Genomic DNA, 72,089 nt, shown 5'->3' with positions numbered 1-72,089 from the left:
AGCTATGGTGGGTTGTGTGTGTGTGTTAGGTGGTAGAGCAGAGTGGGAGAGAGGCTCTGTTTTCCATTTTAAGGACTTGAGCTTTACAAGAATTCTAAAGCAAAGAAACTCCAGGGTGTTCCAAAAGTTGTCCTTGAAGTCACCATACTTAAGGATAGTAGGAAATTGTAGCTAAAGGCATCTTTATTTCAAAATACTCATCAGAAAATTTTCCCAAGAGGTGAACATGTAAAGAATATTTTGTAAAATATACAAATACAGTTTCCCATGTCTTTATGTTTGGCAGCTTTATGGGCAGCTTTGGGGACACCCTGTACTATTTTCTATTCCTTGGATTCTTTCTATTGGCTTCCATTTAGCATCCAAACTTTCTCTGAAAGTTTGGCCAAATTGTCACTTTGTTCTCTCAATTTTTGCCACATTTCCAAGGCCCTGACAATTTTGTACGAGCATTTGATGTATGATTTGGCTCAATCTTCCGATATTTATGCAGCCGTAAGCATGATGAATTGGAAAGAACACTGTAATCAAAGTCAGAAGAACTTGAGTTAATCCTTAACTCAGCTCTCCCTATGACCTTGGGCTGTAATAGCCATGCTGAAATTTGGCTCAGTTAGACCCTTAGTTCTAAATCAGACCCTGATGAGTGTTTGGACTTTGAAGTACTTCTCCAAAGAGCCATATACTCATCTGTGCAACTTTGCCAACAATTTCATGGAGTTTCCTGATATATCTCCATGGAACTTTTGGACTTTTCAGAGTATGGTTTGAAAACAACTGCCATAAAACCATGGCATTGACTTAAAAAAACACATTGGAGTTAAGTGACATCTCATTGTGGTTTTTATTTACACTTCTCTAATGATTAGAGATGTTAAGCAATTTTTGTATGTTTATTGGCCATTAGTATATCTTCTTTTGAAAAGTTTCTGTTCATTTATTTTTGCCCACTTTTTATGGGAATGTTTGATTTTTTCTTTTTTTGCTGATTTACTTATGTAATTTATAGATTCTGGTTACCAGAATGTATAGAATGTAAACATTTTATCTGCTTCTATAGGTTGTCTGTTCACTTTATTGATTGTCTCCTTGGCTGTGCCGAAGCATTATAATTTAATCAGGTCAAATTAGTTAAATTTTGTTGTTGCTGTGATTGCCTTTTGGGTCTTATTCACAAATCCTTTGCATAGGATACTGTCTATAAGAGTTTTCTGTATATTCCTATATTTTCTTCTAGAATTCTTATAGTTTCATGCCTTAGGTTTAAGTGTATAATTCACTGTGAATTAATTTTTCTGAGTGCTGAAAGGTTCAATTCCTGTTTCAATTTTCTGCCATGTGTCTAATTTTCCCAGCATCATTTACTAAATAAGAATTCTTTTCCCCAGTGTATGTTATTGCCTGCTTTGTCAAACATCAGATGGCAAAGTGGGGATTGTTTTAAGTCTGGGTTTTCTGTTCTGATCTGTTGGTGTATGCCTCTAATCTTGTGCCAGTTTCATACAGTTTTGGTTATTATAGCCTTGTAGTATAGCTTGAGGTCTGGTAAAGTGATGTCTCCTGATTTGTCCTTTTTGATTAATGTTGTTTTGGCTATCCAGGATGCTTTCTGGTTCCACATTAAATGCAGAATTGTCTCTTTCTAGATATTAAAAAACAAAACAAAACACTATTTTAATGAACCTGTAGTTCACTTTGGGTAGTACAGACATTTTAACAATGTTGATTCTGCTGATTCTCAAGTTGGACATATTTTTTCATTTGTTTGCATCCTCTGGTTTTTTCTTCCTCAATTGGTTGCTTACTATAGAAACTTCCTGAAATCCTCAAATCTTTAACAAAAACCATCAACACTTTATGTCTCCAAATTTCTTGACTCCTTTATCCAAAATACTCACTTTGCAGTTTCAATCAATCGTGGAGTTTTGTGTCATAATCTTTCCTCAATTTTAATGAAACTTAACTTTGAAAAATCTGTGTGAAATCAGTAAATTTTGACCTTATTGTCTCTCCTTAAGACACTTCCAGCTCTTGCAAAGTGGTATATTCTCCCTTAAAATTATAAGCAATCAGTTCATGTTTATCTTGTCAGAGGCTGTGTTGGTAATATTTAAGAAGGCAGTTTTTGACAAAAAACTAACTTTGAAAAGCATTCAAGTACCAAAAATCATCTCTCATTCTGACCACTTTAATAAAGAGAGAAGTGAGAAGGGCTGACCTACACACCAACAACCAGAGCTACAAAAGACTCCACTACACTGCCTGAAGTTGAGAAGAAATGCTGAATGGTTTCTTCCCTACCTTTTCCCCCTAAATAAAATAGCTCCTCCTTTAGCCAAAGTCAAAACCAGTTTTGCTGAGGAGGAAGAGTAATGTCAGGTCACCTGGAGGAGCCAGAGACAAGGGACAGAAGAGGATGTCAGAGGACCCCTTGTGCTGGAATTGGGAAGGTAAGAGAGCCTAACCATGTTACCAGGCTTGGTGTGCTGCTCACTTAGACTTAGAATGGCAAGGTAGTAAAGTGGGAGAGAAAGACACAAATGTCACTAGCTAAGCAAAAGGGCAAGAACACAGTGGGACACTTTTTCCACCCAATTCTTTCTCACTTTTAAATTCTATCCCAAATGTATCTGTAAAGGTCAAGTTCCATCCTGAGGCACTGTTGTTGTCTATCATTAGAGACAGCGGTAAGATATAGACAATAGTCTAGAAATGTAAGGACATGGGGTTGAGTTCTGTGTGATGCATGGGTTTGTCTTTTCAGGAGGCCACCAATATGCATACCATCACTACCCCTCATATCACATTCAGAACTTTTCAGCTCAGATGAAATCACACAATTTACATTACCTACATCACCTGATAGTTCTGGAACTAAACTTCAAATGGAATTACAGGTCAGAGTGCCAAAACTCCTTTCATATTAATTTGCTTATTAGAATTATTTTAATCAATTCAGTATGATGCCTAGCACGTAGAGGTATTTTAAAAAACCAGCCAGGTGATCAAATCATTCAAATTAGGTGAAGCTCTAAAGGCAGCAGAGTGTTGTGTGAGAATGGTTGGTTGATCCTGATTCATTGAATAACTACTTGAAAAAAGTTACCATAGACAAAAAACTGCTATAGAGATGCCAAAATGTAGAAATGACGAATCAGAAATTGGGTAAAACATGTATGCATGCCCACTTCATGCAGCTGAAACTATGTGAAGGAGAAAAACTTCCATTTCCAGACTTCTCTGAATCTGACACATTTTGAGTCTTTTTGTCCTTAAATCTTTGTATGTGAGGGAGACAAGATGGCAGACTGAAGCCAGCTTTCAACAGAGGCTCCCGTCCAGAAAGAGAGTTAAGGGACAGGAATTTAGTAAGTATCCTGATGGACTTTAGCCTCACCAAGAGAGAAGGTTGAAGAACGCACATCAACACCGCTGAGGCAAGTTGTGATCACAAGGACGCAAACAAAAGTACAAAATCCACCACCAAGCGGAAGGGAGTTCCCTCCCCCATGAGACCGGCTCAAGAGCCCCACAGTTAAACAAGTGGGCAGAAATTAAAGACCCTCCCACTACACTCCACGGGAGAGACCTTCTAAAAACTGGACCTACCTCCCCTACTGGGGTGCCATGGCGTTCTCCTGCCAGGCATAAAACTGAATAAAACTTGGGAATCCTCCCAGTGCTCCACTCCCACCCACTGAGGTCTGGAGGCCTGTCCCCTAGGAGTTCGGATCCTTAAGTGATTTCTCAAGGGGAGTGGACAGTCCCCGAGTTGCGACTGGTCAGCATTGACTCTGAGGCATGCGAGTGAGGAGAGGGCACTGGGCTGAGGGGGAGTCACGTCTCGCGGCACTTCCCTGCAGTGCAGTGAAGCAACCCTCCCTGGGCAACATTACGGGGCAGGCACAAGACTGAATAAGACTCTAGCTTCCCCGCTGAGAACTGAGAGCCCCTACTCTCACTCTGGGTCTGAGGGCCTATCCCCCAGGAGTTTGGATACTTGGGTGATTTCTCGAGGGGAATGCATGGTGCCTGAGCTGCGCCAGGTCAGCGCTGACTCTGGGACACGTGAGTTAGGAGAGGGCACTCTGCTGAGGGGAAATCAAGCCTTGGTGGCACTTCCCTGCGGTGCAGTGCAGGAGCCCTCCCTGGGCCGTAGTGTTGCGTAAAACTGAATGAAACTCTAGCTTCCCCCCCGCCACTCTCAAAAAGGGTCTGGGGGCCCATGCTCCAAGAGTTCTGATTCTTGGGGGATCTCTTAAGGGGTGTGGACCCAGCACAAACTGTGGCCACTCAGTGCTGACTCTGGGGCACGGGACAGAGGAGAAAAGGGTCGCCTGAGTGCCCACACCAGAGCAGCAGTTCCCTGGAGGTAGATCAACAGCCGTTTTTTCTTTAACGGCAGAACGCTCACTTCTGGATATTCTGAGGCCACACCCCCTGTCTCCCTGGGCAACCAGAGGAGGCCACCGGTGAGTGGGGGATTTCCTGACATGGCTCACAAACCCGGGAAGCTTCCAGGGCGGGGCCGACCCAGAGAGGTGTTCGGACGCAAATCTCCAGCAGCAAAGACGTTTGAACTCAAAACGGCCCATCTTCTGTAGGCGATTTCGACAAGAACAGAGACAGAACCCCGCAAAGTGGTTTGTACTGTTCTGTTCTGTTAGCAGCATCCATCAGGGATGGGGCTAAGCCTGAGTGAACACCTCCTTCCCATCACCTGCATCAAACACTCAAAGATGTCAGGCCCCATCTCCTCCTGCTAGATAGCGGCAGTCTGCGGGGGCTTGGCAGACTTCCTTGCTATTCAGGCAGGTGCAAACCTCTGGAGTGTCTATTCACTGCAGGCAACTGGGTTAGCCATCTGCAGAGATACCAGTGACTGGGTCTGACGGAGGGGCAAAGTGGGGAAGGAGACGTCAACCTTCCTAGACTGCTCTGTTCGCTGGGTGGCTTCTCCTGACTCCATGCTGCACTGGGGTGAGCTGTGTCAGAGGAGTCACCAGGCCCCTGTGATCCAGTTCCCAGAGACCTCTTGAACTCTCCCACCCGAGACAAGTGCAGATTGAGACAGTTGATTTGGACCTTTTGAACTGGGCTAATAGACTGAGGACTTTTCAGGCGGTGCCCTGGGTGTGCGATTGTAGGAAGGTTTGATTCTCCTTTTCCAACTGCGGCCAGAGGTGGGCGGGCGGGGTCACATAATTGCTGATTTTTCCACACAGCTGAGACTTCAAGCCAGAGTAGAAGTTGCAATAGGATCGAACAGAAACCAGATGAAAACAAGACAGAACCACTTTGCTCCACCACACCAGACAGGGCCCCAGTTTCTCAGGCCACAACACTGTACGGGCCCTGGATAAAACCCCAGGGGAGAAACCAAAGGGAGTAAAATAACCATGGGGCGGAATCAGCGGAAAAACTCTGGTAACATGAATAACCAGAATAGATCAACTCCCCCAAGAAAGATACAGCAGATGTGATTGAAGATCCCATTCATAAACAACTGCCTGAGATGTCAGAAATCGAATTCAGAATTTGGATGGCAGACAAGATTAATAAAATGGAATTAGGAATTCGAGGAGAAATTCAAAAATTGTCTGAAGAATTTAATGAATTTAAAGACAAAACCACCAAAGACTTAGACACACTGAAGCAAGAATTTACAGACCTCAAAGATATGAAAAATACAGTAGAATCCCTCAGTAACAGAATGGAGCAAGCAGAAGAAAGGATTTCTGACATTGAAGATAAAGTCTTCGAACGCTCCCAATCTCTCAAAGAGGAAGAGAAATGGAGAGCAAAAACGGATCACTCACTCAGAGAACTCTCAAATAATTCGAAAAAAAGCAACATAAGGATTATAGGGATTTCTGAGAACGATGAAGTGGCTTCCGTGGGCACAGAGGCCCTTCTGCATGAAATTATGAAAGAAAATTTTCCAGACATGCCTAAAGACTCTGAAATTCAGATAGGAGACAGCTTCAGAACCCCAGCACGATTCAACCCCAATAAGTCATCCCGCAGACATATCATAATTAGCTTCACTAAAGTTAACATGAAAGAGAAGATTCTCAAAGCAGCCCGGCGAAAGAAAACTATAGCATACAAAGGTAAGAATATTAGAATAACTGCAGATCTCTCTGCTGAAACTTTTCAAGCCAGAAGAGGCTGGTCATCAACTTATAATCTCCTAAAGCAAAAAAACTTTCAACCCACGATCTTGTATCCAGCTAAACTGAGTTTCATCTATGATGGAGAAATTAAATACTTCAATGACATTCATATGTTGAAAAAATTTGCCATAAGTAAACCTGCTCTTCAGGATGTTCTCAGACCTATCCTCCACAATGACCAACCCAATCCTATACCACAAAAGTAAACTCACTCAGAAACTTCGGATCAAATTCCAACTTCCACACTGGTGAAAGGATTAAAAATGTCCACTGCACCTTTGAAAAACTCGATACCCAAAATTCCACCAGACTTATCAATACTCTCCATCAATGTGAATAGCTTAAACTGTCCTCTAAAGAGGCATAGGTTAGCTGACTGGATACAAAAACTCAAGCCAGATATTTGTTGCATACAAGAGTCACATCTCAACTTAAAAGACAAATACAGACTCAGGGTGAAAGGATGGTCATCCATATTTCAGGCAAATGGTAATCAGAAAAAAGCAGGTGTTGCAATTTTATTTGCAGATACAGTAGGCTTTAAACCATCAAAAGTAAGGAAGGACAAGAATGGTCACTTCATATTTGTTAAGGGTAACACTCAATATGATGAGATCTCAATTATTAATATCTATGCACCCAACCAGAATGCACCTCAATTTATAAGAGAAACTCTAACAGACATGAGTAACCTGATTTCCTCCAGCTCCATAATCGTCGGAGATTTCAACACTCCTTTGGCAGTGTTGGATCGATCCTCCAGAAAGAAGCTGAGCAAAGAAATCTTAGATTTAAACCTAACCATCCAATATTTAGATTTAGCAGACATCTACAGAAGATTTCATCCCAACAAAACTGAATACACATACTTCTCATCAGCCCACGGAACTTACGCCAAAATTGACCACATTTTAGGTCACAAGTCTAACCTCAGTAAATTTAAAGTAATAGAAATTATTCCATGCATCTTCTCGGACCATCATGGAATAAAACTTGAATTGAGCAACAACAGGAATCTGCATACCCATACAAAAACATGGAAGTTAAATAACCTTATGCTGAATGATAGCTGGGTCAGAGATGAGATTAAGAAAGAAATCGCCAATTTTTTGGAACAAAACGACAATGAAGACACAAACTATCAGAACCTGTGGGACACTGCAAAGGCAGTTCTAAGAGGGAAATTTATAGCACTGCAAGCCTTCCTCAAGAGAACGGAAAGAGAGGAAGTTAACAACTTAATGGGACATCTCACGCAACTAGAAAAGGAAGAACATTCCAAACCCAAACTCTGTAGAAGAAAAGAAATAACCAAAATTAGAGCAGAATCAAATGAAATTGAAAACAAAAGAATAATACAACAGATCAATAAATCAAAAAGCTGTTTTTCTGAAAAGGTCAATAAAATATATAAACCTCTGGCCAACCCAATCAGGAAAAAAAAAGTAAAATCTCTAATCTCATCAATCATAAATAACAAAGAAAAAATAACCACAGACTCATCAGAAATCAAAAAAATCCTTAATGAATATTACAAGAAACTTTATTCTCAGAAACATGAAAATCTGAAGGAAATAGACTGATACTTGGAAGCACGCCACCTTCCAAGACTTAAGCAGAATCAAGTGGAAATGTTGAACAGACTCATATCAAGTTCAGAAATAACATCAACTATACAAAACTTCCCTAAAAAGAAAAGCCCGGGACCAGATGGTTTCACATCAGAATTCTACCAAACCTTTAAAGAGGAATTAGTACCTATATTACTCAACCTGTTCCAAAATGTAGAAAAAGAAGGAAGACTACCCAACACGTTCTATGAAGCAAACATCACCCTGATCCCCAAACCAGGGAAAGACCCAACAAGAAAAGAAAATCATAGACCGATATCACTAATGAATATAGATGCAAAAATATTCAACAAGATCCTAACAAACAGAATCCAGCAACACATCAGACAAATTATACATCATGACCAAGTTGGTTTTATCCCAGTGTCTCAAGGCTGGTTCAATATACATAAATCTATAAATGTAATTCAGCACATAAACAAATTAAAAAACAAAGACCATATGATTCTCTCAATTGATGCAGAAAAAGCTTTTGATAATATCTAGCAACCCTTCATGATCAGAACACTCAAGAAAATTGGTCTAGAAGGGACTTTTCTTAAACTGATAGAAGCTATCTACAGCAAACCCACAGCCAATATCATATTGAATGGAGTTAAATTGGAATCATTTCCACTCAGATCAGGAACCAGACAAGGCTGCCCATTGTCTCCATTGCTTTTCAACATTGTAATGGAAGTTTGAGCCACTGCAATTAGGGAAGAGAAGGTGATCAAGGGTATCCATATAGGGTCAGAAGAGATCAAACTCTCGCTCTTCTCAGATGATATGATTGTGTATCTGGAAAACACTAGGGACTCTACTACAAAACTCCTAGAAGTGACCAAGGAATACAGCAGCATCTCAGGTTACAAAATCAACATTCATAAATCGGTAGCCTTTATATACACCAACAACAGTCAAATTGAAAAAGCAGTTAAGGACTCTATCCCATTCACAGTAGTGCCAAAGAGGATGAAATAATTGGGAATGTACCTAACAAAAGACGTGAAAGATCTCTATAAAGAGAACTATGAAACTCTAAGAAAAGAAATAGCTGAAAATGTTAACAAATGGAAAAACATACCATGCTCATGGCTGGGAAGAATCAACATTATCAAAATGTCTATACTACCCAAAGCAATATATAATTTCAACACACTCCCTATTAAAGCTCCACTGTCATATTTTAAAGATCTTGAAAAAACATTACTTCGTTTTATATGGAATCAGAAAAAACCTCGAATAGCCAAGGGATTACTCAGAAATAAAAACAAAACAGGAGGAATCACACTACCAGACCTCAGACTTTACTACAAATCGATAGTGATCAAAACAGCATGGTATTGGCACAAAAACAGAGAAGTAGATATCTGGAACAGAATAGAGAACCAAGAGATGAATCCAGCTACTTACCGCTATTTGATTTTTGACAAGCCAATTAAAAACATTCAGTGGGGAAAAGATTCCCTATTCAACAAATGGTGCTGGGTGAACTGGCTGGCAACCTGCAGATGACTGAAATTGGACCCACACCTTTCACCATTAACTAAGATAGACTCTCATTGGATTAAAGATTTAAACTTAAGACATGAAACTATAAAAATACTAGAGGAGAATGCAGGGAAAACCCTTGAAGAAATTGGTCTGGGTGAGTATTTCATGAGGAGAACCCCCCAGGCAATTGAAGTAGCTTCAAAAATACACTACTGGAACTTGATCAAACTAAAAAGCTTCTGCACAGCTAAGAACACAGTAAGCAGAGCAAGCAGACAGCCCTCAGAATGGGAGAAGATATTTGCAGGGTATATCTCTGACAAAGGTTTAATAACCAGAATCCACAGAGAACTCAAACGCATCAGCAAGAAAAAAACAAGGGATCCCATCGCAGGCTGGGCAAGGGATTTGAAGAGAAACTTCTCTGAAGAAGACAGGCGCACGGCCTTCAGACATATGAAAAAATGCTCATCATCTTTAATCATCAGAGAAATGCAAATCAAAACTACTTTGAGATATCATCTAACTCCAATGAGACTAGCCTATATCACAAAATCTCAAGACCAGAGATGTTGGCGTGGATGCGGAGAAAAGGGAACACTTCTGCACTGCTGGTGGGAATGCAAATTAATACATTCCTTTTGGAAAGATATATGGAGAACACTCAGAGATCTAAAAATAGATCTGCCATTCAATCCTGTAATTCCTCTGCTGGGCATATACCCAGAAGACCAAAAATCACAACATAACAAAGATATTTGTACCAGAATGTTTATTGCAGCCCAATTCATAATAGCTAAGTCATGGAAAAAGCCCAAGTGCCCATCGATCCACGAATGGATTAATAAATTGTGGTATATGTATACCATGGAATATTATGCAGCCTTAAAGAAAGATGGAGACTTTACCTCTTTCATGTTTACATGGATGGAGCTGGAACATATTCTTTTTAGTAAAGTATCCCAAGAATGGAAGAAAAAGTACCCAATGTACACAGCCCTACTATGAAACTAATTTGGGACTCTCACATGAAAGCTATAACCCACCTAGAACTTAACAATAGGGGGAAGTGGGAAAGGGGGGGGTGGGTAGAGGGAGGGGGATTGGTGGGATCACACCTGTGGTGCATATTACAGGGGTATTTGCAAAACTTGGTAAATGTAGAATGTAAATGTTTTGGCACAGTTACTGAGATAACGCCGGAAAGGCTATGTTAACCAGTGTGATAAAAATGTGTCAAATGGTTTATGAAGCGAGTGTGTGATGCCCCATAATCATATGAATGTATACAGTTATGATTTAATAAAAAATATATATATATAAGGAAAAAAAAATCTTTTTATGTGCTCTCTGTTCTATAGTATTTCTTACATCTTCTCTGTCTCCTTTTCAGCTTCTAGAAATGTACAGATGATTCTTTATTATTATTATTAAATCATAGCTGTGTACATTAATGCGATCATAGGGCACCATACAATGTTTTTATAGACCGTTTGACACATTTTCATCACACTGGTTCACATAGCCTTTATGGTGATTTTCTTAGTTATTGTGTTAAGACATTTACATTCTACATTTACTAGGCTTCACATATACCCTTGTAAGATGCACTGGAGATGTAATCCCACCAATCACCCTCCCTCCGCCCACCTCTCCTTTCCCTCCCCTTCCTTTCCCTCTTTCCCCTATTCTTAGGTTGTAACTGGGTTATAGCTTTAATGTGAAAGCCATAAATTAGTTTCATAGTAGGGCTGAGTACATTGGATACTTTTTTCCCCATTCTTGAGATACTTTACTTAGAAGAATATGTTCCAGCTCCATCCATGTAAACATGAAAGAGGTAAAGTCTCCATCTTTCTTTAAGGCTGCATAATAATCCATGGTGTACTATACCACAATTTATTAATCCATTCGTGGATTGATGGTCACTTGGGCTTTTTCTATGAATTAGCAATTATGAATTGGGCTGCAATAAAAATTCTGGTGCAAATATCTTTGTTATAATGTGATTTTTGGTCTTCTGGGTATATACTTAGTAGAGGAATTATGGGATTGAATGACACATCTATTTTTAGATCTCTAAGTGTTCTCCAAACATCGTTCCAAAAGGAATGTATTAATTTGCATTCCCACCAGCAGTGTAGAAGTGTGCCCTTTTCTCCACATCCATGCCAACATGTCTGGGCTTGGGATTTTGTTATATAGGTTAATCATACTGGAGTTAGATGATATCTCAAAGTAGTTTTGAATTACATTTCTCTGATGATTAAAGATGATGAGCATTTTTTCATATGTCTGTGGGCAATGTGCCTGTCTTCTTCAGAGAAGTTTCTCTCCAAGTCCGTTGCCCAGCCTGCAATGGGATCACTTGTTCATTTTTTTCTTATATGTTTGAGTTCTCTGTGGATTCTGGTTATTAAACCTTTGTCAGAGACATAACCTGCAAATATCTTCTCCCATTCTGGGGGCAGTTTACTTGTTTTACTTACTGTGTTCTTGGTTGTGCAGAAGCTTTTGAGTTTGATCAGGTTAAAGTAGTGTATTTTTGAAGCTGCTTCAATTGCCCCGCCCCACTGGATGTTACTAATTGGTTTGTCAAAGATCAAATAATTGTAAGTAGCTGGATTCGTCTCTTGGTTCTCTATTCTGTTCCAGACATCTACTTCTCTGTTTTTGTGCCAGTACCATGCTGTTTTGATCACTATTGATTTCTAGTACAGTCTGAGGTCTGGTAGTGTGATTCCTCCTGCTTTGTTTTTATTTCTGAGTAATGTCTTGGCTTTTTGAGTTTTTTTCTGATTCCATATAAAACTAAGTATTATTTTTTCAAGATCTTTAAAGTATGATAGTGGATCTTTAATAAGGATCACATTAAAATTGTATATTTCTTTGGGTAGTATGGAAATTTTAACAATGTTGAATCTTCCCACCATAAGCATGGTATGTTTTTCCATTTGTTAACATTTTCAGCTACTTCTTTTCTTAGTGTTTCATAGTTCACTTATAGAGATCTTTCACGTCCTGTGTTAGATAAACTCCCAAATATTTCATCTTCTTTGGTGTTACTGTGAATGGAATAGAGTCCTTAACTGTTTTTTCAGCTTAGCTATTGTTTGTATATATAAAGACTACCAATTTATGAATGTTGATTTTGTAACCTGAGATGCTGCTGTATTCCTTGATATCTTCTAAGAGTTTTGTAGTAGAATCCCTGGTGTTTTCCAGATGTACAATCATATCCTCTCCCAAGAGCAAATGTTTGATCTCTTCTGACACTATATGGATACCCTTGATCGCCCTTTCTTCCCTAATTGCAGTGGATAAAACTTTCATTACAATGTTAAAGAGCAGTGGAGACAATAGGCAGCCTTGTCTGGTTCCTGATCTGAGTGGAAATGATTCAATTTAACTCCATACATTACGATATTGGCTTTGGGTTTGTTGTAGATGGCCTCTATCAGTTTAAGAAATGTCCCATCTATACCAATTTTCTTAAGTGTTCTGATCATGAAGGGATGCTGGATATTATTAGAAGGTTTTTCAGCATCAATTGAGAGAATCATATGGTCTTTGTTTTTTAATTTGTTTATGTGCTGAATTATACTTATAGATTTATGTATATTGAACCAGCTTTGAGACCCTGGGATAAAACCGATTTGGTTATGATATACAATTTGTTTGATGTATTCCTGGATTCCATTTGTTAGAATCTTGTTGAATATTTTTGCATCTATATTCATTAGTGATATCGGTCTATGATTTTCTTTTCTTGTTGGGTCTTTTCCTGGTTTGGGGATCAGGGTGATGATTGCTTTATAGAACGTGTTGGGTAGTCTTCCTTCTTTTTCTACATTTTGGAACAGGTTGAGTAATATAGGTACTAATTCCTCTTTAAATGTTTGGTAGAATTCTGACGTGAAGCCATCTGGTCCCGGGCTTTTCTTTTTAGGGAGGTTTTGTATGTTTGATGCTATTTCAGAACTTGATATGGGCCTGTTCAACATTTCCACTTGATTCTGGCTAAGTCTTGGAAGATGACGTGCTTCCAAGTATTGGTCAATTTCCTTCAGTTTTTCATATTTCTGAGAATAAAGTTTCTTGTAATATTTATTAAGGATTTTTTGAATTTCTGAGTCTGCTGTTATTTCATCTTTGTCATTTTGGACTGATGTGATTAGGGATTTTACTCTTTTTTTTCCTGGTTAGGTTGGCCAAAGGTTTATTTGTTTTATTGACCTTTTCAAAAAACCAACTTTTTGAGAGGAGGATTAAAGATGGCGGCCGAGTAACAGCTTCCCTGCAACTGGGAACAGCGAGTCTGGGGAGACAAGACTCCAGGCATCTCTGGCCAGTGGGATCTGCCTATAATCATCTGTTTGAGGATACAGGGAGCCAGCTAGGGACTTCTGGACTCCAAGAGGAGGACAACAACAGTGGAAAACTGGCAAGTGGTTGAATGTGTTCGATCGACCTAATCATGCCGGCAACCGTAAGTACAAGCAGCAGTGAGACTGCAAAATGGAAAGGCCTTACCTGTGAACTGTTTCAGTGTTCTTGGACTTGGCACTCAGTTATACTGCCTTGAGGAGAGCTTGAGCAGGAGTGTGGAGAACTTTGGGCATTGTCTGGGGCCCCAGACTGAGCCACTGAGCTGGGCGCAGGAAGCCATTGTGAAAGAACTGCCCTGGCCAGCTCTGCACTCAGGGTCTCAGAGCAAGGATTGGGCAGGTCAAAGTAACCTACTGACTGAGCAGCCTAAAGGTGGGGAATGAGCTGCCTTACAGCCTTAATCCTTAGGGGCAGAGTGGGACGGTTTTGGCACTCTGGAGTCTGGGCTGTTGCCTGGGGTAGAGTGCTGTGACGTCACAGCTCATAGCAACCTCAAACTCCTGGGTTTGGCACCGCCCAGACCTCCATAAGAGCTGCGCAGCGACCCCAGACCGGTGACCCACACCCACTAGGCCTCCACATTCCCTAACCAGGAACTGCAGGAGCCACACAACCCTGCACCCTCCCTCCTGTGTCCTCTCAGCTTTCACACTAGCCTGTTCATCTGGACAGGGACTCTGGTAGCTGCATGCCCTTTGGAGCCCTCCCTGCCTCTGCACAGAGCTATTCTCCTGACCAGACTGCTGGAGCCTTGGGTTCTCTGTGCCAAAGTGACTGGGTGCGTAGAACACCCAGAACCGTGTGCACCACCCCCAGCCATGTTGCTGGATCTGGGTGTGTCACAAACCGTAGCTGCTTCCACAAACAGAACTCCCTAGCTAGAGCAGCCCCAGAGGAACTACACAGGGTCACTCCCTACAAAGATCCAGCAACAATAGAGTGATTCCGCTGAGGTCTAACCTTGGAGAGACACCTCCCCAACTCTGAGGACAGCCAGAGGCAACGGTGAAAAACAATCATGAGGGGAAATCAACAGAAAAACTCTGGCAATATGAATAATCAGAGTAGATCAACTCCCCCAAGGATCAATGGGGCAGACACAGCACAAGACCCCATGCACAAACAAATAGCTGAGATGTCAGAAATTGAATTCAGGATATGGATAGCAAATAAAATTGAATTAGAATTCCAAAAGTTATCTCAAGAATTGAATGCATTCAAAGACGAAATGACCAAAGATTTCAACACATTGAAACAAGAAGTTGCATCCCTCAAAGATCTGAGAAACACAGTAGAATCCCTCATTAACAGAATGGAGCAAACAGAAGAAAGGATTTCTGACATTCAAGTCAAAGCTTTCGAATGCTCCCAAACCCCCAAAGAAGAAGAGAAATGGAGAGCAAAAACAGACCACTCTCTCAGAGAGCTCTCATAATTTGAAGAAAACGAATATTCGTCTTATAGGGATCCCCGAAAGTGACGAAGTGGCTTCACAAGACACAGAGTCTCTCCTCCATGAGATTATGAAGGAGAACTTTCCAGACATGCCAAGAGATTCCGAAATACAGATAGCACAGTTTCAGAACTCCAGCATGACTCAACCCAAAGAAGACATCCCCCAGACACATCATAATCAATTTCACTAAAGTTAATATGAAGGACAAAATTCTGAAAGGTGCCAGACGAAAGAAAACCATTACCTACAAGGGGAAGAATATCAAAATAACTGCAGATCTCTCTGCTGAAACGTCTCAAGCTAGAAAAGGATGGTCACCGACTTTTAATCTCCTAAAACAAAATAACTTTCAACACAGGATCTTGTACACAGCTAAACTGAGCTTCATTTATGACAGAGAAATTAAATACTTCAATGACATTCACATGTTGAAGAAATTTGCCAGAACTAAATCAGCTCTCCGGGACATTCTTAGACCTATCCTCCATGAAGACCAGCATAATTCTCCACCACAAAAGTAAACCCACCCAAAAAATTTTTGATCAAATTTCAACTTCCACAGTCGCAAAAGGATTAAAAATTTCCACCAGTCTCTCAAAAGGCTTATCAATACTCTCAATTACAGTGAATGGTTTAAATTGTCTTCTAAAGAGGCATAGGTTGGCGGACTGGATACAAAAACTCAAGCCATATATCTGCTGCATCCAAGAATCTCATCTTACATTAAAAGACAGATATAGACTCAGGTGAAGGGACGGTCATCTATATTCCACGCAAATGGAAAGCAGAAAAAAGCAGGCGTTGCAATCCTGTTTGCAGACACAATAGGCTTTAAACCAACCAAAATAATTAAGGATAAGGATGGACACTTAATATTTGTTAAAGGTAATACTCAATATGATGATATCTCAATTATTGGTTATGCATCCAAGCACAACAAACCTCAATTTATAAGAGAAACTCTAACAGACATGAGCAACTCGATTTCCTCCACTTCCATAGTAGTTGGACATTTTAACACCCCTTTAGCAGTCCTGAATAGATCCTCCAATAAGAAGCTAAGCAAAGAAATTTTAGATTTAAACTCAACCATTCAACATCTGGACTTAACAGACATCTACAGAACATTTCATCCCCCAAAAATGGAATACACATTCTTCTCATCAGCCCACAGAACATACGGCAAAATCGACCACATCCTAGGCCACAAATCTAACATCAGCAAATTTAAAAAAATAGAAATTATTCCTTGCATCTTCTCAGACCATCATGGAGTAAAAGTTGAACTAAATAACAGGAACCTGCACACCCATACAAAAACATGGAAGCTAAACAACCTTATGCTGAAGCATATATGGGTTATAGACGAGATTAAGAAGGAAATCACCATATTTTTGGAACAAAACAACAATCAAGACAAGAATTACCAGAACCTCTGGGATACTGCAAAGGCAGTCCTAAGAGGGAAATTTATAGCACTGCAAGCCTTCCTCAAGTAAATGAAAAGAGAGGAAGTCAATGGAACATCTCAAGCAACTGGAGAAAGAAGAACACTTCAACCCCAAATGCAACAGAAGAAAAGAAATAACCAAAATCAGAGCAGAATTAAATGAAATTGAAAACAAAAGAACAATACAACAGATCAGTAAATCCAAAAGCTGGTTTTTTGAAAAGATCAATAAAATAGATAAACCTTTGGCCAAACTAACCAGGAAAAACAGAGTAAAATCTCTAATTTCATCAATCAGAAATAGTAATGATGAAATAACAACAGACCCCTCAGAAATTCAAAAAATGCTTAACGAATACTACAAGGAACTCTACTCTCACAAATATGAAAATCTGAAAGAAATTGAGCAATACCTGGAAGCACGCCACCTACCAAGACTTAGCCAGACCGAAGTGGAAATGTTGAACAGGCCTATATCAAGTTCTGAAATAGCATCAACTATACAAAATCTCCCTAAAAAGAAAAGCCCAGGACCAGATGGCTTTACATAAGAATTCTACCAAACATTTAAAGAAGAACTAGTACCTACTATACCTCTACTACTACTACTAAACCTCTTCCAAAATATAGAAAAAGAAGGAATATTACCCAGCACATTCTACAAAGCAAACATCACCTTGATCCCCAAACCAGGGAAAGACCCAACAAGATAAAATCATAGACCAATATCACTAATGAATATAGATGCTAAAATACTCAGTAAGATCCTAACAAACAGAATCCAACAGCACATCAAAAAAATTATACACCATGACCAAGTTGGATTTATCCCAGGGTCTAAAGGCTGGTTCAATATACGTAAATCTATAAATGTAATTCAACACATAAACAAACTTAAAAATAAAGACCATATGATTCTTTCAATTGATGCAGAAAAAGCTTTTGATAATATCCAGCATCCCTTCATGATCAGAGCAATTAAGAAAATTAGTATAGAAGGGACATTTCTTAAACTAATAGAGGCCATCTACAGCAAACCCACAGCCAATATCGTATTGAATGGAGTTAAATTGAAATCATTTCCACTTAGATCAGGAACCAGGCAAGGTTGCCCATTGTCTCCATAGCTCTTTAACATTGTTACGGAAGTTTTAGCCATTGCAATTAGGGAAGAAGAGTTGATCAAGGGTCAAACTTTCACTCTTCTCAGATGATATGATCGTATATCTGGAAAACACTAGGGATTCTACTACAAAACTTTTAGAAGTGATCAAGGAATATAGCAATGTCTCAGGCTACAAAATCAACACCCATAAATCTGTAGCCTTTATATATACCAACAATAACCAAGCCGAACAAACAGTCACGGACTCTATTCATTTCACAGTAGTGCCAAGGAAGATGAAATATTTGGGAGTATACCTAACAAAGGACGCCAAAGATCTCTACAAAGAGAACTATGAAACTCTAAGAAAAGAAATAGCTGAAGATGTTAACAGATGAAAAAACATACCATGCTCATGGCTGGGAAGAATCAACATTGTTAAAATGACCATACTGCCCAAAGCAATATATAATTTTAATGCAATTCCTATTAAAGCTCCATTGTCATACTTTAAAGATCTTGAAAAAATAATACTTCGTTTTATATGGAATCAGAAAAAACCTCGAATAGCCAAAATATTACTGAGCAATAAAAACTAAGCTGGAGGAATCACGCTACCAGACCTGAGACTGTACTATAAATCCATAGTGATCAAAACAGCATGATACTGGCACAAAAGCAGAGAAGTAGATGTCTGGAACAGAATAGAGAACCAAGAGATGGATCCAGCTGCTTACCGTTATTTGATCTTTGACAAGCCAATTAAAAAAATTCAGTGGGGAAAAGATTCCCTATTTAACAAATGGTGCTGGGTAGACTGGCTGGCAACCTGTAGAAGATTGAAACTGGTCCCATACCTTTCACCATTAACTAAGATAGACTCTCATTGGATAAAAGATTTAAACTTAAGACATGAAACTATAAAAATACTTGGAGAAAGTGCAGGGAAAACTACTGATGGAATCGGCCTGGGTGAATATTTTATGAGGAGGACTGCCCAGGCAATTGAAGCAGTAGCAAAAGTACACTACTGGGACCTGATCAGACTAAAAAGCTTATGCACAGCCAGGAACATAGTAAGTAAAGCAAACAGACAGCCCTCAGAATGGGAGAACATATTTGCAGGTTATTCCCCTGATAAAGGTCTAATAACCAGAATCCACAGAGAACTCAAACATATTAACAAGAAAAGAACACGTGATCCCATCTCAGGGTGGGAAAGGGACTTGAAGAGAAACTTCTCTAAAGAAGACCGATGAAAGATCTACAAACACATGAAAAAAACTCATCATCTTTAATCATCAGAGAAATGCAAATCAAAACTACTTTGAGATATCTCCTAACCCCAGCAAGTGTAGCCCACATAACAAAATCCCAAAACCAGAAATGTTGGCCTGGATGTGGAGGAAAGGGTACACTTCTACACTGCTGGTGGGAATGCCCACTAATATGTTCCTTCTGGAAGGATGTTTGGAGAATACTTAGAGACCTAAAAATAGACCTGCCATTCAATCCTATAATTCCTTTACTAGGTTTATACCCAGAAGACCAAAAGTCACAATATAACGAAGACATCTGTACCAGAGTGTTTATTGCAGCCCAATTCATAATTGCTAAGTCATGGAAGAAGCCCAAGTGCCCATCGACCCACGAATGGAGTAGCAAATTGTGGTACATGTATACCATGGACTACTATGCAGCCTTAAAGAAAGATGGAGACTTTACCTGTTTCATGTTTACATGGATGGAGCTGGAATATATTCTTCTTAGCAAAGTATCTCAGGAATGGAAGAAAAAGTATCCAATGTACTCAGCCTTACTATGAAGCTAAATTATAGCTTTCATATGAAGACTATAACCCAACTATAGCACAAGAATATGGGGAAAGGGCCAAGGAAGGGGAAGGGAGTGGGGAGGTTTTTCGTGGATGGAGGGTAATAGTTGGGGCCACACCTATGGTACATCTTAGAATGGGTACAGGCGATTGCACTAATGTACACAGCTATGATTTAAAAATAAAAAAATTGTAATAAAAAAGGTGAAAAAAACAACTTTTTGGGATTTATTGATCTGTTGTATAATTCTTTTGTTTTCAATTTCATTTAATTCTGCTCTAATTTTGGTTATTTGTTTTCTTCTACTGGGTTTGGGTTTGGAATGTTCTTCTTTTTTCCAGTTGCTTGTGATAGCTCATTAAGTTGTTAACTTCTCTTTTCGTTCTCTTGAGGAAGGCTTATAGTGCCATAAATTTCCCTCTTAGGACTGCCTTTGTGTTATCCCAGAGGTTCTGGTAATTCATGTCTTCATTGTCCTTTTGTTTCAGAAATTTGGTAATTTCCTTTTTAATCTCATCTCTGACCCAGCTATCATTCAGCATAAGATTGTTTAGCTCCCATGTTTTTGTATGAGTATGCAGATTCCTGTTCTGAGTTCAACTTTTTTTCCATGGTGGTCCAAAACAATGAAAGGAATAATTTCTATTTCTTTAAATTTACTGAGGTTAGACTTGTGACTTAAGATGTGATTGATTTTGGAGTATGTTCCGTGAGCTCACGAGAAGTATGTGTATTCAATTTTGTTGTGGTGAAATGTTATGTAGATGCCTGCTAAATCTAAATGTTGGATGGTTAGGTTTAAATCTTAAATTTCTTTTCTCAGCTTCTTATTGGAGGATCGATCCAACACTGCCAAAGGAGTGTTGAAATCTCCGACTATTATGGAGCAGGAGGAAATCACGTTGCTCATGTCTGTTAGAGTTTCTCTTATAAATTGAGGTGCATTCTGGTTGGGTGTATAGATATTAATAATTGAAATCTCATCATATTGAGTATTACCTTTAACAAATATGAAGTGACCATTCTTATCCTTCCTTACTTTTGTTTGTTTAAAGCCTATTGTATCTGCAAATAAAATTGCAACACCTGCTTTTTTCTTATTACCATTTGCCTGAAATATGGATGACCATCCTTTCACCTTGAGTCTATATTTATGTTTTAATATAAGATGTGACTCTTGTATGCAGCAAATATCTGGCCTGAGTTGTATCCAGTCAGCCAACCTGTGCGTCTTTAGAGGAGAGTTTAAGCCATTCACATTAATGGAGAATATTGAAAAGTTTGGTAAAATTTTGGGTATCGAGTTTTTTGAAAGTCTAGTCGACATTTTTAATCCTTTTGCCACTGTGAAAGTTGGAGTTTGATGAAAAGTTTCTGATTGAGTTTACTTTTGTGGTAGAGGAAACCACATTTGGTTATTTCTTTTCTTTTTCTTTTCTTGTCCACATTCTGGTCATTATGGAGGATAGGTCTGAGAATATCCTGAAGAGCTGGTTTGGTTATGGCAAATTTCTTCAACATATGAATGTTATTAAAGTATTTAATTTCTCTATCATAAATGAAACTCAGTTTAGCTGGATACAGGATCCAGGGTTGTAAGTTCTTTTGCTTTAGGAGATTAAAAGTCGATGACCACCGTTTTCTGGCTTGAAAATTTTCAGCAGAGAGATCTGCAGTCATTCTAATATTCTTCCCTTTGCTGTAATGGATTTCTTCAGTCTGGCTGCTTGGAGAATTTTCTCCTTCATATTAACTTTAGTGAAGTTAATTATGATATGCCTTGGGGATGTCTTATTCGGATTGAGTTGTTCTGGGGTTCTGAAACTGTCTGCTATGTGAATTTCAGAATCTCTTCGCATGTCTGGAAAATTCTCTTTCATAATTTCACAGAGAAGGGCCTCTGTGCCTAGCGAGGCCACTTCATCAGTTTCATGGATTCCAATGAGAAAGATATTAGCCTTCTTCAAATTATCCCAGAGCACTCTGAGTGAATGATCCGTTTTTGCTCTCCATTTCTCTTCCTTTTTGAGAGGTTGGAGTGTTCAAAGACTCTGTCTTTGATGTCAGAAATACTTTCTTCTGCTTGCTCCACTCTGTTACTGAGGGATTCTAAAGTATTTTTCAGATGTTTGAGGGCTACAAATTCTTGCTTCAGTGCATCAAAATCATTGGTGGTTTTGTCTTTAAATTCGTTAAATTCTTGAGACAACTTTCAAATTTCTCCTTGAATTTCTAATTCTGACTTTTGATTTGCTGCTTGAATTCCTAATTCCAAATTTTCCTCCATTTTATTAGTCTTGTTTTCAATCCACATTCTGAATTTGATTTCTGGCATCTCGGCCAGCTGTTTATGAATGGGATCTTCAGTTCCATCTGCCATATCTTTCCTTGGGGGTTTGATCTATTCTGGTTATTCATGGTACCAGAGTTTTTCTGCTGATTCCACCCCATGATTGTTTTACACCATTTGATTTTTCCCCTGGAGCTTTGTCAAAAACCCATACAGTGCTATGGCCTGAGAAACTGGGGACCTGTTTGGTGTTGTGAGGCTAGGGGTTCTTTCTTGTTTCCAGCTGGTTTCTGTTCGACCATTGTGAAACAGTTACTCTGGGTTGAAGTCTCTGCTGTGTAGAAATACCAGCAATTAAGTCACCCTGCCCCTCATAGGCAACAATTGGAAAAGGAAAATCAAGCCTTCCTACAACCACACACCCAGGGCACACACCTGAATAGTGCTTGGACAATTGGCTCAGTTCTAAAGGTCCAAATCAATTATCTCAGTCACCACCTGTCTCAGGTTGGAGAGTCTAAAAGATCTCTGGAAACTGGATCATAGGGGTCGGGTGACTATTCTGATATGGCTTGTTCCAGTGCTGCATGAGTCACGGGGAGCCACCCAGAAAATAGATCCGTCTGGGAATGTTGATGCCTCCTTCCCCATCTTGCACCTCTGTTACGACCATTCACTGATAGCCCGGCAGTTGGCTGACCCCGTTGCCTGCAGTGAACAGATACTCCAGGGGTTTCCACCTACCTGAATCACAAGGAAATCTATTTCTGCTCAGCCCGGCCGCTACACTCTGCCTCTATCTAGCAGGAGGAGGTGAGGCCTGACAACCTCAGGTGCTTGATGGAGGCTGGGGGTTGTTCATTCAGTTCCAGCCCCACCCCTGATTGATGTTACTGACAGAACAGAACAGAACAACTTTGTGGGACTTTGTTTCTGTCCCTGCTATATACCACTGCAGAAGAGAAGCTGTTTTGAGTTCCCAGAGCCTGCGCCTCAGGCCCTGTCTTCGCTCTTGCAGGTTTGGTTTCCTCCAAGTTCATTTGGTTACCTGTGAGTTCTAGCTTGCTGCCTTCCTTTGTCTATAGGCTGATGATCCCCTGAGGCTGGGTGCGTCTTAGGCTCAGTAAAGCAGTCCTCTGGGTCAGCCCTGCCCTGGGAACTTCCCCGGCATGCAAGTGCATTTCTAGTCTCTACACTCCACCCATGTCAGTACCGCCTCAGGCAAACCCTTCACTCACGGGGCTTGCATTTCCGTCTCAGATCTGTTCCCATGGTGGTTGCCACCTTAGTAGATGCCCGGCCTCCTCTGGTTGCCCAGGGAGACAGGGGGTGTGGCTTCAGAATATCTAGGAATGAGCCATATTATTGCAAAAGATGGCTGCTGGTCTGTGCCTCAGGGCACTGTTGCTTTGGTGTGGTTCCCTCTCAGCTGACCATCCATTCCTCACTCCCATGCTCCAGAGTCAGCACTGAACAACTGCAGTTTAGGCACTGTCCACACCCTTCGAGAAATCACCCATGAATCTGGTCTCCTGGGGGACAGTCCTCCAAACCTAAGAGTGATAGCAGAGTGGAGTGCTGGGAGCTCAGAGTCGCAGTTAGAGAATACATACAGTTTTATCGGTTTTATGCCTGGCAGGAGAATGCTGTGGCACCCTAGTAGGGGAGGTAGCTCCAGTTTTTAGAGGGTCTCTCCCATGGAGTGTAGTGAGAGGACCTTTGAACTCTGCTCATTTGTTTGTGGGGCACTCTGAGCCATTCTCATGGAGGAGGGGATTCCTGTCCACTTGGTGATGGATTTTGTACCTTTTGTTTGTATTCTTAGGGTCGTTGCTTGCTTCAGTGGGGTTGATGTGCATTCTTCAACCTTGTCTGTTGGTGCAGCTCAAATCCACCAGGTTACTTGCTAAATTTCCGTCCTTTAACTCTCCTTCTGGATGGGAGCCTCTGTGGAAAGCTGGCTTTAGTCAGCCATGTTGTCTCCCAATCTCAGATGATTCTTTATAACCGATGATGCCACTTACATATTTGTTTTTAGTTACATTTTGTATTGCTTTTTTAAAAGTTTGCTTTTTACTGGAATCTTGAGGAGAAGATATGAACAAAAGGGGTAAAGCATGAATATTGATCTATGTCCTCCACCTGGAAGACATTCCCTGTCTGGGACCTAGAATACAGTAATAGCATCCTAACTAGATTCCACATCCCTGTCTTGGCAATTCTAATGACCCTCTGTAGGTCTGTTTCTAAACTGAAGATCTGTTTACATTATGCTTATTTGAAAAACCTTTCAAAATGTTGAAATAGTTATGAAATAGAGTCAAAACTTCTTACCATGAACTCCACCAAATAAAAAACAACCCTGGGTACAATGCACACTTGTCCATAACTTTTATTTCCATTGACTCTTGACTTGAATCTAATCCTACACTCTTCTTGTATATTTTGTAGCTTATCACAGTTTTCATGCCAGTACCAGTGTCACATTTTATTGTCCCTACACCCTCTCCCTAAAATGCTCCCATATCCCCATTTCTTTCAGGTTCCCTGGCCACTCAGGTCATCTTTTTAGACTCTGCAACAATATCCCTCCCTCTCTGAGGGCTTTGATGAATTCTCCAAATAGATATGAGTCCTTACTGTATGACCCCTCTGTACCTTGTGCCTGTAATAACCATTGCAGCATGTTTAATAATTCTTTAATTAAAAAGGAAAACAAGTTAACAAACAAACCTGCTGTTTCCTTCTACTAGAGTCTATGCTCCTGGAAGGTTGACACTTTATCTCATTTGTTTCTTGACTCTACTGCTCACCACAAAATATGGCATATGATAAAAATTCATTAAATATTTATAGTTCTATTTTGCTTTACCATCTAATATTGGTATGCTTTAAGGATTAGTTGACCTGCAGAGATCACGCTCCTCTCTTTCCTCCCTAATGCACATTCTTTCTTCTGTCCCTGATCATATTAATTACAACTTGGCATATGAGTCCTCACCACTCACTTGGGTTTGGAGTATTAGTTCCAAATTCTTTACAGTATCTGGGATTTATACCAGATTGAGCTCTCAGTGTCTTGCTCTTTTTTTCCCAAACAGCTGCTCTCCTTGCAGCTCCTGGTTACTGATATAAAGTATTTAGATTAATGGACAAGACATAAACTGGAGCCAGTAAAATCTCATTTGAGTCATGTCTCTCCCAATTAACAACAGTTGGGAAGTTGGGCAAGACATTTAACCTTTTCCATCTGCAAAACAAAGACAATACCACCTGAATTGCTGCTTAAAGAATAAATTAGACAATAGATGCTAAATTTTTAAAATTGCTTATATATCCTAAGTGCTAACACATGCTTGCCTTTTCCTATTAGTGAAGGACTGAGTTTTACTGAGTAAAAGACTGTGCTAATTGTTAAGAGAAAGGAAAACTTGGTTTATAGGAGGTTTCATTCACTGTTGAGTTTTTGTAAAAAGGAAAAAAAAAATTTCCAGGACTTACATAAAATCTTTAAAAATAAAAAAATAAAAATAACACTACTTATAGAAGTATAGTATTTTAAATCAATTTGTTCCAGCTTTCACTTACTATATGTGAAAAGCTGTAGACGTTTCAAGTTCAACACTGGTGTCTTATACCCAACAAATATTTATTAAACTATTATCATTTCTATATTTTGATACAGAATAGTTCCCATCCTAAAGAAGCTCTTTTTAAAAATATATTTTCAATTTTTATATAGTAAATATTCATGTTTTGTGCATAGTTTCAAGTTTTGACAAAAGAATATTCACAAAACCACCAACACAATCATGGTAGAGAATAGTTTCATCATTTCCTCCCCTGAAAAAAATTCCCTCAAGCGACCTCTTTGTTTTGTTTTTTTTTTTTGAGGGATGTAGACAAGTTTATTTATAAACAAACTTGTGGCTGCTGCATCTTTAAGTAAGAGTTAGACTTTGTAACAGGCAGCAGGCCTTGCATTTCTCTCTATTTTCCTCAGTCTCTCTCTCTGCTTGGATAACTAACTCGTCCTATATTTCTTTTTTGTTGTTGTTGTTAAATCATAACTGTATACATTGATATGATCATGGGGCATCATACACTCACTTCATAGACCATTTGACACATTTTCATCACAATGGTTAAAATAGCCTTCCTGGTATTATCTCAGTTACTGTGCCAAAACATTTACATTCTACATTTACCAAGTTTCGCAAATACCCCTGTAAGATGCACCACAGGTATGATCCCAACGATCCCCTCCCTCTACCCAAAACCCCCTCCCTCCCCTCCCTTTCCCACTTTCCCCTATTGTTAGGTTGTAACTGGGTTAGCTTTCATGTGAGAGCCCCAAAGTAGTTTCATAGTAGAGCTGAGTACATTGGGTACATTTTCTTCCATTCTTGACATACTTTACTAAGAAGAAGATGTTCCAGCTCCATCCATGTAAACATGAAAGAGGTAAAGTCTCCATCTTTCTTGGAGGCTGCATAATATTCCATGGTGTACATATACCACAATTTATTAATCCATTCGTGGATCGATGGGCACTTGGGCTTTTTCCATGACTCAGCAATTATGAATAGGGCTGCAATAAACATTCTGGTACAAATATCTTTGTTATGTTGTGATTTTTGGTCTTCTGGGTATATGCCCAGCAGAGGAATTACAGGATTGAATGACAGACCTATTTTTAGATCTCTGAGTGTTCTCCATATATCTTTCCAAAAGGAATGTATTAATTTGCATTCCCACCAGCAGTGCAGAAGTGTTCCCTTTTCTCCACATCCACGCCAACATCTATGGTCTTGAGATTTTGTGATATAGGCTAGTCTCATTGGAGTTAGATGATATCTCAAAGTAGTTTTGATTTGCATTTCTCTGATGATTAAAGATGATGAGCATTTTTTCATATGTCTGAAGGCTGTGGGCCTGTCTTCTTCAGAGAAGTTTCTCTTCAAATCCCATGCCCAGCCTGCAATGGGATCCTTTGTTTTTTTCTTGCTGATGCGTTTCACTTCTCTGTGGATTCTGGTTATTAAACCTTTGTCAGAGATATACCCTGCAAATATCTTCTCCCATTCTGAGGGCTGTCTGCTTGCTTTGCTTACTGTGTTCTTGGCTGTGCAGAATCTTTTTAGTTTGATCAAGTCCCAGTAGAGTATTTTTGAAGCTGCTTCAATTGCCCGGGGGATTCTCTTCATAAAATACTCGAACAGACCAATTTCTTCAAGGGTTTTCCTGCACTCTCCTCTAGTATTTTTCTAATTTCATGTCTTAAGTTTAAATCTTTAATCCAATGAGAGTCTATCTTAGTTAATGGTGAAAGCTGTGGGTCCAATTTCAGTCTTCTGCAGGTTGCCAGCCAGTTCACACAGCATAATTTGTTAAATAGGGAATCTTCTCTCCACTGAATGTTTTTAATTGGTTTGTCAAAGATCAAATAGCGGTAAGTAGCTGGATTCATCTCTTGGTTCTCTATTCTATTCCAGATATCTAATTCTCTGTTTTTGTGCCAATACCATGCTGTTTTGATCACTATCGATTTGTAGTAAAGTCTGAGGTCTGGTAGTTTGATTCCTCCTGTTTTGTTTTTATTTCTGAGTAATGTCTTGGCTATTCGAGGTTTTTTCTGATTCCATATAAAATGAAGTATTGGTTTTTCAAGATCTTTAAAATATGACAGTGGAGCTCTAATAGGGAGTGCATTGAAATTATATATTGCTAGCGGTGGAGCAAGATGGAAGCCAAGTAACAGCTTCCTTGCAGCTGGGCACCGTGAGTCTGGGGAGATAGGACTCCAGGCATCTCTGGCTGGTGGGATCTGCCTATCATCAGCCCTGAGAGGATACAGAGGGAGTCAGCGAGAGACTTCTGGACCCCAAGAGGAGGACTAAAACAGTGGAAAACCGGCAAGTGGTCGCGTGTGTACAATCCGTCTAAACCCGCCCACAACTGTAAGTTCAGTAGCAGCGAGACTGCAAACCAGAAAGGCATTACCTGTGAACTGTTTTGGTGTCTTTGGACTTGGCACTCAGCTGAACTGCCTTGGGGAGAGCCTGAGTGGGAGTGCGGGGAACTTTGGCCTTTGTCTAGGGCCCTAGTTTGAGCCGCTGAGCGAGACGGAGCTAATAGTGTTTGGCTCTGGGTCACAGGCAGCCATTGTGAGTGATCTGCCCCAGCAAGCTCCGCCCTCAGGGTCGCAGAGGTAGAATTGGGTGGGACCTGGTAACCCAGTGACCAAGTAGCCTAAGGGCAGGGTCTGAGCTGCCTTGCAGGCCTAACCCTCGGGGGCAGAGGGAGACCAGTTTTGGCACACAGGGTAAGTGGATAGCCACTTCAGCAGTGATTCCAGCGACAAACACTTCCCTGAGAAAGCTTCTGCTCAGCAAGTGAACAAGTTCAAAGTGCCTTTTAAGTGGGCTAAAGAGTGATTTAGGGTGTCCACCTGCTGGGGTTTGAGAAACTAGCAGCCTCCAGTCATATCAGAACTGTAATTAAGATCTCATATCCCAGAAGACCACGAGTTGCCCAGACAATATTCAATAACATACACATACTGCTTTGTTTTTGGTTGTGTTTTTTTTTTTTTTTTTTGGTTTGGTTGGTTTTTTTGTTTATTTTGATGTTGTTGATGTTGTTTTGTTTTTTAACTTCAATCTTTTCCATACAGATCCTTTTTCTTTCTCAATTTTCCTAGTTTAATTATAATTTCCCATTGCTGCCTATTTTAATAATTAGAACTTCATTTTTGTTAGTGTTTCTACTGCTATTATTTGGTTTTCCAGCCAATTTTATCCAGTAATGTTTTCTGTTTGCTTGTTTTGGTTAGATTTATAGCATTTTTGTCTTTGCTCTCGACTTTGTGGAGGTGGAGTACTGTGTCTGATCAGGTTAGCAAAGAGCTGGTGACCTCAAGGGAACCACCCAATTGGGCACCCCCAGAAGGTGGTTTTTTTTTTTAAAGGTTGTATCAAAGTACCCTACTGTACACCTATATTGCTCTGTCTCCCTCTTTCTATGCCTCTCTTCTTTTTGTCAATATTCCATTTACCCACCCCCTCTCCTTTCTCTATTTTTCTTTTTTGTTCTTATCACTCGGTCCTCCATTTTTTCATCCCTTTTTCGGTCTTCAACCTTCTCACACTTCTGGTCCTGTAACAGTTAGTCCACAGGCACGAGAACTTAAAGAGCAAGAGGAAGTGAAAGGAAAATTAGGGCAAGGAAACAGATAAAAGAAATCACTCATGAGGAAGAATCAGCAGAAAACACAAGGCAACGTGAAGAACCAGTCCAGAAAACCCCGCCAAGGGACCATGAAGTAGCTACTGCAGAGAATAACACCTATAAAGAAATGTTAGGAATGACAGAAAGGGAATTTAGAATACACATGTTGAAAACAATGAAAGAAATGATGGAAACAATGAAGGAAACTGCTAATAAAGTGGAAAATATCCAAAAGGAAATCCAAAAACAGAATCAAATAAGAGATGAACGATATGAAGAATATAAAAAGGATATAGCAGAGCTGAAGGAACTGAAGCAGTCAATTAGGGAACTTAAAGATGCAATGGAAAGTATCAGAAACAGGTTAGACCATGCAGAAGAAAGAATTTCAGAGGTAGAAGACAAAGTTTTTGAGATAACTCAGATAGTAAAAGAGGCAGAAAAGGAGAGAGAAAACAGAACATTCACTGTCAGAATTATGTGACTTTATGAAGCGTTCCAACATACGAGTTATAGGAATTCCAGAAGGGGAAGAAGAATGCCCCAGAGGAATGGAAGCCATACTAGAGAATATTATAAAAGAAAATTTCCCAAATATCACCAAAGATTCTGACACACTGCTTTCAAAGGGATATTGGATCCCAGGTCACTTCAATTCTAACCGAGCTTCTCCGAGACACATTGTGATGAACCTGTCCAAAGTCAAGACAAAAGAAAACATTCTGCAAGCTGCCAGGAGTAAGAGCCAGCTGACCTACAGGGGCAAATCCATCAGAGTCACCGCAGACTTCTCTAATGAAACTTTTCCAAGCAAGAAGACAATGGTCATCTACCTTTAATCTACTTAAACAGAACAATTTCCAGCCCAGAATTCTGAACCCTGCTAAGCTAAGCTTCAAAATTAACGGAGACATCAAATCATTTACGGATATACACACATTGAGGAAATTCGCCACAACAAGACCAGCTCTACAGGAAATACTTCAACCTGTTCTGCACACTGACCACCACAATGGATCAGCAGCAAAGTAAGAACTCAAAAATTAAAGGACAGAAACTAACCTCCACACTGATGCAAAAGATAAAACTAAGCAATGGACTCTCACAAAATAAGATGAATAGAATACTACCACACTTATCAATTATCTCAATAAATGTTAATGGCTTGAATTCCCCACTGAAGAGACATAGATTGGTTGACTGGATTAAAAAACACAAGCCATCGATTTGCTGTCTGCAAGAAACACACCTGGCTTCAAAAGACAAATTAAAGCTCCGAGTCAAGGGTTGGAAGACAATTAGAATTCGTACGAAAAGAGGAGTTTCAATCTTATTTTCAGATACATGTGGATTTAAAGCAACTAAAGTCAAAAAAGACAAAGATGGTCACTTTATATTGGTCAAGGGAAAAATACAACAAGAAGACATTTCAATTCTAAATATTTATGCACCCAATTTAAACGCTCCCAGATTCTTGAAACAGACCTTACTCAGTCTGAACAATATGATATCTGATAATACCATAATAACAGGGGACCTTAACACTCTTCTTACAGAGCTGGACAGATCCTCTAAACAGAAATTAAACAAGGATAGAAGAGATTTAAATGAGACCCTAGAACAACTGTGCTTGATAGACGCATATAGAACACTCCATCAAAAAGATAAAGAATACACATTCTTCTCATCACCCCATGGAACATTCTCTAAAATTGATCACATCCTGGGACACAAAACAAATAGCAACAGAATCAAAATTATTGAAATTTTACCTTGTATCTTCTCAGACCATAAGGCCCTAAAGGTGGAACTCAACTCTAAAAAAAATGCTCGACCCCACCCAAAGGCATGGAAATTAAACAATCTTCTGTTGAATAACAGATGGGTGCAGGAAGAAATAAAACAGGAAATCATTAACTTCCTTGAGCATAACAACAATGAAGACACAAGCTACCAAAACCTGTGGGATACTACAAAAGCAGTTTTGAGAGGAAAATTCATCGCTTTAGATGCCTACATTCGAAAAACTGAAAGAGAGCACATCAACAATCTCACAAGAGATCTTATGGAATTGGAAAAAGAAGAACAATCTAAGCCTAAACTCAGTAGAAGAAAAGAAATATCCAAAATCAAATCAGAGATCAATGAAATTGAAAACAAAAGAATCATTCAGAAAATTAATGAAACAAGGAGTTGGTTTTTTGAAAAAATAAATAAAATAGATAAACCATTGGCGAGTCTAACGAGGAATAGAAAAGTAAAATCTCTAGTAACCTCAATCAGAAATGATAAAGGGGAAATAACAACTGATCCCACAGAGATACAAGAGATCATGTCTGAATACTACCAGAAACTCTATGCCCAGAAATTTGACAATGTGAAAGAAATGGATCAATATTTGGGATCACACCCTCTCGCTAGACTCAGCCAGGAAGAAATAGAGCCCCTGAACAGACCAATTTCAAGCACTGAGATCAAAGAAACAATAAAAACGTTTCCAACAAAAAAATGCCCTGGTCCAGATGGCTTCACACCAGAATTCTATCAAACCTTCAAGGAAGAGCTTATTCCTGTACTGCAGAAATTATTCCAAAAAATTTAGGAAGAATGAATCTTCCCCAACACATACAATGAAGCAAACATCAGCCTGATACCAAAACCAGGAAAAGACCCAACCAAAAAGGAGAATTTCAGACCAATCTCACTCATGAATATAGATGCAAAAATTCTCAACAAAATCCTAGCCAATAGATTACAGCTTATCATCAAAAAGTCATTCATCATGATCAAGTAGGCTTCATCCCAGGGATGAAAGGTTGGTTTAACATACACAAGTCTATAAACGTTGTCCACCATATTAACAGAGGCAAAAATAAAGATCACATGATCTTCTCAATAGATGCAGAAAAAGCATTTGATAAGATCCAGCATCCTTTTCTAATTAGAACCCTGAAGAGTATAGGCATAGGTGGCACATTTCTGAAACGGATTGAAGCTATCTATGACAAACCCACAGCCAATATTTTACTGAATGGACTAAAACTGAAAGCTTTTCCTCTTAGAACTGGAGCCAGACAAGGTTGTCCTCTGTCACCTTTACTATTCAACGTAGTGCTGGAAGTTCTAGCCAATACAATTAGGCAAGACAAGGAAATAAAGGGAATCCAAATGGGAGCAGAGGAGGTCAAACTCTCCCTCTTTGCTGACGACATGATCTTATACTTAGAGAACCCCAAATACTCAACCACAAGACTCCTAGAAGTCATCAAAAAATACAGTAATGTTTCAGGATATAAAATCTATGTCCACAAGCCTTTGTGTACACCAACAACAGTCAAGATGAGAAGCTAATTAAGGACACAACTCCCTTCACCATAGTTTCAAAGAAAATGAAATACCTAGGAATATACCTAATGAAGGAGGTGAAGGACCTCTATAAAGAAAACTATGAAATCCTCAGAAAGGAAATAGCAGAGGATATTAACAAATCGAAGAACATACCATCCTCATGGATGGGAAGAATCAACATTGTTAAAATGTCTATACTTCCCAAAGCAATCTACCTATTCAATGCCATTCCTATCAAAATGCCAACATCGTACTTTCAAGATTTGGAAAAACTGATTCTGGGTTTTGTATGGAACCAGAAAAAACCCCGTATAGCTACGGCAGTTCTCTGTAACAAAAATAAAACTGGGGGCATCAGCATACAAGATTTTAGTCTGCACTGCAAAGCCACAGTGCTCAAGACAGCATGGTGCTGGCAAAAAACAGAGACATAGACACTTGGAATCGAATTGAAAACCAAGAAATAAAACTTACATTATATAACCACCTAATCTTTGATAAACCAAACAAGAACATACCTTGGGGGAAAGACTCCCTATTCAATAAATGGTGTTGGGAGAACTGGATGTCTACATGTAAAAACTGAAACTGGACCCACAACTTTCCCCACTCACAAAAATTGATTCAAGATGGATAAAGGACTTAAATTTAAGGCATGAAACAATAAAAATCCTCCAAGAAAGCATAGCGAAAACACGGGAAGATATTGGCCCGGGGAAAGACTTCATGAAGAAGACTGCCATGGCAATTGCAACAACAACAAAAATAAACAAATGGGACTTCATGAAACTGAAAAGCTTCTGTACAGCTAAGGAGACAATAACCAAAGCAAAGAGATAACCTACACAATGGGAAAGGATATTTGCATATTTTCAATCAGACTAGAGCTTGATAACTAGGATCTGTAGAGAACTCAAATTAATCCACATGAAAAAAGCCAACAATCCCATATATCAATGGGCAAGAGACATGAATAGAACTTTCTCTAAAGACGACAGACGAATGGCTAACAAACACATGAAAAAATGTTCATCATCTCTATATATTAGAGAAATGCAAATCAAAACAACCCTGAGATATCATCTAACCCCAGTGAGAATGGCCCACATCACAAAATCTCAAAACTGCAGATGCTGGCGTGGATGTGAAGAGAAGGGAACACTTTTACACTGCTGGAGGGACTGCAAACTAGTACAACCTTTCTGGAAGGAAGTATGGAGAAACCTCAAAGCACTCAACCTAGACCTCCCATTCGATCCTGCAATCCCATTACTGGGCATCTACCCAGAAGGAAAGAAATCCTTTTATCATAAGGACACTTGTACTAGACTGTTTATTGCAGCTCAATTTACAATCGCCAAAATGTGGAAACAGCCTAAATGCCCACCAACCCAGGAATGGATTAACAAGCTGTGGTATATGTATACCATGGAATACTATTCAGCCATTAAAAAAAATGGAGCTTTACATCCTTCGTATTAACCTGGATGGACGTGGAAGACATTGTTCTTAGTAAAGCATCACAAGAATGGAGAAGCATGAATCCTATGTACTCAATTTTGATATAAGGACAATTAATGACAATTATGGTTATGGGGGGGAAGCAGAATGAGGGAAGGAGGGAGGGGGTGGGGCCTTGGTGTGTGTTACACTTTATGGGGGCAAGAGATGATTGCAAGAGGGACTTTACCTAATAATTGCAATCAGTGTAACCTGGCTTATTGTACCCTCAATGAATCCCCAACAATAAAAAAAAAAAAAAAGAAAAAAAAAAAAAGAAATTATATATTGCTTGGGGTAGTATGAACATTTTGATAATGTTGATTCTTCCCAGCCCTGAGCACGGTATGTTTTTCCGTTTGTTAACATTTTCAGCTATTTCTTTTCTTAGAGTTTCATATTTCTCTTTATAGAGATCTTTCACGTCTTTTGTTAGGTAAATTCCCAAATATTTCATCTTCTTTGGCACTACTGTGAATGGGATAGAGTCCTTAACTGCTTTTTCAACTTGACTGTTGTTGGTGTATATAAAGGCTACCGATATATGAATTTTGATTTTGTAACCTGAGACGCTGCTGTATTCCTTGATCACTTCTAGGAGTTTTGTAGTAGATTCCCTAGTGTTTTCCAGATACACAATCATATCATCTGCGAAGACCAAAAGTTTGATCTCTTCTCACCCTGTATGGATACCCTTGATCGCCTTTTCTTCCCTAATTGGGGTGGCTAAAGCTTCCATTACAATGTTGAAAAGCAGTGGAGACAACGGGCAGCCTTGTCTGGTTCCTGATCTGAGTGGAAATGATTCCAATTTAACTCCATTCAATATGATATTGGCTGTGTGTTTGCTGTAGATGGCCTCTATCAGTTTAAGAAAAGTCCCTTCTAGACCAATTTTCTTGAGTGTTCTGATCATGAAGGGATGCTGGATATTATCAAAAGCTTTTTCTGCATCAAGTGTGATAATCATATGGTCTTTGGTTTTTAATTTGTTTATATGCTGATTTACATTTATAGATTTACGTATATTGAATAAGCCTTGAGACCCTGGGATAAAACCAACTTGGTCAGGATGTATAATTTGTTTGATGTGTTGCTGGATTCTGTTTGTTAGGATCTTGTTGAATATTTTTGCATCTATATTCATTAGTGATTTTGTCTATAATTTTTTTTTCTTGTAGGGTCTTTTCCTGGTTTTGGGGATCTGGGTGATGTTTGTTTCATAGAACATTTTGGGCAGTCTTCCTTCTTTTTCTACCTTTTGGAACAGGTTGAGTAACATAGGTACTAATTCCTCTTTAAAGGTTTGGTAGAATTCTGACGTGAAACCATCTGGCCCCGGCTTTTCTTTTTAGGGAAGTTTTGTATAGTTGATTCTATATCTGAACTTTATATGGGTCTGTACAACATTTCCACTTGATTCTGGCTAAGTCTTGGAAGGTGGCGTGCTTCCAAGTATCGGTCAATTTCCTTCCAATTTTCATATTTCTAAGAATAAATTTTCTTGTAATATTCATTAAGGATTTTTGGGATTTCTGACGAATCTGTTGTTATTTAGTCTTTGTTGTTTTTGATTGATGATATTAGAGATTTGACTTTTTTTTTCTGATTAGTTTGGCCAGAGGTTTATCTATTTTATTGACCTTTAGAAAACCAGCTTTTTGATTTATTGATCTGTTGTATTATTCTTTTGTTTTCAATTTCAGTTCATTCTGCTCTAATTTTGGTTATTTCTTTTCTTCTACTGGGTTTGGGGTTGGAATGTTCTTCCTTTTCCAGTTGCTCGAGATGTCCCATTAAGTTGTTAACTTCCTCTGTCTCCGTTCTCTTGAGGAAGGATTGCAGTGCTATAAATTTCCCTCTTAGAAATGCCTTTGCGGTTTCCCAGAGGTTCTGATAGTTTGTGTCTTCATTGTCATTTTGTTCCAAAAAATTGGCAATTCCTTTTCTAATCTCATCTCTAACCCAGCTATCATTCAGCATAAGGTTATTTAACTTCCATGTTTTTGTATTAGTATGCAGATTCCTGTTGTTACTCAATTCAAGCTTATTCCATGATGGTGCGAGAAAATGCAAGGAATAATTTCTATTCCTTTAAATTTACTGAGGTTAGACTTGTGACCTAAAATGTGGTCAATTTTTGTTTAAGTTCCATGGGCTGATAGGTATGTGTATTCAGTTTCTTTGGGATGAAATGTTCTGTAGATTTCTGCTAAATCTAAATACTGGATGGTTAGGTTTAAATCTAAGATTTCTTTGCTCAGCTTCTTGCTGGAGGATCAATCCAACACTGCCAAAGGAGTGTTGAAATCTCCGACGATTATGGAGCTGAAGGAAATCAAATTACTCATGTCTGTTAGAGTTTCTCTTATAAATTGAGGTGCATTCTGGTTGGGTGCATAGATATTAATAATTGAAATCTCATCATATTGAGTATTACCCTTAACAAATATGAAGTGACCATTCTTGTCCTTCCTTACCTTTGTTGTTTTAAAGCCTACTGTATCTGCAAATAAAATTGCAACACCAGCTTTTTTCTGATTACAATTTGCCTGAAATATGGATGACCATCCTTTCACCCTGAGTCTGTTTTTGTCTTTTGAGTTAAGATGTGACTCTTGTATGCAACAAATATCTGGCTTGAGTTTTTGTATCCAGTCTGCTAACCTCTGCCTCTTTAGAGGACAGTTTAAGCCATTCACATTAATGGAGAGTATTGTTAAGTCTGGTGCAATTTTGGATATCGAGTTTTTCTTTTGTCTTTTTTTTTTTGTAGAGACAGAGTCTCACTTTCTGGCCCTCGGTAGAGTGCGATGGCCTCACACAGCTTACAGCATCCTCCAACTCCTGGGCTTAATTGATTCTCTTGCCTCCCTAGTAGCTGGGACTACAGGCACCCAGCACAATGCCAGGCTATTATTTGGTTGCTGTTTGGCCAGGGCCGGGTTTGAACCTGCCACCCTTGGTATATGGGGTCTGCTCCTTAACGACTGAGCCACAGGTGTCGCCCAGGTATCGCGTTTTTCAAAGGTCCAGTGGACATTTTTAATCCTTTCGCCAGTGTGGAAGTTGGAATTTGATCTGAAGTTTCTGAGTGAGTTTACTTTTGTTGTATAGGATTGGGTTGGTCATTGTGGAGGATAGGTCTGAGAATATCCTGAAGAGCTCGTTTACTTATGGCAAATTTTTTCAACATATGAATGTCATTGAAGTATTTAATTTCTCCATCATAAATGAAACTCAGTTTAGCTGGATACAAGATCCTGGGTTGAAAGTTATTTTGCTTTAGGTGATTAAAAGTTGATGACTACCCTCGTCTGGCTTGAAAATTTCAGCAGAGAGATCTGCAGTTATTCTAATATTCTTTCCTTTGTATGTAATAGTTTTCTTTCACCGGGCTGCTTTGAGAATCTTCTCTTTCATGTTAACTTTAGTGAAGCTAATTATGATATGCCTGGGGGATGACTTATTGGGGTTGAATCGTCCTGGGGTTCTGAAGCTGTCTGCTATCTGAATTTCTGATTCTCTAGACATGCCTAGAGAATCTCAAAATTTTATTTCATAATTTCGTGCAAAATTTTCTTTCATAATTTCATGCAGAAGGGGCTCTGTGCCCTTCGAGGCCACTTCATCATTCTCCGAAATCCCAATTATTTGTATATTGCTTTTCTTCGAATTATCTGAGAGTTCTCTGAGTGAGTGGTCCGTTTTTGTTCTCCATTTCTCTTCCTCTTTGAGAGATTGGGAGCGTTCGAAGACTTTATCTTCAATGTCAGAAATCCTTTCTTCTGCTTGCTCCATTCTGTTGCTGAGGAATTCTACTGTATTTTTCATATCTTTGAGGGCTGTAAATTCTTGCTTGAGTGTCTCTAAGTCTTTGGTGGTTTTGTCTGTAAATTCGTTAAATTCTTGAGACAACTTTTGAATTTCTCCTCAAATTCCTAATACCATTTTATTAATCTTGTCTGCAATCCAAATTCTGAATTTGATTTCTGGCATCTCAGCCAGTTGTTTATGAATGGGATCTTCAATCACATCTGCTGTATCTTTTCTTGGGGTGGGAGGGTTGATCTAGTCTGGTTATTTATGTTACCAGAGTTTTTTTGCTGATTCCACCCCATGGTTATTTTACTCCGTTTGATTTTTCCCTTGGGCTTTATTGAGGGTCAGTACAGTGTTGTGGTCTGAGAAACTGGGGTCCTGTCTTGTGTGGTGGTGCAAAGTGGGTCTGTCTTGTTTTCAGCTGGTTTCTGTTTGATCGTATTGTAACGTTTACTCTGGCTTAAAGTCTCAGCTGTGTGGAAAAACCAGCAATTAAGTCACCTTGCCCGCCCACCTCTGGCACCATTTGAAAAAGGAAAATCAAACCTTCCTACAACCACATACCCAGGGCACTGCCTGAAGTGTCCTCAGTCTATTAGTTCAGTTCACAAGGTCCAAATCGATTGTCTCAATTGGCACCTCTCTTGGGTGGGAGAGTTCAAGAGGTCTCTGGGAATTGGATCAAAGGGGTGAGGTGACTCCTCTGATATGGCTTACTCCAGTGCTGCGTGGAGTCAGGAGGAGCCACCTTGCAAATAGATCAGTCTTGGAAGGTTGATGTCTCCTTACCCACTTTGCCCCTCCATTGGAGCCAGTCACTGGTATCTCTGCAGACGGCTAACCCAGTTGCCTGTAGTGAACAGATACTCCAGGTGTTTTCACCTGCCTGAATTGCAAGGAAGTCTGCCAGGCCCCTCCAGTCTGCCTCAATCTAGCAGGAGGAGATGGGGCCTGACATCTTTGAGTGCTTGATGCCAGTGGTGGAGGGAGGTGTTCACTCAGGCTTAGCCCCATCCCTGATTGATGTTGCTAACAGAACAGAACAGAACAGACAACTTTGCAGGGTTCTTTCTCTGTTTCTGCTAAAATCACCTACAGAAGACTGGCTGTTCTGAGTTCAAACGTCTTTGCTGCTGGAGGTTTGTGTCCGATTACCTCTGTGTGTCGGCCCTGCCCAGGAAGCTTCTCGGGTTTGTGAGCAGCATCAGGCAAATCCTTTGCTCACTGGTGGCCTCCTCTGGTTGCCCAGGGAGACAGGGGGTGTGGCTTCAGAATGTCCAGAAGTTAGCCATTTTGCTGTTACAGAAAAAACGGCTGTTGATTTGCCTCCAGGAACTGCCGCTCTGCTGTGGGCACCCAGCCGACCCTTTTCTCCTCTGTCTCGTGCCCCAGAGTCAGCACTGAGCAGCCGCAGTTTATGCTCTGTCCACACCCCTCGAGAGATCTCCCAAGAATCCGGACTCCTGGGGGGCAAGCCCCCAGACCCCCGAGTGAGCATGAGGGGAAGCTAGAGTTTCATTCAGTTTTATGCCTGGCCGTATTGTTGCACGGGAAGGGCTGCTGCACCGCACCGCAGGGAAGTGCCACCAAGGTGTGACTCTCCCTCAGCCGAGTGACCTCTCCTCGAGTGCCCTATCCTCACTCGCATGTCTCAGAGTCAGCCCTGAGCAGCCGTGGCTCAGGCACTGTGCACTCCCTTCGAGAAATTACCCAAGGAACTGAACTCCTGAGGGACAGGCCCCCAGACTCCGAGGGAGAGTGGGGGGGAGTGCTGAGAGCTCAGCGGGGAAGCTAGAGCTTCATTCAGTTTTATGCCTGGCCATATTGATGCATGGGGAGGGCTGCTGCTCTGCACAGCAGGGAAGTGCTGCCGAGGCGTGACTCCCCCTCAGCCCAGTGCCCTCTCCACACTCATGTGCCTCAGTGTCAGCGCTGACCAATTGCAGCTCGGAACTGTCCACTCCCCTTGAGAAATCACCCAAGAATCCGAACTCCTGGGGGACAGGCCTCCAGACCTCAGTGAGCGGGAGGGGAGTGTTGGGGATTCAGGGTTGTCGGCAAAGGATTTTTAAAGTTTTATACAGTTTTATGCCTGGCAGGAGAATTCCCTGGCACCCTAGTAGGGGAGTTAAGTCCAGTTTTTAGAAGGTGTCTCCAGTGGAGTGTAGTGGGAGGTCCTTTAATTTCTGCCCTTTTGTTTAATTGTGGGGCTCTTGAGCCGGTCTCATGGGGGAGGGGGACTGCCGTCCACTTGGTGGTGGATTTTGTACCTTTTGTTTGCATCCTTGTGATCACAGCTTGCTTCAGCGGTGTTGATGTGTGTTCTTCAACCTTCTCTCTTGATGCTGCTCAAATCCACCAGGATACTTACTAAATTCCTGTCCCTTAACTCTCGTTCTGGATGAGAGCCTCTGTTGAAAGCTGGCTTCAGTCCGCCATCTTGTCTCTCCCCAATCTATTCATTTTAAAAAATATTTCTTTGTGATTTAGTTTTGGTACAAGTTTTGTTAGAAATCTGTCCATTTTGGGGGTGGAGACAAGATGGCTGACTGAAGCCAGCCTTCTACAAAGGCTCCCATCCAGAAGGAGTTAAAGGACAGAAATTTAGCAAGTAACCTGGTGGGTTTGAGCTGCACCAACAGAGAAGGTTGAAGAACACACATCAACCCCCCTGAGGTGAGCTGCGACCCCAAGGATACAAACAAAAGGTACAAAATCCATCACCAAGTGGACAGGAGTCCCCTCCTACTTGAGAATGGCTCAGAGTGCCCCACAAACATACAAGCAGAGTTCAATGGTCCTCCCACTACACTCCACGGGTGAGACCCTCTAAAAACTGGACCTACCTCCCCTACTAGGGTGCCACAGCGTTCTCCTGCCAGGCATAAATCTGTATAAAACTGTATATATTCTCTACCTACAACTCTGAGCTCCCAGCACTCCACTCTGCTATCACTCTTAGGTCTGGAGGCCTGTCCCCCAGGTGTCTGGGTTCATGGGTGATTTCTCAAGGGGTGTGGACAGTGCCTAAACTGCAGTTGTTCAGTGCTGACCCTGGGGCATGGGAGTGAGGAGTGGACGGTCAGCTGAAAGGAACCACACCAAAGCAACAGTGCCCTGAGGCACAGAGCAGCAGCTGTCTTTTGCAATAATATGGCTCATTCCCAGATATTCTGAAGCCACACCCCCTGTCTCCTGGGCAACCAGAGGAGGCCGGGCATCTACTAAGGTGGCAACCACCATGGGAACAGATCTGAGACGGAAATGCAAGCCCCGTGAGTAAAGGGTTTGCCTGAGGGGGTACCGACCTGGGTGGAGAGTAGGGACTAGAAATGCACTCACATGCCGGGGAAGTTCCCAGGGCAGGGCTGACCCAGAGGACAGCTTTACTGAGCCTAAGATGCACCCAGCCCTCAGAAGATCATCAGCCTATAGACAAAGGAAGGCAGCAAGCTAGAACTCACAGGTAACCAAATACAAACCTGCAGGAGTGAAGAGGTGCAGGCTCTGGGAATTCAAAACAGCTTCTCTTCTGCAGTGGTATATAGCAGGAACAGAAACAAAGTCCCACAAAGTTGTTCTGTTCTGTTCTGTCAGTAACATCAATCAGGGGTGGGGCTGGAACTGAATGAATAACCCCCAGCCTCCATCAAGCACCTGAGGTTGTCAGGCCTTACCTCCTTGAGCTAGACAGATGCAGAGCGTGGCGGCCCGGCTGAGCAGAAATAGATTTCCTTGTGATTCAGGCAGGTGGAAACCCCTGGAGTATCTGTTCACTGCAGACAACGGGGTCAGCCAACTGCTGGGCTATCAGTGAATGGTTGTGACAGAGGTGCAAGGTGGGGAAGGAGGCATCAACGTTCCCAGATGGACCTATTTGCTGTGTGGCTCCCTGTGACTCCATGCAGCACTGGAACAAGCCATATCAGAATAGTCACCAGACACCTATGATCCAGTTTCCAGAGACCTTTTAAACTCTCCCACCTGAGACAGGTGCTGACTAAGACAATTGATTTGGACCTTTAGAACTGAGCCAATTGCCCAAGGACTATTCAGGTGTGTGCCCTGGGTGTGTGGTTGTAGGAAGGTTTGATTTACCTTTTCCAATTGTTGCCTGTGGTGGGCAGGGTGACTTAATTGCTGGTATTTCTCCATAGTAGAGACTTCAATCCAAGGTAACTCACTATGGTGGAACAGAAACCAGCTAGATAGAAGACAGAACCACTTAGCCCCACAACACCAAACAGGTCCCCAGTTTCTCAGGCCAAAGCACTGTATGGGTCTTTGACAAAGCTCCAGTGGAAAAGTCAAATGGTGTAAAACAATCATGGGGTGGAATCAGTGGAAAAACTCTGGTAACATGAATAACCAGAAGAGATCAACCACCCCCTACCAAAGAAAGACATGGCAATTGTAACTGAAGATCCCGTTCATAAACAGCTGGCTGAGATGTCAGAAATCAAATTCAAAATTTGATTCGAAAACAAGATTAATAAAATGGCGGAAAATTTGGAATTAGTAATTCGAGCAACAATTCAAAATCGGAATTAGAAATTTGAGGAGAAATTCGAAAGTTGTCTCAAGAATTTAATGAATTTAAAGACAAAACCACCAAAGATTTTGACACACTGAAGCAAGAATTTGCAGTCTTAAAGATCTGAAAAATACAGTAGAATCCTTCAGTAACAGAGTGGAGCAAGCAGAAGAAAGGATTTCTGACATCAAAGACAAAGCCTTTGAATGCTCCCAAACTTTCAAAGAGGAAGAGAAATGGAGAGGAAAAACAGACCATTCTCTCAGAGACCTCTGGGATAATTCGAAAAAGGCTAATGTCTGTCCCATTGGAATCCGTGAAACTATTGAAGTGGCCTCACTAGGCACAGAGGCCCTTCTCCATGAAATTATGAAAGAGAATTTTCCAGACATGCCAAGAGATTCTGAAATACAGATAGCAGTTTCAGAACCCCAGCACGACTCAATCCGAATAAGACATCCCCCAGGCATATCATAATTAACTTCACTAAAGTTAATATGAAAGAGAAAATTCTGAAAGCAGCCAGATGTAAGAAATTCATTACCAGCAAAGGGAAGAATATTAGAATAACTGCAGATCTCTCTGCTGAAACTTTTCAAGCCAGAAGATGGTGGTCATCGACTTTTAATCTCCTAAAGCAAAATAGCATTCAATCCCGGATCCTGTATCCATCTCCACTGAGTTTCATTTATGATGGAGAAATTAAACACTTTATTGACATTCACATGTTGAAGAAATTTGCCATAACCAAACCAGCTCTTCTGGATATACTAAGAACTATTCTCCATAATGACAGCCCAATCCTTTACCACAAAAGTAAACTCACTCAGAAACTTTTGATCAAACTACAACTTCCACAGTGGTGAAAGAATTAAAAATGTCTACTGGACTTTTGAAAAACTCAATACCCAAAATTTTACCAGACTTATCAATATTCTCCATTAATGTGAATGGCTTAAACTGTCCTCTGAAGAGGCACAGGTTAGCTGACTGGATAGAAAAATTCAGGATATTTGTTTCATACAAGAGTCACATCTTGCATTGAAAGACAAATCTACACTTAGGGTGAAAAATGGTCATCCATATTTCAGGCAAATAATAATCAGAAAAAAGCAGGTGTTGCAATTATATTTGCAGATACAATAGGCTTGAAACCAACAAAAGTAAGGAAGGATAAGAATGGTCACTTCATATTTGTTAAGGGTAATACTCAATATGATGAGATTTCAATACTTAGTTTCTATGCACCAAACCAGAATGCACCTCAGTTTATAAGAGAAACTTGATTTCCTCCAGTTTCATAATAGTTGGATATTTCAACACTCCTTTGGCAGTGTTGGATCAATACTCCAATAAGAAGTTGAGCCAAAATATTTTAGATTTAAACCTAACCATCCAACATTTGGATTTAACAGACATCTACAGAACATTTCATCACAACAAAACTGAAAACACATACTTCTCATAAGTCCACAGAACATACTCAAAAATCAATCACATCTTAGGTCACAAGTCTAACCTCAGTAAATTTAAAGGAATAGAAATTATTCCTTACATCTTCTTGGACTACCATGGAAAAAAGTTGAGCTCAGTAACAACAGGAATCTGCATACTCATACAAAAACATGGAAGTTAAATGACCTTATGCTGAATGATAGCTGTGTAATAGATGAGATTAAGAAGGAAATTGCCAGATTTTTGTAAAAAAAAACAAAAATGAAGACAGAAATTTTCAGAACCTCCGGGATACCACAAAGGCAGTTCTAAGAGGGAAATTTATAGAACTGCAAGCCTTCCTCAAGAGAACGAAAAGAGAAAAGAGAAGAAGTTAACAACTTAATGGGACATCTCAAGCAACTGCAAAAGGAAGAACATTCCAAACCAAAACCCAGTAGAAGAAAAGAAATAACCAAAATCAGAGGAGAATTAAATGAAACTGAAAATAAAAGAATTATACAACAGATCAATAAATCAAAAAGTCGTTTTCTTGAAAAGGTCAATAAAATAGATATACCTTTGGCAAATCTAACCAGGAAAAAAAGAGTAAAATCTCTAATCTGTTCAATCAGAAATGACAAAGATGAAATAACAACAAACTCCTCAGAAATTAAAAAAATCCTTAACGAATATTAAAAGAAACTTTATTTTCAGAAATATGAAAACCTGAAGGAAATTGACCAATACTTGTAAGCACGTCACCTTCCAAGACTTAGCCAGAATCAAGTGGAAATGTTGAACAGGCCAATATCAAGTTCTGAACTAGCATTAACCATAAAAAAACTTTTAAAAAGAAAAGCCCGGGACCAGATGGTTTCGCGTCAGAATTCTACCAAACCTTCAAAGAGGAATTAGTTCCTATATTACTCAACCTATTTCAAAATATAGAAAAAGAAAGAAGACTACCCAACCACGTTCTATGAAGCAAACATCACCCTGATCCCCAAACAAGGAAAAGATCCAACAAGAAAAGAAAATTATAGACAAAATTCACTAATGAAAATCGATGCAAAAATATTCAACAAGATCCTAATAAGCAGAATCCAGAAACACATCAAACAAATTATACATCATGACCAAGTTGGTTTTATCCCAGTGTCTCAAGGCTGATTTAATATCCATAAATCTATAAGTATAATTCAGCACATAAACAAATTAAAAAACAAAGACCATATGTTTCCCTCAATTGATGCAGAAAAAGCTTTTGATAATATACAGCATCCCTTCATGATCAGAACACTTAAGAAAATTGGTATAGAAGGGACATTTCTTCAACTGATAGAGGCCATACAGCAAACCCACAGTCAATACGGTACTGAATGGAGTTAAATTGAAATCATTTCCACTCAGATCTGGAACCAGACAAGGCTTCCCATTGTGTGCACTGCTCTGTTACATTGTAATGGAAGTTTTACCCATGGCAATTAGGGAAGAAAAGGCGATCAAGGGTATCCATATAGGGTCAGAAGAGATCAAACATTTGCTCTTCACAGATGATATGATGGTGTATCTGGAAAACACCACAAATTCTACTACAAAACTCTTAGACGAGATCAAGGAATACAGCAGCGTCTCAGGTTACAAAATCAAAATTCATAAATCAGTAGCTTTTATACATACCAACAATAGTAAAGCTGAAAAAACAGTTAAGGATTCTATTCCATTCACAGTAGTGCCAAAGAAGACAAAATATTTGGGAGTTTATCTAACAAAGGACATTAAAGGTCTCTATAAAGAGAACTATGAAACTCAAAGAAAAGAAGTAGCTGAAAATGTTAACAAATGGAAAAACATACCATGCTCATGCCTGGGAAGAATGAACTTTGTTAAAATATCCATACTACCCAAAGCAATATATAATTTTAAAGCAATCCCTATTAAAGCTCCACTGTCATACTTTAAAGATCTTGAAAAAACAATACTTCACTTTATATGGAATCAGAAAAAACCTCGAATAGCCAAGACATTACTCAGAAATAAAAACAAAGCTGGAGGAATCACGCTACCAGACCTAAGACTATACTACAAATCAACAGTGATCAAAACACCATGGTACTGGCACAAAAAACAGAGAAGTAGATGTCTGGAACAGAATAGAGAACCAAGAGATGAATCCAGCTACTTACCGTTATCTGATCTTTGACAAGCCAATTAAAAACATTCAATGGAGAAAAGATTCTCTAAAAAATGCTGCTGGGTGAACTGGCTGGCAACCTGTAGCAGACAGAAACTGGATCCACACCTTTCATCATTAACTAAGATAGACTGTCACTGGATTAAAGATTTAAACTTAAGACATGAAACTATAAAAATACTAGACGAGAGTGCAGGGAACACCCTTGAAAAAATCGGTCTGGGTGAGTATTTTATGAGGAGGATCCCCCAGGCAATTGAAGCAACTTCAAAAATACACTCTGGGACCTGATCAAACTAAAAAGCTTCTGCACAGCCAAGAACACAGTAAGTAAAGTAAGCAAACAGCCCTCAGAATGGGAGAAGATATTTGCAGGTTATGTCTCCAACAAAGGTTTAATAAACAGAATCCACAGAGAACTCAAATGTATAAGCAAGAAAAGAACAAGTGATCCCATCACAGGCTGGGCAAGGGACTTGAAGAGAAACTTCTCTGAAGAAGACAGGGGCGTGGCCTACAGACATATGAAAAAATGCTCACCATCTTTAATCATCAGAGAAATGCAAATCAAAACTACTTTGAGGTATCATCTAACTCCATCTAAACTACTTAGTGATATCTAACTCTGAGATATCACACTTATCTTGTGATAAGATTAGCCTATATCACAAAATCCCAAAACCAGAGATGTTGGCATGGATGCGGAATAAAGGGAACACTTCTACACTGCTGGTGGGAATGCAAATTAATACATTTCTTTTGGAAAGATGTTTGGAGAACACTGAGAGTTCTAAAAATAGACCTGCCATTCAATCCTATAATTCCTCTACTAGGCATATACCCAGAAGACCAAAAATCACATCATAAAAAAGATATTTGTACCAGAATGTTTATTGCAGCCCAATTTATAATTGCTAAGTCATGGAAAAAGCCCAAGTGCCCATCGATCCATGAATGGATTAATAAATTGTGGTATACGTACACCTTGGAATATTATGCAGCCTTAAAGAAAGATGGAGACTATCTCTTTCATGTCTACATGGATGGAGCTGCAACATACTCTTCTTAGTAAAGTATCTCAAGAATGGAAGAAAAATTATCCCATGTACTTAGCCCTACTATGAAACTAATTTATGGCTTTCACATGAAAACTATAAACCAGTTATAACCCAAGAATAAGGGGAAGGAGAAAAGGGAGGGGAGGTAAGTGGGAGGTGGGCAGAGAGAGGGCGATTGGTGGGATTACACCAGCGGTGCATCTTACAAGGGTATATGTGAAACTTAGTAAATGTAGAATGTAAATGTCTTAGCACAATAACTAGGACAATGCCAGCAAGGCCATGTTAACCAGTGTGATGAAAATGTTTCAAACATCTATAAAACCAGTGTATGGTGCCCCATGATCGCATTAATGTACACAGCTATGATTTAATTAAAAAAATAAAAAGAAAGAAATCTGTCCATTTCATCCAAGTCATTCTGTTCAATTATCTGGTCTGTAATTATTCATAATATTCTCTTATAATTTTTGAAAAATTTTCTAGAATTGATAATAATATTTCTAATTTTATTTCTGATTATAGTAATTCGAGTCTTCTCTTTTTTTAGTTTATCTAGCTAAAGTTTTGATCTTTTCAAGTAATCCACTTTTGGTTTCATTGATCTTCTCTATTATTTTTCTATTTTCTATTTTGTTTTTATCTAGTATTTTTTATTTTCTTGTTTTTTCCTTCTAACTTTAGTTCTTCTTTTTCTAACTCCTAAAATTGCAAAGTTATGTTGTTAACTTGAAAATTTGGTAGAAAACAGTTGACCAGGCACAATGCTCACTGTAAGGCTGTTACCTAGCACTTTGAACCATCCTTGCCAAGGAAAAATAATTTATCAGCAGCCTAAAGATGAATTCCTGAATTTCCTCTGAAAGAACATTATGTTAATTGAAATCCAGTGTTCATTCATTCATCAAATATTTATTGAGATTCTATTCCATGTCAGCCAATCTTTTATGAGCAAAATATGTTAGATGGCGGAAATCAAATTTTATAATGACTAATGGTGGAAGAAGGACAAAGTGAGAGAAAGACAGAGTATATGTTATGCCAGTACTATTCTGGCAGAAGAAATTTCGTATGGCCTGAAATGGGACAGTGTATGATACATTCTCGGAATGATGAGGGTAGCAAAGTTTTAGACTATTGGAACAAAGGGTACAGCATAGGAGATGAAGGAAGAAAGTAACAGTAGGCCAGTTTATTTAGGAACCTAGAAGTCACAGTCACAGAAATTCATAGGAAGCCTTTATTCAGAGGGAAATGAGTAGACATTAGAGAGTTTTGCATGACTCTTGCCCCTTATATGAACACTCCAGCTTTCTTTGTCCAGTAGTCATACAGGACCATATGTTGAATCAACAAGAACACTTATTGGTAGTACTGATTGATATCTGGAGATTGGATCCAGGAAGAAACGTGTAGAAGTCTTGGAATCAATGTTTCAGTTACATAATCTCACTCTTCTCTACTTAGCATTTCCTTCTGACAACATGCTCAGTTTGGAAAATTTCAACTTTATAATAAACTTTGTTGTAGATAGTAATTGAAATTATTAGGGGTTGATATCATCTAATATAGTCTGTATTGAAAAAGAAATCAATACCAGAAAGAGTGTTACAACTACTTTTCCTATACCCTTTCAGAGAAAGGTAGTATAAATAGGCTTAGGAGCAACAGACAACTTCTGAATCTGCACTGCTCGCTCACAATGCAGGGTGATCTGGTTCAGAATTAACCACCCTGAACATCACTGTCCTCATCAAAATATAGCATTAATGATGCCTACTTTGTAAGACTTCTGGGAGGATGACATAAAAGCTAGAAAGCATATAAATGACATATGACACAAGATGTATCTTTTATTATTTTTTCTAATTTTCATCAAACTGTTTAATATAGCCTTCATGGCATTTTCTTAGTTATTGTATGTAGACATTTGTATTCTGCATTTAGTAAGTTTCACCTATACCCATTCTTTTTTTTGTTATTAAATCATAGCTGTGTACATTAATGCGATCATGGGGCACCATACACTGGTTTTATAGACGGTTTGACACATTTTCATCACACTAGTTAACATAGCCTTCCTGACATTTTCTTAGTTATTGTGTTAAGACATTTATATTCTACATTAACTAAGTTTCACATGTACCCTTGTAAGATGCACCGCAGGTGTAATCCCACCAATATCCCATTCTAAGATGCACTGTAGGTATGACCCCATCAATTACCTTCCCTCCACCCCAATCTTCCTCCTCGCCTCCCCTCCCTTGGACTTTTCCCCATATTCTTGTGCTATAGTTGGGTTATAGCCTTCATATGAAAGCTATAAATTCGCTTTATAGTAGGGCTGAGTACATTGAATACTTTTTCTTCCATTCTTGAGATACTTTGCTAAGAAGAATATGTTCCAGCTCCATCCATGTAAACATGAAAGAGGTAAAGTCTCCATCTTTCTTTAAGGCTGCATAATATTCCATGGTATACATGTACCACATTTGCTAGTCCATTCATGGGTTGACGGGTACTCGGGCTTCTTTCATGACTTAGCAATTAATAATTGGGCAGCAATACACATTCTGGTACAGATGTCTTTGTTATATTGTGATTTTTGGTCTTTGGGGTATATAACTAGTAAAGGAATTATAGGATCAAATGGCATATCTATTTTTAGATTTCTAGGTATTCCTCAAACATCCTTCCAAAAGGAATGAATTAGTGTGCATTCTCACCAGCAGTGTAGAAGTGTGCCCTTTTCTCCACATCCACGCCAACATCTCCAGTTTGGGTATTTTGTTATGTGGGCTAATGTTACTGGAGTTAGGTGATATTTCAAAGTAGTTTTGATTTGCATTTCTCTGAAGATTAAGGATGGTGAGCATTTTTCATCTGTCTGTAGGCCATGCACCTATCTTCTTTAGAGAAGTTTCTCTTCAAGTCTTTTGCCCACCCTAAAACGGGATCACTTGTTCGTTTCTTGCTAATACGTTTGAGTTCTCTGTGGATTCTGGTTATTAAACCTTTGTCAGAGATATAACCTGCAAATATTTTCTCCCATTCTGAGGGCTGTCCGCTTGCTATGCTTACTATGTTCTTGGCTGTACAGAAGCTTTTTGTTTGATTAGATCCCTGTAGTGTATTTTTGATACTACTTCAATTGCCTGGAGAGTCCTCCTCGTAAAATATTCACCCAGGCTTCAAGAGTTTTCCCTGCACTTTCTTCTGGTATTTTTATAGTTTCATGTCTTAAGTTTAAAACTTTTATCCAGTGAGAGTCTATCTTAGTTAATGGTGAAAGGTATGCGTCCAGTTTCAGTCTTCTACAAGTCGCCAGCCAGTTCACCCAGCACCATTTGTTAAATAGGGAATCTTTTCCCCACTGAATGTTTTTATTGGCTTGTCAAAGATCAGATAACAGTAAGTAGCTGGATTCATCTTTTAGTTCTCTATTCTGTTCCAGACATCTACCTCTCTGTTTTTGTGCCAGTACCATGCTGTTTTGATCACTATTGATTTATAGTTCAGTCTCAGTTCTGGTAGCGTGATTCTTCCTGCTTTGTTTTTATTTCTGAGTAATGTCTTGGGTATTCGAGGTTTTTTTCTGATTCCATATAAAACAAAGTATTGTTTTTTTGAGATCTTTAAAATATGACAATGGAGCTTTAATAAGAATTGCATTAAAATTATATATTGCTTTGTGTCGTATAGACATTTTAACAATGTTAATTATTCCCACACATGAGCATGGTATGTTTTTCCATTTGTCAACATCTTCAGCTGTTTCTTTTCTTAAAGTTTCATAGTTCTCTTTATAGAGATCGTTCATGTTCTTTTAAGGTAAACTTCCAAATATTTCATCTTCTTTGGCACTACTGTGAAAGAAATAGAGTCTTTGACTGTTTTTTTGGCTCAGCTATTGTTGGTATATATAAAGGCTACAGATTTATGGGTGTTGATCTTGTAGCCTGAGACATTGCTATATTTCTTGATCCCACTTCTAAAAGTTTTGTAGTAAAATCCCTGGTGTTTTCCAGATATACAATCATATCATCTGTGAAGAGTGAAAGTTTGATCTCTTCTGACCCTATGTGGATACCCTTGATTGCATATTCTTCCCTAATTGCAATGGCTAAAACTTCCATTACAATGTTAAAGAGCAATGGAGACAGACAATGGGCAACCTTACCTGGTTCCTGATCTAAGTGGAAATGATTTCAATTTAACTCTGTTCAATACGATATTGGCTATGGGTTTGCTGTAGATTGCCTTCATTAGTTTAAGAAATGTCCCTTCTAGACCAATTTTCTTAAGTGTTGTGATCAGGATGGGATGCTGGATATTATCAAAAGTTTTTTCTGCATCAAGTGAGAGAATCGTATGGTCTTTGTTTTTTAATTTGGTTATGTGATGAATTATATTTATAGATTTATGTATAGTGAACCAGCCTTGAGACACTGGGATAAATCCCACTTGGTCATGGTGTATAATTTTTTTGATGTGTTGTTGGATTCTGTTTGTTAGTATCTTATTGAGTATTTTAGCATCAATATTCATTAGTGACATTGGTCTATAATTTTCTTTTCTTGTTTGGCCTTTCCCTGGTTTAGGGATCAAGGTGATGTTTGCTTCATAGAACGTGTTGTCTAGTCTTCCTTCTTTTTCTATATTTTGGAAGAGGTTTAGTAATATAGGCACTAGTTCCTCTTTAAAGGTTTGGTAGAATACTAATGTGAAGCCATCTGGTCCAGGGCTTTTCTTTTTAGGGAGATTTTGTATGGTTGATGCTATTTTGGAACTTGATATACACCTGTTCAACATTTCCACTTCATTCTGACTAAGTCTTTGTAGGTGGCATGCTTTCACATATTGGTCAATTTCCTTCAGATTTTCATATTTCTGAGAGTAAAGTTTCTTGTAATATTCATTAAGAATTTTTTGAATTTCTGATGGGTCTTTTGTTGTTTCATCTTTACCATTTCTGATTGATGAAATTAGAGATTTTACTCTTTTTTTCGTGATTAGGTTAGCCAAAGGTTTATCTATTTTATTGACCTTTTCAAAAAACCAACTTTTTGATTTATTGATTTGTTGTATAATTATTTTGTTTTCAATTTTATTTAATTCTGCACTAATTTTTGTTATTTCTTTTCTTCTACCGGGTTTGGGTTGGAATATTCTTTCTTTTCCAGTAGCTTGAGATGTCCCATGCAGTTGTTAACTTCCTCTCTTTCTGTTTTTCTTAAGAAGGCTTGCCATAAATTTCCCTCTTAGGACTGCCTTTGTATCCCATAGGTTCTGATAATTCATATCTTCATTGTCTTTTTGTACCAAAAATTTGGTAATTTCATTTTTAATCTCGTCTATGACCCATCTATCCTTCAGCATAAGGTTATTTAGCTTCCATGTTTTTGTATGAGTATGCAGGTTTCTGTTGTTAATTGAGTCCAACTTTTATTCTATGATGTTCTGAGAAGATTCAAGGATTAATTTCTATTTTTTAAAATTTGCTGAGGATAGACTTGTGACCTAGGATGTGATCGATTTTGGAGTATGTTCTGTGGGCTGATGAGAAGAATGTTTATTCATTTTTGTTGGGATGAAATGTTCTGTAGATGTCTGTTAAATTCAGATGTTGAATGGTTAAGTTTAAATCTAAAATTTCTTTTCTCAGCTTCTTTTTGGAGGATCTGTGCAACACTGCTAAAGGGGTGTTAAAATCTCTGACTACTATGAAACTGGAGAAAGTCAAGTTGCTCATGTCTGTTAGAGTTTCTCTTATAAATTGAGGCACATTCTGGTTGGGTGCACAAATATTAATAATTGAAATCTCATCATTTTGAGTATTACCTTTAACAAATATGAAGTGTCCATCCTTATTGTTCCTTATTTTGGTTGGTTTAAGGTTTATTATATCTGTGAATAGGATTTCAACACCTGCTTTTTTCTGCTTTCCATTTGCCTGGAATATAGATGACTATCCCTTCACCTTGAGTCTATTTTTATCTTTTAAGGTAAGATGAGATTCTTATATGCAGCAGATATCTGGCCTGAGTTTTTGTATCCAGTCAGCCAACCTGTGCCTCTTTAGAGGACAATTTAAACCATTCACATTTATTGAGAATATAGATAAGCCTTTCATAAGTCCAGTGGACATTTTTAATCCTTTTGCGACTGTGGAAGTTGGAATTTGATCAAAAGTTTCTGGGTGAGTTTACTCTTGTGGTGGATTATTACGCTGGTCTTTATGGAGAATAGGTCTAAGAATATCCTGGAGAGCTAGTTTAGTTATGGTAAATTTCTTCAACATGTGAATGTCATTAAAGTATTTAATTTCTCCATCATAAATGAAACTCAGTTTAGCTGGATACAGGATTCTGGGTTCAAAGTTATTTTGTTTTTTGAGAATAAAATTTGATGATCATCCTCTTCTAGCTTGAAAGGTTTTAGCAGGGTGATCTGCAGTTATTCTAATATTCTTTTAGGTTATGGTTTTCTTACGTCTGGCTGCTTTCAGAATTTTCTCCTTCTTATTAACTTTAGTGAAATTGATTATGATGTGTCTGGGGGATGTTTTATTTTGGTTGAGTCATGCTGGAGTTCTGAAACTGTCTGCTATCTGAATTTCAGAATCTCTTGGCATGTCTGGAAAGTTCTCTTTCATAATCTCATGAAGAAGAGACTCTGTGCCTTGTAATGCCACTTCATCTCTTTCGGGGATCCCTATTAGGCAAATATTGGTTTTCTTTGAATTATCCCAGAGCTCTCTGAGTGATCTGTTTTTGCCCTCCATTTCTCTTCCTCTTTGAATGTTTGGGAGCATTCAAAAGCTTTGTCTTCAATGTCAGAAATCCTTTCTTCTGCTTGCTCCATTCTGTTACTGAGGGATTCTACTGTATTTGTCAGATCTTTAAGGGCTGCAACTTCTTGTCACAATGTGTCAAAATCTTTGGTCATTTTGTCTTTGAATTCATTGAATTCTTGATATATTTTTTGGATTGCTGCTTGAAATTCTAATTCAATCTTATTTGCTATCCAGATTCTGAATTCAATTTCTGATATCTCAGCCATTTGTTTATGCATGGGATCTTGTGCTGTGTCTGCCTTGTTGTTCCTTGGGGGAGTTGATCTACTCTGATTATTCATATTGCTAGAGTTTTTCCATTGATTCCACCCCATTATTGTTTTTCACCATTGCTTCTGTCTGTCTTCAGAATTGGGGAGCTGTCTCTCTGAGATTAGATCCCGGCAGGGTCACTCTATTCTTGCTGGATCTTTGTAGGGAGTGACCCTGTGTAACTCCTCTTGGAGCCCCAGCCAGGGAGTTCTGGCTGTGGGAGCAGCTCTGAAGTGTGGCACAACCAGATCCAGCAACAGGACAAGGGGTGGTGCACACAGCTCTGGGAGTGCCTGTCTCCCAGTGACTTTGGCACAGAGACCCCAAGGCCCCAGCTGTCTCTGGCCTGGAGGAGGGCTCCACACAGTGGCAGGGAGGGCTCTGGAGAGAGGTCATCGGTCACGCTGCTACCAGAGTTCCTGGCCAGATGGCTAGGACTGTGTGGAGGCAGCGAGGGTATGGGAGAGAGGACATGGGTTGCATGGCTCCCTGAGTTCCTGGCCGGGGTGGGCAGAAGTCCTGTGGGTTCAGGGCACAGGGCCACCCGGTTGCAGTGGAGTCCCTAGCCAGTGCAGGCTTACAGAGGCATGGTGGGCGAGGGGCACGGGGCTGCACAGTTGTTGGTGAAGTACCTGACCAGGGTGGGCATATGGAGGCCCAGCAGGCACGGGGCACAGGGCCACACAGTTGTTGGTGGAGTCCCTGGCTGGGGCAGGCATGGGTTGCTGGGCCGTGCGGTTGCTGGCAAGTCCCTTGCCAGGGCGGACATATGGAGTCCTGGCAGGCACGGGGTATGGGGCTGCTGGTTACCAGTGGACTCCCTGGCCATGGTGGGCACGGGACGTGCAGTTGCTGGCAGACTTCCTGGTGCCGGTGATTCTGCGCGGGTCCCCAGAGTCTCTTGCTAGTGGGGGCGCTAGTGGGGGGAGTCGGGCACTGCTCAAGAACTTCCTTCCTCAGTCTCAATAGGAGTTAGGCTTCTGGTTCATCAGATAAGGGGGGAAGGGTGTTCTGGAAGTTCAGAAGGGCAGGAAAGACTTTAGTTCAATTTTTCTGCCTACCAAGAAAGTGTTCAAAGTCACAGCAGGGTCCCTCTGAGGAAGTAGTCCCCATTTCCCACAGCACTCACCTGTGGGGTGAGACAAAATGTCCACAGTTCACCATTTGTCTGTAGAAAACCTGCAGGAGCAAACGAAGACAAAAAAGAAAGGAGACAGAAAAGCAAAAAATCCCCACAGCTTTCTTGGGGGAGGGGATGGACACTTTTCGTTTCAGATGAATTTTGTACCTGAAGCTTGGTTTCTTGGAGTTGCAGCTTGCCTTAGCAGAGGTGACCTGCAGTTATGATTTCTTTCTGGGCTGGGCTCCAAGTCTTCAGCCTAATTGGGCTGTTTCTGGATGTTATCATTCCTTTTAGACAGGATCCTCTTTCGGAAGCTGCATTTAGTTGGTCATCTTGCCCCTCCTCCCAGATGTATCTTTTAATATGTGGTGAATATCAATGTTGTAGTAAATGCTTAGATGTTAAGGAACTTGACTATGAGAAAAAGAAGAATTACCATTAAGTCTTAACTGACATAATCCACACATCATGGAGTAGAACAGAGAGAAACACTGGCTTTGTGAAATAAAGAATATGGAAATTATAATCTGAAAGAATAAAGAAATTGCAAAGAATTATTTCAGTCATAGGAGAATAGGAGGTGAACAACAATAATGACATGGGCATATGCCAGCAATACCCTGCAATACTCTGCTCAGAGGAGAGAAAACTTTAGATAAAGAGCCATGGATATCATGGTTTCTTTTTCAAGGCCATTCTGTGGAGATAAATGCTAAATAAAATATCTAGCAGAATTTACATATTCTAGTCTTAATGACAGAGCCATTCCAGTCTTAGCCTGGTATTAATTCCATCAACTCCTGTTTTATTTTAATTCAATGTTCACCAATTATCATTATTTTCTGGCTTTTCATTACTCATATGAACTTTGCACCTTTTAGTCCCTATGGGGAATGAAATTTTTTTATTCTAGTAGAAATGTATTATTTTCATTAAATGAATAAATTGATATTCTGAATTTATTCATCAGTTTCACGAGTTTGGTTGAAGTGCATATGTTTCAGAAGAATGAATGCAGTCTCAATATGCCGACAAAGTCAGGTTTCTGCAGCTTAAGGATGAAGGTCACAATCTGAGCCACTGAAAAAATTTAGCAAGAAAATAAATGCCACCCTGTGAGGTCTTTTGGAAGAGAAACTGACATCACTCTCCTAGAGGTCACATAAACATATCCTAACATTGTCTAGGACTGTCTTATTTGAATTACTGTAAGTATTAATGCCATTTGTATAGTCTCTACCATGTACTGAATATTTTGTTAATAAATAAGAATAGATGTCTTAGTTATGGTACCCAACCCCAAAGACTTTGTATTCTACTATACCACTTGTCAACAAAAACATTCTGAAGCCAGATGGCTACTGAAGATAACTACACATATTGAAAAATATAAAAACAAGTTTTGAGTGACAAAATTATGTCATATTCTCTGGAAGGCTCAATTTCCCAGGTAGAGCTGTAGTGGACTTTCTCCTTCTCTTGATGCCCACAAGTTTAGAATAACTATATGTTATAATGTATGGAGTAGTTAATATTTTTAAATTTCTGTGACATTCTTGATTCCAGATAATCAGTTTACTTATTCCAACAAACTATTAAAGTCCCCTAGAAATTATTGCTAGCACATCTGCATTAAATTGTGTTAATTTCCTAGGAAAAAATGAGACACACATATACATATATATGGATATATGTATATTTATACTATAATTTGGTTTTGTAGCTTTAAGCAAAAAAGAAAAAAAAAAGGTCACCTTATTCACAGTGCCTACCACAACACCAGGTACATCATAGGTGTCCAAAGACTGGGTTGATACTTTAAGATAAAGTCTCACTAAACACATGGAAGGATAGGGCACTCTCATTGTCCTGAAACTTGATGACACTTTTCATTGTGTGTCTGATAGATGATGCTGGGCTGTTGTCAACTGGACACCTCCTTCTAATGTCTCTTGTGCAATGCTGAGAAAAATCTGGAAACTATGTTACTCAGAACCCCCTTTTCTGAATACCTCCAGGTTTAGGTGGTGGAAGGAGGGCATTATTCTTGGAGTTTATGGAAACCAAATGGGGTGATTTCTTAGATTCCTCAGTGAGCTCCCAGTCTGATGACATAGACTGAGACAGTGATGGAATCTTTAGGTAAAGTTGAGAATTGAAGAAGTTTCTCAGCCAACCACCCAGGGTAGTACTTCAGGCCAAAGTTATCAATGACTATTTCTCCAACCAGTGACTACAGCCATCCCACCCTTCACCCTTCCTGCTCTTTTTACATGTGTGTAGACCCTAATTTATACATTAAATTATTTTATCCCCATAACTCTCAGGGATACTCTAATTCCATGGCCAAACACAGGTTAATTCATAGGAAATAGCCCATATGGAAATTTCAAATGCCTTTTTATTTACTCAAGTGAAAGCAGAGTAAGGATTTAATTCCATCCTGATAGGCAGATGTGCATGAAACAAGCAACTTCCTCTAATGAAACTGCTCTTTGAAAATATTAGGAAAAGCTAATACACAAACATCTCTCAAAAAAGCCTTTCATTAGGGTGGATAAGGCCTAAGAAATCCCAAAGAAAGCCCAGTCAGGTTGGCTGTGAAATACCCATTTCATGGAAAACTAACAATGCTTCAAATCTCCTTTTTTTGAAGCACTGTCTGAAAGAACTAAATTGCATAGGGCAGAACTTTTTCCAGAATTAAAAATTAAGTTAGATGTCAAAATGAAACATTAGAATTTAATTTATTATAAAAGCTATATTCTCAAATAGAATCTAATGGACCAAAACAGATAAAGCAATTACATGGGAAATGCTATGAATTAATCTTATTTAAAGAAGTAGTCAAGATGGAATTCATACTTTTTAAGATAAAAAAATCAGGAGAAATAGCCTTCCTAGCTCAGCAGTACCATAATTTAAAATAAGAAAGCATTCTAAGTACCTAATTTATTCATTTTTGCAGGTGCTATTTGTTAATTTCGACATTCCTCTCAGTTTTGATTGCTGATGACATTCCTCTCTTTGGGGACATTTTACATTTTGTTCTAAACTTGTTAAGTTTTGGTTGTAACTGTGTATATGCTAAGTGGAAAAATATTGAAGACTTGAAAAAAGTTCCAGCTTAAACTCAGTACCTCTAGAATATTATGTCAAGTAATATTACTCAGCTTCTCCCAAATGCCCCAGTTTCTCCTGTCAAGTGGTGAGAAACTCACACAATAATACAATGGTGAAAATAAGTTTTACAAGACCATAGCATTCCACTGTGATGCTTACTGATTGATATAGTACCTCTGTTTTAAAGTTTGGCCCTAGATATTGTTTACTGTGGCTTTTGTTGCCAGATTGCCTGGTGGGCAGCCCAGGCTCTCTCTTCCCTGATTCTATCACTTCCTATCTCTGACACTGTGTACAAATTTATTCTCTGCATCTTGGTTTCTTCACCTGAAAAGTGAGGATAATAATAGTAATTGCATCATAGAGATTTTTGTGCTAGTAAAATAATATTTTATAGAGAAAGTGCTTAGAATATTATGTGGTGCATATTAAATAGTAATAAACATTAGCTATTATATTGTTGTTATTATCATATATTTTCTTCTGACTTACTCATAAATATGTCTTAAAATTTCAAAGGGTTATTTGTACCTTTTTAAATTTACCTCATACTTATAAATAGAAAAATTGGCTGACTAAAAAAAATTAAAAAAAAAAAACTCAAAATGTTACTTAGCAGTAGATTTTAACCTTTAAAAAATTCCCCTTTGGAAAATATAATAAATCCTAATTTTTATGAAATGTCAAAGCAAATAGTATGGCTTAAAAGAAATCAAACAGTGAGATAAAATGTTTTGCCCCCTCTATCCACAAAGGTGGGAACCTGATGTGACCTTCTCTGCCTACTTCATCGCCACTTGAAAGTCATGGCGATGAGGTCACCACCTCTGTCCACTATTTGTTCTCCCTCTGCCTTTTTCTTTATTTCTTTTTTAATTTTGTTTTATGTAGCCTTCCTTTCTCTAAAATATTTTCATGCTGCCAGCATATTTGTCTTCCTAAAGTGTCACTAACAAAGTGCTACCTCCACTGTTCAAATATTCAGTTTGGGCTTTAGGCCTTCAAAGCTGGGCATAGGATGCCTGTATCTGCTAGTTGACCATATCTGAGTTGCAGTTACTCTATTCAATATCAGTTAAATTCCTCCTATTAGCTTGATGGTGCCCTGATCACCTCCAGGCCTATCAGCCACCATCTCCACTACGCTGTGTATCATCCCCCTCCTTGGACTTTATTCCCTTCTCCACATTTATCCTAGTCTATCTACCTTTGAGGATGGTGCCCAAATACCTAATAACTCAATAAAGCCTTCTTGGTACCTTGACTCTCTCAGAGCTCTTTTGAGAACTCAATAGAAAAGATAAAGGGAAACCCTCTTATTCATGTTATTTCCCTTACACTGTGTGAAGAGCCTTGTGGATAAATCCTATGTGTCATCTTTATGCCTAACAACACAAACTTGATGACTTATTTTTACTATTATTATTTGTTATAACGCACTTTTTAAATCCAAAAATTTCCCTTTCTTCTATATTCCCCCTTTCATGTTATTTTTGTGGCTGATGGTAACATGGTCTGATGTTACAACAAAACTTTTTATTTACTGCAGTGAATCCTAGCAAGTTTTTATTATCTATCTATCTATCTATCTATCTATCTATCTATCTATCAGCTTAATAGTAACTTCTTGGAGTCCTACTGAGTTAATGGAATTCCAAAATTGACCCTATATATAAATAACAGTATAGCTAAAGTCAAATTTATCATATACATGTAAACAAATAAGTAATTCCTTAGGTAATAAATTTGACTTTGTACTCAGTTTTGCTATGAGTTTTAGACTGGTAGTTAAAAATGGTAAATAACCTGAGATGCTGTTGTATCTGGAAAGGCTTGATTGCCTTTTCTTGCCTAATTGCGAAGGCTGAGACTTCCATTACAATGTTAAAGAGCAGTGGAGACAATGGTTAACCTTGCTTGGCTCCTGATCTGAGTGGAAATGATTTCAATTTAACTCCATTCAATACAATTTTGGCTGTGGGTTTGCTGTAGCTGGCCTCTATCAGTTTAAGAAATGTCCCTTCTATACCAATTTTCTTAAGTGTTGTGATCATGAATAAATGCTGGATATTATCAAACACTTCTTCTGCAACAATTGAGAGAATCAAATGGTCTTTGTTTTTTTTTTTTTTTTGTAGAGATAGAGTCTCACCTTATCGCCCTCGGTAGAGTGCCATGGCGTCACACAGCTCACAGCAACCTCCAACTCCTGGGCTTAGGCGATTCTCTTGACTCAGCCTCCCAAGTAGCTGGGACTACAGGCGCCCGCCACAATGCCCGGCTATTTTTTTGTTGCAGTTTTGGCCGGGGCTGGGTTTGAACCTGCCACCCTTGGCATATGGGGCCGGCGCCCTACCCGCTGAGCCACAGGCGCCGCCCTGGTCTTTGTTTTTTAATTTGTTTGTGTGATGAATTATATTTATAGATTTACGTATGTTGAACCAGCCTTGAGACCCTGGGATAAAACCCACTTGGTCATGGTGTATAATTTATTTGCTGGGTTGCTGGATTCTGTTTGTTAGGATCTTGTTGAATATTTTTGTATCAATATTCATTAGTGATATTGGTCTATAATTTTCTTTTCTTGTAGGGTCTTTTCCTGGTTTGGGGATCAAGGAGATGTTTGCTTCATAGAATGTGTTGGGTAGTATTCTTTCTTTTTCTATATTTTGGAAAACGTTGAGTAATATAAGTATTAGTTCCTCTTTAAAGGTTTGGTAGAATTCTGACGTGAGGCCATGTGGTACTGGACTTTTCTTTTTAGGAAATTTTGTATAGTCGATGCTATTTCAGAACTTGATATAGGCCTGTTCAACATTTCAACTTGATTCTGGCTAAGTCTTGAAAGGTAGCATGCTTCCAAGTATTGGTCAATTTCCTTCAGATTTTTGTATTTCTGAGAATAAAGTTTCTTGTAATATTCATTGAGAATTTTTTGAATTTCTGAGGAGTCTGTTGTTATTTTGTCTTTGCCAATTCTGACTGATGAAATTAGAGATTTTACTCTTTTTTCCTGGTTAGGTTAGCCAAAGGTTTATCTATTTATTGACCTTTTCAAAAAAACAACTTTTTGATGTATTGATCTGTTGTATAATTCTTTTGTTTTCAATTTCATTTAATTCTGTTCCAATCTTGATTATTTTTTTTCTTCTGCTGGGTTTGTGGTTGGAATAGTCTTCCTTTTCCAGTTGTTTGAGATGACCCAGTAAGTTGCTAACTTCCTCTCTTTCTGTTCTCTTGAGGAAGTCTTGCAGTGCTATAAATTTCCCTCTTAGGAGTGCCTTTGTGGTATTCCAGAGGTTAAATCTGTAGTTTTTATATATACCAACAATAGTCAAGCTGAAAAAACAATCAAGGACTCTATCCCATTCACAGTAGTGCCAAAGAAGATGAAATATTTGGGAGTTTATCTAACAAAGGACATGAAAGATCTCTATAAAGAGAACTATGAAACTCTAAGAAAAGAAGTAGCTGAAGATGTTAACAAATGGAAGAACATAGTATGCTCATGGCTGGGAAGAATTAACATTGACAAAATGTCCATGCTACTCAAAGCAATATACAATTTTTTAATACAATTTTAATGCAATCCCTATTAAAGCTCCACTGTCCTACTTTAAAGATCTCGAAAAAATAATACTTCATTTTATATGGAATCAGAAAAAACTTCAAATAGCCAAGACATTACTTAGAAATAAAAGCAAAGCAAGAGGAATCACACTACCAGACTTCAGACTATAGTATAAATTGATAGTGATCAGACAGCATGGTACTGGCACAAAAACAGAGAGGTAGATGTATGGAACAGAATAGAGAACCAAGAGATGAGCACAGCTACTTACTGTTATTTGATCTTTGATAAGTCAATTAAAAACATTAAGTGGGGAAAAGATTCCCTCTTTATCACATGGTGCTGGGTGAACTGGCTGGAGACCTGTAGAAGAGTGAAACTGGACCCACACCTTTCACCATTAACTAAGACAGACTCTCACTGGATTATAGATTTAAACTTAAGACATGAAACTATAAAAATACTAGAAGAAAGTACAGGGAAAACTCTTGAAGAAATCAGCTTGGATGAATATTTTATGAGGAGGACCTCCTGGGCAATTGAAGCAGCTTCAAAAATACACTACTGGGAACTGATCAAACTGAAAAGCATCTGCACATCCAAGAACACAGTAAGTAAAGCAAGCAGACAGCCCTCAGAATGGGAGAAAATATTTTCAGGTTATGTCTCTGACAAAAGTTTAATAACGAGAATCCACAGAGAACTCAAATGTTTTTGGAAGAAAAGAACAAGTGATCCCATCTCAGGCTGGGCAAGGGACTTGAAGAAAAACATCTGTGATGAAGACAGGCGCATGGTCTACAGACACATTAAAAAAATGTTCATCATCCTTAATCATCAGAGAAATGCAAATCAAAATACTTTGAGATATCATCTAACTCCAGTAAGATTAGCCCACATCACAAAATCCCAAAACCAGAGATGTTGGCATGGATGTGGAGAAAAAGGAACACTTCTACACTGCTAGTGGGAATGCAAACTAATATGTTTTTTTGGGAAAGATGTTTGGAGAACATTTAAAGATCTAAATATAGACCTGCCATTTGATTCTACAATTCCTTAACTAGGTATATATTCAGAAGACCAAAAATCACATTACAACAATATGTATCAGAAAGTTTATTGCAGCCCAATCATAATTTCTAAGTCATGGAAGAAGCCCAAGTGCCCATTGACCCATGAATGGATTAATAAATTATGGTATATGTACACCATGGAATATTATGCACCCTTAAAGAAAGATCGAGACTTTACCTCTTACATGTTTACATGGATGGAGCTGGAACATATTCTTATTAGCAAAGTATCACAAGAATGGAAGAAAAATATCCAATGTACTCAGTCTTACTATGAAAGCAATTTATAGCTTTCTTATGAAAGCTATAACCCCAATTATAGCCCAAGAAAAAGGGGAAAGAGGACAGGGAAGGGGGGAGGATGGATGGAGGGCAATTGGTGAGACCACACCTACGGTGAATCTTACAAGGGTACATTTGAAATTTACTAGGTGTAGAATATAAATGTCTTAACACAATAACTAAGAAAATGCCATGAAGGCTATGTTAACCAGTTTGATGAAAACATTTCAAATTGCGTATAAAACCAGCACATTGTACCCCATGATTTCATTAATGTACATGGCTATGATTTAATAAAAAAAGTGGTAAATAAAATAATGACATTGATTATAATAAGTAAACATTGACTTTAATATTTTTCCCCAGAAAATGGCCAAAAGTCTAGATAATTATGTGAGGGTAAAGAATAATTAGACAATCATTGAACAGACATTTCTGAAGTAACTAAGCCAAAATCATAATTATTTTAGTTCCTGGTTACAAGACAAAATACTGGAATTAACTAGAATAATGAATCTTATCTGAGAATGAGTGATGCATATTTACCTGGGAAACAAAGAAATGTATAACATGAAGTTGTCGGTTAGATTGTCAGGCAGTGTGAACTGAATAGACTTGTCTAAGTTGAATTATAGAAGACCCATTCATTAGATAATTATGAAAAACAAGGCTTGTCGGAATGAAAATAATTACCTTAAAAATAAACTCACAGAATGAATACGGCTTGGCTATCAACAGTGAGATAACATTAAGCTGAGGAAGTATAGTTAAACCTATGAAACCTTGATCAAAGTATGTGGAAACATATATTTTCTGAAGTAGCAACAGCACAGAATCTCATTTCATTTGCAATGTGGTCAGATTCCTAATAATAGCACAATTCATCTGGGTTTGCTTGGGTCTGAGGTAGCCACTGTGTTAAACTGAACATACAGAGTGCGGTTTAGGAGTAGGGAAGTATTGTAGCTGAAGTGTAGAAAAGTGAAGCAAGAGCCTGATTGAGATTGTCGCATGAGCACATTTGAGGGAGGGAGATGAGCAGCTCAAAGGGCTAAGTTCTTCGCCCTGGAACTTACGGGGCACAAATGGAGATGTGTGTCTCCTATAAAATCATTTTGCAATACATGCAGCTTGAAGAACAACAAAAACAAAACAAAATGAAACAAGAGCAAAATAATAATAATAATAAAACAAATAGGAATATCCAAATTAGATCTACAGAATCTTTAAAACATTTTTTAAAACAAGATATTTAATTTCATTTTTCATTGTGGTAAAATATACTTAACATAAACTTAACCATTTTAGTGGTTGTTGCTATTACTAGTCTCCTTTTTTTTTAATTTATTGTTGGGGATTCATCAAGGGTACAAGAAACTAGGTTACACTGATTGCATTTGTTAGGTAAAGACCCTCTTACAATCATGTCTTGCCCCCAAAAGCTGTGGCACACACCAAGACCCCATCCCCTCACTCCTTCCCTCTCTCTGCTTTTCCTTTCCCCACTCCTCCCTCCTTCCTAAACTTAACCATTTTAACCACTTTAAGTATACAATTCAATGGCATTTGATACTTCCACAACGTTGGGCAACCATCAACACTATTCACTTCCAGAAATTTTTCAGCATCCCAAACAGAAACTCCACCTATTAAGCAATAACTCCTCACCCCTTGTTCCCCAGCTCCTGGTAACCTTTTATTCTACTTTATGTCTGTATAAGTTTGTCTATTCTAGGTACTTCATGTAAGTGTATCTATCTTCTTTTACTTATCATGTTTTAAAGATTCATCTGTTCTGTAATACAAATCAGAAGTTCATTTATTTTTCCATCTGAATAATACTCCATTGTATACTACACTTTGTTAATCCATTCATCTATTGATAGACGCTTGGCCTGCTTTCACCTTTGGGCTATTATAACATAAGCAATGCTGCTGTAAGCACAAGTGTACAAATACTTATTACAGTTCCTATTTCTAATTCTTTTGTATACATACCAAGAAGTGAAATTTCCGGGTCATAGGAAATACTGTTTAACTACTAAAGGAACCATCAAACTGTTTCCCATAGTGGCTGTACCACTGTGCATTCCTACCAACAGTACATAAGGTTTCTAATTTCTTCACCTTTTGGGTAACACATATTTCCCACTTTTTTGAAGGGTGATTGGTGGGCTTGTATCTTACAAGAGTACATGTGAAACTTAGTAAATGTAGAATATAAATGTCATCTTACAAGAGTACATGTGAAACTTAGTAAATGTAGAATATAAATGTCTAAACACAATAACTAAGAAAATGCCAGGAAGGCTATGTTAACCAGTGTGATGAAAATATGTCAAATGGTCTATAAAACCAGTGTATGGTGCCCCATGATCTCATTAATGTACACAGCTATAATTTAATAATAATAAAAAAATTAAAAAAAATAACACCTAATGGGTGTGAAGTTGTAAAATGACATAATTCTTAAATGACATAATTCTTAAACATTAATATGGAAAGAAGCTCAAAGACATGTTCTTCAGTTAAAAAATTTCAATTCCAAAGCAATATGTACCTTGTAAAAATACAGGCAAAATGCTCACACGATATCAAGGCCTTCTGTAATTTGGCTTAGCCCATTTCCAAATTAGCCACAGGTAAATATTTCTCATTAAGGAGAAGGATACAATCTATCTTTCAAATAGTTATACCTGTTACTCTGCCCCCATGTTCTGTGCTCTAGCTCAGCGGTTAAAACCCTTTCTCTGATCTATACATAGAAGGAAATGACACATTTCCATTGGTGCCCTCTGCTCACTGTGAAGGTGGTTTTCACTGAGAGGACTGGCCCTGTGGGTGCGGCCTCAGATTGACACAGTGGAGGGTGGAGGAGGTATGAGAGGACACAAGGGTTATGTATGATTCTACAAGTCCTTGGGTGATCACTGCTATAGCCTTTCTTGAGAAGCCATCATTTCCTATAATTAATTAAGTAATCAGTGAATCTCCCTAGCTATTTTTTAATAAGTGCACGAGTCTCTTCTTTGGAGAGAATTCAAAGAAGGGTATTATCTGTGCGGTAGTAGAGCTCACAATCTGTGAAAGCAGACAGTTGAATAGCATTCTGTGACAACGTATAATTAGCTGTTGGAATAATATGTATTATAGGAATTAAAATGAAAGGAAGATGAATAAAGATGTGAGTAATGCTTCAAAATAGAGATGAGAATTGAAAGGAACTTGAAAGATGGGAAGGCTTTATTTACATGGAGAAAGAAAAGGCGAACATTCTCCAGGTGATGAAAAACCTGAACAAAAATATAGAAGTGATGTGGTTTATATAAAGCGTCCTTGCACGTTTAACAGACCTGAAGGAGATACACTAGGAAGCTGAGAGAAACATATACCGGAAGCTGGTTTATGAAAGTTCTTCATTATTTAAAATTGTATAGTAGTAAATAAGATATTTAAGCTGGTGAGTATTGGAGTGTGATACAGTTCCAGTTTTGAATAAGATAATGCTATTCCAAATGTCAACATCTTCCTACTTTATTCCTTGTAGACTGAGTGAATAATACAATTGTCATTTACCTGAAGTTAAGATGATCTGATGAGAATAATGGATGTGATATTTATGGCAATCCATTTTGGTTTTTGTTTTGTTCTAGTTTTTGAGTAGAGGGGAGCGGCCTAAGCATGAAGATGGACATTGTCCACTCTGAGAGGTTTGTAGTGCACATTCTGAATATGGTGCTTTGTTTCATTCTCATCTAGTCACCTCTGTGTGCTTTGAATGAATGTGCACTGTCATTGAGCACTAAACACAATCTTATTCCAGGATCCAAAAGCTAGTTGAAAGTGTATGAAATCGTGTTTGGCTTTTTCTCTTCCAAAAATTAAAATAACAAACAAACAAAAAACTAGAACAAAACCAAACATAAATTAGGGAATCTTCACTAGTCTAGACTTCCAAAAAAATATTCTATTCACTAATAAGGGAAATGGAGACAGCCAGAGCATGGGTGGGGAGTAGTGATGCTAATCATGAAACCGTAAGATGGAGGCTACTTTACTTCCTTCCTAAAGGCTTATTATTGACATGATAATATAATTTGATGACTACTTTAATGAAACTCAGTGATAGAAAAACTGGTTTCTGGGAAAAGAAATAGCACAATGAAGACATTCCCACACATAGATGTGCCCTTGGCCCCACACACCTCAGGCTGTGAACTGACAGTGAAAAAGGTGCACCTGCTACCATCCACCTTATGCCCTGAGATAGTCTGAGAGCAGTCTGTATCCATCTGCAGGGATGAAACAACATCACTCCCTCCAAATATGGACAAATCCCAGGCCTCATGTAAGAACCTGGGGATTATGAAGTGTCTTTGTAATATAAAAGTCATAGAGATATGAAAGAGAAAACTTACCAGGGTATTTGTTAAAGCACATATTGACTTAGATTTCCAGGATTGCCTGCCCCCCAAATTCATGTTTAAATACACAGCATTGCTCATATATTTGTATATAATAAAATAAACTATATTTTAGGGAACAATTGATCATGTTATGCTGTTCATGCAACCTTTTTTCCCACTCAAAAATACACTGTGAAAACTAATTTTGAATAAAGCAAAACAACAACAAATGTGCTGTGAGAAGATTTCCAAGTCACATGTATAGGTAGATCTTTCAGATTATTCTAACAGTGGCCTTATATTCCATTGTGTTCTTTGTACTATAACATGTTTGTCTCTTTTTTTTGCTGTTATGAATTCTGTTAAAGATATACTTTTATTTGTGTGAGTTTTTCTGTCAGATAAATATTAAGAAGAAGGACTAGTTATGTAAAGAATACACATTTCTGTATTTTGATGAATATAGCCCTTTGCTCTCCAAATAGTTTTTACCAATCTGCAATCTAGCCAAGAATTTGTAACAGTGATTATTTTCCCACATGCCTGCAGAACTAGATGTTACTTATTAAATCAATCTTGCAAATACGGCTTTAAAATGATGACTCTTGTTTTAATTTGATTTCATTTTTTTCTGTCTTTCCACATTTTCTCAGAGCTATAGTACAATGGCCTTCATTTAGCTCCCAGGGCCTTGATACTTATGACACCCGCCCTCCCCTGCCACTGGCCTAGAATACACTTCTCCAGATTTTATATAGCTGACTCCTGCTGTGTATCCTCCGTCCTCAATATTTCTACTAAATAAGTTTTGGGCATTGCCCTATTGAAATTCCCTACCAACCTTACCCCATTCAACAGTATTCACTATTTTAGTTCCCTTTGTTTTTTAAAAAATGCCTAGAATCATCTTATCCATCAACTTGTCTTCTCCCATTATAATATGTGCTGATGAAATAAGACCTAGACTTCATTTTATCTTTTTCCAAATACCATGTATCATTTATTGAATAATCAATCAATCATCATGGCCATTATTAAAGACAAAAAATAACAGGTATTTGTGAAGTTATTGAGAAAAGGGAACTCATAAGCTGTTGGTGGGAATGAAATCAGTATAGTCATTATAGAAAACAGTACAGAGATTTCACAAAAACTAAAAATAGAATTACCATTCTATCCAGCAATCCCACTATTGGGTATCTACCCAAAGGAAAATAACTCAATGTATCAAAAAGTTACTGAACTCACATATTTATTGCTCCACACAATAATAAAGATCAGAATCCACCTAATGTTCATTAATAGATAAACAGATAAAGAAAACGTGCTACATACATACACAGTGGAGAATTATTCGGCCATAAGAAGTATAAATGATGTCATTTGCAGCAACATGGATGTCACTATTGTAGGTCAAATAAGCCAGACACAAAAAGATAAATATCACATGTTCTCACTTATGGATGAGAACTAACAAGTTTGATCTCATAAAGTTGGGAGTAGAAAAACAGAACACAGAGACTGGGAAAGTTAGTGCAGGGAGGCCATTCTGTCTGGGTTAAGACACTATCTAAGTACAGTTTTGCTTTTCATTTTCCTGATGATTTGTGATGTTGAATACTTTTCATATACCTATTGGCCATTTGTATGCCTTCTTTTGAGAAATGTCTATTCATGTTCTTTGCCCATTTTTAATGGGATTATTTGTTTTTGTTTTCTTGTTGTTTTTCCTTGTATACTCTGGATATTAAACCCCTGTAGAATGAATAGTTTGCAAATATTTTATTCCATTCAATAGGTTATCTTTTTTTACTCTGTTGATGATTTTTTTCCTGTACAGAAAGCTTTTTAGCTTAATTATGTTCCCATTGGTCTAATTTTGTTTTCATTGCCTATGAAATCTTAGTTACTAAATATTTTACCTAAATCAATGTAAGGAAGAGTTTTTCACAGGTTTTCTTCTAGTATTTTTACACATGTAGGTCTTACACATAAACCTTTACTCTATTTTGAGTTGATTGTTAAATACGGTGAGATACAGGAGCCCAGTTTTATTCTTCTACATGTGGCTATCCAATTTTCCCAGTATTATATATTAAAAAAACAGAGTGACTCTTTCAATGATTAGTTGGCTGTAAATATATACCATTATTTCTGTCTTTTCTAAATAGTGGGGGTAGGGTAAAGATAAAAAGAGGTCAGTTAAAGGGTACAAATATACAATAAAATAGCAGAGATAAAATCTATATTTGATAGCAGAATAGGTTGACTATACTTAACAAAAATGTACTTGTGTGATTCATACCCCAAATATCCTGACTTGATCATTGTACATTATAGATTATGTAACAAAATTTCACATGTTGCCCATAAGTTTGTACAAATAAAAAAAAATACATTGAGTACATCCTCTGGGACTAGCAGTAAAATAGAAAAAAAAAATTAATTTTTTCATTAAAATACTGAATCTGTATATTTACCTTAGCTTGCATATATCGGAGATTTCATACCATAGATTCTTTTTAATCCAATAAATCTACTTATGGAAACTATTCTAAGTAAATACTGTGATATAACCAAAATTTGTTTAAAATATGCATGTACTTGTAATGTTATTTGCAACAACAAAAAAATTGGAAAAAAAAAAAAAGAGGAAAAAAGAAAAAAGCTAAACTAAATCCTGACAGAAATGAGAACTGGTACATTCCTGTAACAGAATAATTTTTAATAATTTATTTGCAAAGAACATTTTATGATATGGAAAAACGACTATAAGATACAAATGCTGGGCAGTGCCTGTGGCTCAGTGGGTAGAGCGCCAGCCCCATATACTGAGGGTGGCGGGTTTGAACCCAGCTCCGTTCAAACTGCAACAAAAAACAGCAGGGCATTGTGGCAGGCCCCTGTAGTCACAGCTACTTGGGAGGCTGAGGCAAGAGAATTGCGTAAACCCAGGAGTTGGAGGTTGCTGTGAGCTGTGACACCAGGGCACTCTACCAAGGGAAATAAAGTGAGACTGTGTCTCTAAAAAAAAAAAAAGAAAAAGATACAAATGCATTATAAATATAAACAGTAAAATCTTATTTTTAGAAAAAAATCATTACATATATGTATAATTTGTACTTTATATTTATCCATAATTTTCACATTTAATAAAATGAACATGAATTTTTTTGTTTGTTTTTGCTAAGCTTCCAGTAAACACGTAAGAGTTTAGCTGTTTGTTTTTGTATCCCTGACCCACAAACATACTCGTCCATTAGCACCACACTCAGTTTTTGTTTTGTCTCATATACATATATGAAAGGTCATTTTTCTCTCCATGTCCCTATGCTGAGTGTCTCAAGAGTCCCTAGAAACAGTGATAGGACAATTGAGCACAACGGTAGCAGGTTATAAGGCAGGTTCTTGAAGTTACACGAGAAAGGTTTAAGTTTGTTTGCAATGTGCAGGGAATAAAGGGACATGCCAAAGGCCTTACTGGTCATATTTGCCTATGGTTGGTCCTGACGTTGTTAAATCTTCTTGTCTCCAAAATAGAAGGTGAGCCTCTGTATTTTTACTTGTCAAAAATAATGCATCTTAGCAGTTCCACTTCACCCTGATGATAGTCCCTGGGTGGGTGTAATCTACTCTTATCTATTAGAAATATAAATCTGATGTATAATAAAGGTGGTATTGCAGTGCTAAGTTTAAAAAGAAATGGTCTCTATCATGTACCCTCTCAAAAATCAGTTCAGGATAGATCTAAAAATTAAAACTTAAAGTCAAACTTTAAACATTTTAGAAGAAAATAGAAAAAAAATTATTATGACGTAAGATAGGTAATACACATTTTTTTTAACAGGACTCCCAATAATTACAATCTATGAAGGAAAAAATACATTAGATTGCATCAAAATTAAATTTCCTGTTTATCATAATACTCTTTTCACTCAAGAGTGAAAAGGCAATTCATAAACAGGGAGGACATGTTTGCAACACATGTTTGTATGTAAAACATTTCCAGAATATATAAAGGAATCCTGCAAACCAACAAAAAAGAACACATACACAAAAATTCAGTGGAATGAAGCCAACAGAAAAGATAACCACAAGTAACAACCAAACATATTAAAAACCAAAATGTTTAAAAAGGCAAAGACCACATCTTCATCTGGAATTTCACTTAAACTCTGTTGAGTTTCTGGCATATGCAACTCCTGTGGCTGAAACAGAATTACCTGCTTGATTCTCTCCTGGGCTTTGCAATTTAGTGGGGAGGGAGGCTGACACACTAATAGTAAGACAATATAATATGAGACGTAAAGCATTCTAGAGTAGCTCTGTCCAATGAAAACATAAGCCACATATGTAACTTAAAATTTTCTTGTAGTCACACTAGAAAAATAAAAAAGAAACAAGTGAGAGTGGTTCCAATAATGTATTTTACATAGCCAAATATATTCAAAATATTGCCCAGAATATTA

The sequence above is a fragment of the Nycticebus coucang genome, chromosome 19, assembly GCF_027406575.1.
Source record: "Nycticebus coucang isolate mNycCou1 chromosome 19, mNycCou1.pri, whole genome shotgun sequence".
NCBI classification, from domain to species: domain Eukaryota; kingdom Metazoa; phylum Chordata; class Mammalia; order Primates; family Lorisidae; genus Nycticebus; species Nycticebus coucang.
Note: the sequence above shows the minus strand (reverse complement) of the source record.